Here is a 72,089-nt window from a genome sequence, read left to right as displayed (position 1 = left end):
GGATCGTTGCACACATGTTACGAACTGCTACTTCGAAGCTGGCCATGGTGTCCAGTTTTTCGTCGCTTGGGGCTCGCATTCGGCGCACTTTGGCGATCAGCGACTGGATGATCAGTTCCGGCCTCCCGAGCTGAGACTTCAATGTGTGCATTGCGTCGGCAAGCCCGGCGGGAAGAAGGATGAGGTGCTGCACCGCTTCGCGCGCCTTCCCTTTAAGGGCCTTCTTTAGGCACAGCAGGTTTTCTTCGTCACTATATCCACATGTTAATGTTGAGTGTACATAGCTGGCGAAGAAAATTCGCCACTCTTCGACAGCCCCGGAGAAGGTTGGTAAATCTCTGCTGATGACTTGCCTAGCAGACAGCTGGCTTTGTTTTAAATTACAGACACCAAAACTGGGACGGAAACCGCTCGATTGTACCGCGCTCTCTCTTCTTTCGCCGTCCAAACGACCTTGGCGCATGAATATCTCGTCGCACGCTTTCTCGAAGGATGCTTGGAGTGCATGTTTTTCTTCAAGAAACCTTACTTCTCGGGCGTATGTGGCGTGGTTGAAGCCGGGCAGTGAACTATTCCGGGCGTCGTTGCCGCCATCGTTGTCTTTAGCGGCCCCGTCACTGCACCCACTCTCCTGTGCTGTTCAGATCGGCTAATGCTGACGAACCGGTGTGAGCGGGAAGGGTAGCGTCCACTCGATCCACATGCGCACTATGGGGAACTTGTATGGAACAAGCGGACATTACTAGATTTAACGAGAATCGGTGAACATTTCGCGGTGTTTTGATATTGTAGGCACGTGTCTTAATCAAAGCCATCATTGTAACCATTCTACAAGCTTTTAGCTTGTGTAAATAATTAATTATTCGATTTTTATCATATTTCAGCGCCCGAAGGTATGCAATGTACAGTACACATAGTTTTGAAACAAAGCAATCTGTGATTTTTTAAATGTATAATCAACTGCAATTTTCAAAACTATTTATAAAAACAAATTACAAATGTATTTTACAAAACATAAAAATCACATTTATTAAATGAGTTCAATTTCCTTGGTCATTTAAGCTTATTTTATTATGATCTACTTGATTTACTACATGATCAATTAACATATCTTCATTTTCTTTGTGCACTATGGTAAAAAAGTCTGTGACGATGGCTGGAAAGCAAAGCTTTTTCGTATTATGTTGTCTATAGCCTAAAGAAATCGAACTTAGAATTGGATCACTACTGTGTGTAGCCCGCATAAACGTATCTTCTAAATTATTCTCCCTAGACGATTTTCTTGCATGTGCTGCCCTATCTGACCAGAAACATTTATGACGCGCTTCTAATGCTTCTTCTCCTAAACACCCAAGTGGAATAAGGGTCTGCAATATAATATCCCGGGCGTGTGCCAACACTTTATGTACTGTGGCCGGTATTTTAAACCAACTATACAGTGACAAAAATTTACGATAAGTATCTTTGCAATACGAGTCAAATTTGTCAGTATTTATAACGTTCTGGCTGCTTATGGTTATCAATATATTCCTAAACCTTTCTATCACATCTTCATCGACATTAAGAACAGTACTAGCAAGTGGAGGGTCGAAAAATATTCGACGAAAATCATTCCCTGATGTGCTTGTTGCTGAAGATCCTGCTCGAGGTTGGTCAACTCTCTCACTGAATGCATCGTAGAGGTTTTGTCGAATTATTTTTTTCTGCGCTTCATATTCTGCGGTGTATGAGTAACCCTCCATTTCTGAAATGGAACTCTTTAGGAAATATTTAATAAACACTGAAGAAACCGCAACCAGCAATTTAGTGGGGATATGCCATGCAATAATTCGGAAGGTTGTGGGGTAAATCCTGTTTCAAGCAAAGTTAGATCACTCATCTGAACAGGAGTTGCACCACAAATAGGACAACACATGCCTGGTTGTTCCGTGATCACTGATAAATAAAAACGATTAAACACAGCTTGACAGCTATGATAACCGACTGATACGCGTGTTTACATAGTAGAATAAAGAACTTGACTGTTTAGATCATTTTATTTTCAAATCGTTTTCATTGTTTTTTCATAGAGACCAGGAAAGATTAGCAGAGTGTTTTTTTCGAAATTTCGGTTGGGGTTGATCCGGGTCCATGCCGGCGGTGAAACTTTGCTAAATACTTTAAAGTGAGTTAAACTATGTTTCTAAACACTAATTAGACCAGAACACATCGAAACATTTTTTTGCTGCATTACCAAAGTTGAAAAAGCGTATTTTTTCCATAATTCCACACAGTTTTATTTGGCAAAAGTGAGTAAGACATGGTAAATGTGCATATTAAATATTTTTTTATGAAAGCTTAATATATTACCTTTCCAACGATGTATAAAACATCATGGTCATAGTTTAAATACTTGTAAAACGACTGCCATCAAGCAAGCAATAAAAGTTCGGTAGCGCGAACCATTTTTTATCACTTTTTTGACTTTGACAGATTATTTTTCGAAATCTAGTCCTAGACCTACTCCTAGAAGTCCTAAAAGGCTAATAATTTGGATTGGTCTTAGTTAATTTGTCTACTGCAAGGAAATGTAACTGAATTTATTATACTCTCCATCGCCTAATGTCCGCCTTTTCCCCATAGTGCATGCTCTTCATTTTGCTGCTGCCCTGGCGATCGTAAAACTGGAGCCATTCCGCTCGTCCTTGCTGAATGGAAGCATCTACGGAAGGAATGCTCTTCTCATTCAATAGTTGCACTTCCCGTGCGTCTGTTACTTTGTGCGCATTTGAAGCGCTCACGGGGGATTTGTATGGCGGAGGTTTAGGAGCAGCAGGCATAGGGCTGTGCGGTGCCCAATTGTTACCGTCGCTGGTTCGGCACGCCGTCCCAACGCAATCTTCCGCCTTTTCTATTTCGGCTCGTGTCGTCCTTCCAAGGTCACTGGCTTCGCTGGTGTCATTGCGAAGGCCCTTCATTGCGAGGGCGAGCTCCTTTTCTTCGAGCTCGAACTGTTTCATCTCCATCTGATAGGGTAACTGTACCAATAGTGGTGCACTTAGCACTGTAAATAAAAATTACGTGTAATTTATGAGTGTTAAGAACACAATATTCTACATATTTGAATCAATTATGATCGAAACATGACTTTTCTTCTGAAAAACATCTATTTTTCATTTCATTTCATTTAATTTATTTTACACAATGTTTGCCACGCGGGCTATACAAAGTTTCTTAAAGTTCCTTCTTAAGGTTATGAGAAGGGACATATAGAGGGATATGAGAGAGGAGATCAGGAGCGTCAGTGTAGTGTATTATTATTATTTATTTCATTAACTTGTCCGCCATAAAGGCCCCACTAGCCATTTCGTATACATTTACTTAATTCTAACACACAAAATTCTTAATCTAATTGACGAATCTCAGTCCTTCTCTCGTAATGTCAGTGTTCGTATGAAAATCTTTTGCACAGTATACCTTGTTAAAACTTTTTGTCATTGCCAAATTGGTTCGTTGCTCCCATATGTTGTGTTATGCCGGGTAGTAGATAATAAATAATGGTGTCGTGTGGCGGTCCGAATTTTCTCTAAAATGCACGGTGCATCTATTTCTCCTTTCAGTAATTTTAGTATAAATAATGCCTTAGCGTTTTCTCTTCTTTTTTCTTATGTCTCCATTCCTAACAGTAAGCAGCGCGTGTTGTATCTAATTGAATCCTGGTTTGGCCATTTTAATTTGTTGACGGCATAGCGAGTCAGTCTTTTTTGTACACTTTCGAGTCTGTTGGTCCATTGTTGCGATTGAGGGCACCAAATAATAGATCCAAATTCTATTATTATTATTGTTATTATTATTACTAAATTATTGATCGGACTAGACTGCGATAAAGCGACTTTATGCAGTGAGGGTCGTCAAATTCGCTCGTCAATTTTTTTACCAGTCCTAACGCTTTGTTGGCTTTAGACAAACATTTTTCATAGTGGCTTTTAAAACTCATTTTTTCGTCAAGAATTATACCTAGATCGTTAATCGTTGTAGCTTTTGTGAGTAACGTGCCATTGATAGCGTACATAAAATTGATTGGGTTTCTATTACGATAAAACGAGATACTGCAACATTTTTCCGCACAGACTGACAACTTATTACGATCATACCATTCAACAAATATGTTTACAATGTCTTGTAGTCTATCACAGTCACACCACAGTCACAGGATATTGGCAAATACAGTTTTACGTCATCGGCATACATTAGGTGACTAGTGTCCGGTAATACGAAGGAGACGTCATTAATATATATTAAAAATAAGAGTGGCCCTAAGTTACTTCCTTGCGGAACTCCTGACGAGTTTGTAAATTGACTAGAGTACCATTTTCCGTATTTCACAAAGTACACGCGACTAGTAAGGAACGACCGAAACCAGGTCAGGATTGGTTCTGATATGCCTAGCCTATCTAATTTTGCTAGCAGTATATCGATTGATATTCTGTCGAAGGCGGCTTTCAGGTCGGTGTAAATACAATCCATTTGCCCTCCTTTGTCCAAGCAACTCAGACAATCCGAAACATATTCTATCAAATTTGTGGAGGTTGAGCGCTTGGGCATGAACCCGTGTTGCTTGAACGATACGTAATTTTTTGTTCTGCCGATGATTGCGTTGTACACTACTATTTCTATTGATTTGGCACAAACTGTTAGGGAGGTAACTCCCCTGTAGTTAGTAGCCTCTTTGCTGCTGCATTTTTTGTATATTGGCATCATGTTGGACGTTTTCCATAAGGACGGCACAGATTTTTGCTCAAACGATAGACGAAAAAGACGCACTAGGTGAGTTAAAAGACTATTGCCGCAGTGTTTTAAAACCATTGATGGAATGCCATCCGGGCCAGGGTTATAGGATGGTTTTAATTTATTTATGGCGGTCTTAACTGTGATTGCATCGACCACGATTGAATTTAAATTAATCATGTCATAGGGAATATTTTGCAGCGCATTTTCAATCGAGTGAGCGTCAACGTGGTCAAAAATGTCGCTAAATCTAGACGCGAATAGCTCAGCGATATCAAGTGTAGGAGAAGTTGGGCGATGAAAATAGCCTGAGCGTTCCGGTGGCGAGTCTGAATCGTGGATAGCCCCAACAATTGACACCGCGACTCGTAAGGCGGGAGGGAGGAGGCATTGTAGCCGAGAAGACGCCTCACCGCCAGGCGCGTGAAGCGTCTCCAAACCCCCTCCAACCTTCCCAAGGCGGTGACACCTGTTGGGGTCCATACCACGGAAGCATACTCGAGGATCGGTCTGACCCAGCAACTGTACAGCGCTGTTAGGTTGCGCGGGTCCCGTACCTCCTTGTCAATCTGCACACTGAAGGACAAGGCGGCGTCAAGCCACACCCTCGTCTTCGACAACCTATACCCGCGACAAAGCAACGCTACTAATACAGTAGTCGTAGTGGGTCATCCCAGCGGAGCGACTGAAGGATATGACACAACACTTGGATGTGCAGAGAGTCAATCCATTCGCGGAGCACCAGTCGGAGAAGCCTTGGAGGGATTCTAGAAGAAGTAAGAAGTCGGAAGGAGAGGATATGGGGCGGAATAATTTGACATCGTCAGCATACAGTAAGTGCCCGTTAGGGGGCAGTACACTGAGACAGTCATTAAGGAATAGAGAGAACAGGAGAGGGCTGAGGATGCTACCCTGCGGCACAAACGATACACCGAAGTACGGATCAGAGAGAACCCCCCTCACCCGCACAGAGTAAGATCGTCCGCTAAGGAACGATCTGATCCAGGAGTAAACAGGCCCCCTCAACCCCATCCGCTCGAGTTTAGCCAGCAGTAAGTCATGCGGTAGGCTGCCAAATGCGGCCTTCAGATCGGTGTAAATGACGTCAACCTAACGCCCAGAGTCCAGATTGGGGTAAACCACGGACGGTAAGGTCATCAACTTGGTAACAGTCGAGCGGTGAGGCATGAAACCGTGTTGATTAGGAGAAATATACGGGCGCACGTAGGGGAGGATGGAAGAGTGTAGGATGGATTCGAGGACTTTGGAAGAGCCTTCGTGGAGGCTGCGCGAAAAAAGACGCGCCAGGATAGGAGCTAGGGAAGCCCCGCAACCGCGTAAAACAGACGCAGGAATACCGTCAGGGCCAGGAAAGAAGGAAGGCTTTAACCTAGCTAGTGCACCACAAACATCACCCTCGCTGATCTCCACCAGGTCGCAAGTGAGGACGTCAAGGGGGGTATGAGCAAGGCCCGCGGTGCCAGGGGCAGCCGACTGAGCCGGGTCTACAAAAACGCTCGAGAAGTGCTTTGCGAAAAGTTTGCAGACGCCATGAGGAGTGGAAGCGGTCTCTCCATTGAGAGACATGGAATGGGGAATGCGGGAAGAACCGCGCCGGGCGTTCATCAATCGCCAAAAAGATCTTGGATTAGTAGACAGTCGAGACTGAATACGTAGAACGTGCGCCTGGTATCGAGCCCGATTGTAGCCTCTGTAGGCAGAGGCTGCGAGCTTATAGATATCCCAAGCGGCGCTCCGGCTCTGAGAAGTTCATTTTCTCTTCTCAACTCCATCCCTACTACCAATTTTGAATGAACTCAGGCCTATCCCCGTGGATCGGAGCGAGACGCAGCGACTGACTTATGCTCCGTCGCATTCGCGCTGCAGGGCCGACAATTTTCGACCCGCCCGCGAGCGTAACTTATATGAAGAGTGAGCAAAACTTGTATGAAGCCTGAGCACGCGTGGATACAAACAAGTGCGAAGCCCTCAAAGAGCGCAATTCGCTCCATACAATTACACGCTCTCCACCGTACGGCAGTGCAGAGAGTGTACGCGAAGACCCCGCGAGAGCCTTAAATGGCCTGCTCTTGGTTGAGGCCTACGCTAGCGATCGCTAACGATGCATGCAAACGCATGTAGCTAGATATATATTGTACATTTAGCGCGCCATTCTCAAGCAAGAGCGCCGGTCTAGTGGATAGCGTACACAGACCGGAGTTGGAGAGGTTGGGTTCGAATCCCGCTGTGTGCTCGAGGCATGAGAGTGTTGTAGAAGGCAGAAGAGAGAAGGGGGCCCATCAGGGCTCTCCTCTTTTTGTTTTTGCCGGCTTTGCTCCGAATGAATTATCCCGGTTTAACTGGACGATCGTTGAGAGAACCGTTGACAAAACCGGGACCCATTTTGTATGGAGAAATGTTCATTTTGTGTTGGATGGGATATGAAAAAAACGGCCGGTCGACTCGCCGCGTGAGAAGTTCACTAAAATGTGTACAGAGGGGGTAAAGGAAGACAGACGGTCCTCTCACATGCGGGTGCGGGGTAAGAATGATGAACGCACCGTCAAATGAATGTACCGCCGCGGCACGTTGAAACACGTCCCAATCGCAAAAATCGGATACTGTTCGGACCTCTCACTCTAAATCTGCACTTTCTCTCTTGCTTCCACTCGCACAAGGGTATGCAACCACTGGGGTGTGGGCTGGTGTGTGTCTGGGGGTTTGATAGTATGGGTGAATCAGTCACGTTGTTTTGTTTATGTTCCGTTATAGCTACCCAGTCACTTGAACACGCGGGTTTTGGATACTAAATTGGATATTACACATAGAAAAATTGGATATCCAATTGAGCCCCTAAACAATCGCCAAATTCAAGATTTTTGGGTGTCGCGGTCGAAGCGCGCCGCGTTATACACACACATGAGCACTTGCCATCACCCGATTTTTGCGGTGTTGCGGTGTGTTTAGGGTGATGCCGGATTGATGACGTCACAAACGCGTTGCATAAAAAAAAAATCTATGTCGTATTTGTTTTGCCCGTGTTCTCCCTCTCTTCGATTATTTCTCCTGCTTTGTACTTTAGCTCCGTGCTCCGTGCTGACTCAGAGAGTCTAGACAGCTGTCTGCTTCTCGTTTGCTCTTACACGCGCGGGTATTTTGTGCCTGTGGGCCTGTGGCGGTGGCGTGAAAGGAAGCGTCATATCATATTATTCTAATTGAAGAGCTAACTTTTTACGGTGCAATTGGTTACTGAAAGAAGGCGAGTAAGAATTGATTATCGTTATTTGATGGTTTATATTTACCCATGGAACGAAGTGTTTTCCAGTTGTGCTATCGGCTGCTCTTCTGCATGACCAGTTGGTGATTCAATATAAATAACGAAATGTTTGAATGTAAGCATAATTCAGTTTACACCTTAAAGTGCTACGCAATCTACTATCTAATAATTTTTCGAATCTAGTGCCATTACATCGATTCGTGTTTTCTTTTCCGCTTTGTGTAAAAAGTTCTCCGCATTTAAATTGACAATAATTTTACTAGAGCCAAAGTTTAAAAATTGTCGCTATGCAGAACGAAAGAACGGTCGTTCTCAAATCCACCAACCAATTCGGATTTGTCACAGGTCATTGACTTGTATCAGCTGATACAAATGCATCCTGATGCATCCTCAATAACTTGTCTAGATACCAGATAGTAGAGTGAGAACGACTGCTCCTTACTCTCTCATCCTTATCAGGAGTTTCCTTCTAGCGGCAATTTGTTCGACTGGTCAACTGTCATCGAACCGTTCGTGATCGATCAAGCAGCATCCAAGATCGATTAAATTACATTATTTTCATTATTATTTGTTTATCCAAACCTTGCTCTTCATTTCCATCATCATCACCATCAAACTATCCTGAAGCAATGGATCCAAAAGCGATGGAGTTATTTGTGTTTCTTTTTTATATTTGTTTGTTTTACAGCTGTGTAAATTAATTAGCAGAATGTTATTGTTCAGCAGAATTACAATTCTTTTGCTTTAGCTACCTACACCTTGTGCTCTAAACAAAATCCAATTAGAATGGACAACAATACAACAATGCAAACTCTAATAAATCTTGTCTATGTCTGAAAAATTTGAAAGGAAGTTCACTAAACAAGAAAATCAGAATAGAGAACTTCGACTTCAAAATCAGAGGCTCGAAGCCAAACTGGATTTAGTTCTGCGCAACACTGCGACTACGAATGTCACTTTGGTGGCAGTAAGTCAGCCTAGAGAAGGCCTCATCCGTAAGGAGACGGATTTTGAATTTTCTCCTGTATCTAGCACAGAAGAACTTTTGAAGCTTGAAGATGACCTAAAAAACGTTCAATACGTTGGCTTAACAGCGGGCAGAACCTTCCAATCGTATGCACGATTCTATTGATATTATTTTTGCTAAGCCATTTTTTGCCAGTTTTAATTGGTCGGGTATCAGTAGGACACCTGGGCAAGCAACGACAGGTTTGATAAATTTTAAAGAGGTGGTGAGTATTTTTAAGGAAATATGCAGTAACGAGCATTAAAATAGTAGCTGACAAACATGTTGGTAACTTTTTGATGAAGAAACTGCAACATGCTGCAGCCAGAGTGCATATAAAAGATAACAAGAGGACATCATGTCATACTAATCGAATTAGATTCTAAATAATCCGTTAATTTCGGATCTACGGAATGAATGGATCTCTCTGCTTGATGCTCTTGTGGTTCAGATGGCATATCGGTGCTATCCGAAGGATTAACGGCATGTAATTGTTGTGACACTGGAAAATAAAGCTTTAACACTAATTCAATATAACTAAATCATTATTTTCACTCATTCAATCCACTTGATCCTGCTTCTTCATCGACTGGTAAATCCATCTTCAGGTATTTTGCGACCCTACGACTGACATTGCCAGTTTTTTTCATTCTATCAAGATCAGACATTTTGACACAATTCAAGGTATAATTTTTCACTTTATAAACACTGGAAAACTTTGTTCACTTGTAATCAACGCAACTATGATTTAATTCTACCGCAAGTGATAACTAAAATCGTATTAACAAGTGCAATGTGACGTCACTTCATAGTTTTGGCGCGAAGCCAAATGATGAGCAAAAGAGAAAATAAGCGAGAAAGAGACAGAAAGCGATTTAAAACGACAGACGCAGGGCAACGACCGCGGGGCATGAAGAATGGAGGGAACGAACCATGCAAGTTCGTGGGACCCAAAGGGGGGATGCGTGATGCGGGGAGTAAATTCATGCATGGCTCACGCATACACTCGCAGCTCGATGCCGCGGCAGAAAGTGCTTGCATACCCTTGTGCGAGTGGAAGCAAGAGAGAAAGTGCAGATTTAGAGTGAGAGGTCCGAACAGTATCCGATTTTTGCGATTGGGTAGGCCGGGCGAGCTCATTCATGGTAGTAGATGTATGAATGAAAGTTTTTCTTCTTGCACATACACACATTTGTTTGTTTTTGCTCTATTTCATCGTACCGTTCATAATCAACGCGAACGCCGCCGAATACAGTACAAAAACGGTTTTTTAAGCAGAAAGTGAAACAATGTCGAATTTTGCTAAGAAAATGCGAACATCTAAGCGACTGTATCGCAATATTGCTGCCAACGATAAGGCTTTTAATGCAGCTGAAGAAAAGCGTCTTCGTGTACATCAGGAAATTCAGTCCTACGATGACGAAAGTGCTGGAACATCGTTAACAGTAATGGAGCATATCTCAATTGAGGTATTGATGGACGAAGGGGACACTTTTCCTAAAGATGATGGGATAGACGACGTGTACGAACCAGTAGAAAATATCTCTGTACCCGGCGTAGAGGAGCCGCTTCCTTTCGCAAGGCGATTGAAAAAGTGGGCTCTGAATAATACCCAGACGCACAAGTCCACCAATGAGCTCCTTGAACTTCTACGGGACACAACAACGTTTCAGTTGCCCAAGGATGCACGGACGATATTGGGTACCCCAAAAAATATGGAAGACAAATAAAACCCATACCAGGAGGACATATGTGGTATCAGGGCATCGAAAAGTCGCTGCCACTCTATTTTAGGTGAGGACATTTGCTGAAGTAATATTGATTTCAAAGAGCGAAACAATTAAGTTTTCTTTAAATACTCTTTTCTTTTAGAGATGTGAAGCCCAACGTTAACAAAATTTCGGCTATGTTGTCGGTTGACGGTCTTCCCGTACATGGAAGTTCCCTAACTACATTCTGGCCAATATTAATGAAGATAGAAGGAATACCTCACATGCCCATAAAAGTAGTGGCAATTTTTTGTGGACCGTCTAAGCCACAGGATCTTGAACAATACTTGAGGCCATGTATAACGGAACTAAACCATCTGTCTACCAATGGGTTGATGCTGCACGAGACGAACTATCCGTTCCACCTGAGGTGCATAGTGGCTGACGCCCCAGCTCGTGCTTTTCTAAAAGGTAGTTAGCTCAATTTGTTGTATATAACATTTTAGTTTTATAAAACATATCACAATCTTTAGTTTTAGGCGTGAAATACTTCAACGCGAAGGATGGGTGTTTAAAGTGTTCTACGGTGGGAACATATCTAGCTAGTGGACGAAAAGTTATTTTTGAAGGTGTTCGTGCCCCAAAACGTACAGATGCTTCATTCCGCGCAGAGACTTGTAGTTCTCACCATAGAGAGCGAACACCTCTGCTTGATGTCGTCGGCTTGGACATTGTTGATGACATCATTGTGGGCGATCGTCTCCATCTTATAGACTTGGGAGTGACACGAAAGTTGCTGAAAGGTTGGACAGCTGGAACCTTTGGAAAGGACCTTAGGTGGGATGACGATCAGCTCAAAGAGGTATCATCATTTTTAGAAGCGATGCAGCTGTCTTTTGAAATTGTACGTAAGGCACGTACTCTTGCTTGCCTTCATTGTTGGAAAGGGTCAGAGTACAAATCATTCTTACACTATGGAGGAATAGTTATTTTGAAAACACATTTAAACAAGCGCAGCTATGAGCATTTCCTTAAGTACTTCTGTGCAATAACTTTATTTTCCTCCAATGCCTTTAAAAACCAATGGAAAGATGCACGTATACTCATAGAAGAGTTTATTATAGAATACCCTACAATCTATGGACGAGAACATCTTACCAGCAATGTCCATAATCTACAACACATTTATGAGGAAGTGTGTAAGTTTGGTCCTCTGCCAGAAATCTCGACCTATCCTTTTGAAGATTCGCTGCACAAGATGAAGGATATGTTACGCAGTGGTTGGGAATGCTTGGAGCAGGCAGCATGTAGGATAACGGAATTAAATGACTTTGATGTTCATAGTTTGCGCTCTCCTCCGATATACCCACTCCTCAATTTGGAGCATAAATCAGCTATCGTGCATATGACACCAGGGTTTATGATGAAGGAAGGAGGAAATAACGAATGGTTTTTAACAAAAACTTTTGAAATTTGTAAATTTTTAACAGCATCTAATTCGGGCAATTCAATTGTCATAGATGAATTAAGATTTTCGCGCCATGGATCGTACTTTGGCTATCCCAAAAACTCTGCAGATTTGCTTGTTTTTGAGGCCAACATAGTAGATTTATCATCAAACATTGTAAAAATTTATGTTTCCTCTGTTAAGTGTAAACTAATCGCCATCAAAAGTGGCGAAAGTGAAATGCTTACTTTTTTTCCGTTACTGCACACAATTTGAAATAAAATAAAACAAATAACGTATTTTCTGTTTTAATCTGGTTATTTCATTTATGTACAAATAATTAATAATACAAATAATTCGTGGATACAAAAATTAAAACTACTTATTAACACGCTTACAGCATGATGTTTCCCGCCGGCCCTGTAAATTTAGACGCGATCGTGCGTGCTTCAATTTATTTTTAAAAAATATTGCAACTCCTTCATCTGTAACCGTTCTGTGCGTCGTACTACCTACCAGCTTAAATAAATTTAGAGTGTGAACAAAATCACACATTGCAATGTTATTGCCATTTCTACCCGTCCCTCTCCAGCTACACTGTGCAAAAAAGCCGGGATCAAATATTTTGTCCCGTGCTTGATGCATCCTGTTCTGGCTATCGGTCCTAGATGTTATTCCATTCAACCAGTCCAACGCCGTTTGCTTATAATGACTATCAGACTGCAATTTGTGTTCAAACTCGATAAACTGCTCTATATTCATAATCTTGGCGAAAACAAAATCTGTTTTGGTGCACTGTTGGGAACACACACAGTTTCTCCTATCTCGTCAATTTTTGATTCTTAAAAGGCTAATCTTTTCCTAGTCTTCTCTGCTTCATCAACTACAAGCTTTGCTAAGTCTTGTCGTTCCGAGGATCCGCTCGCTCCTGGGTTGCTATTTTCACCATTTCTAAATGGCACCGGCAAGTCTGGCAGCAAGATCGTAGTTGTTGTAGGACCATTAATGCAGCTCACGGTAATTTCTCCAACTGTGACTGTACGATCAGGAGCCCACATAAGATTATTCATTTTTAATGATGATAGTACGAAAAACAGACAACCAGTTAATATGAAGTCTTAAACTGCACTGGCAACGTCCAGTAGTGTGACGAAAACTAATTCTTGTCGTGACACGCTTAGTCTTTGTCAGCCCGAATACGTTTTGTGCAAATCAACAACGTAAAGAAAAAATAGAATGATATTCAAAACAAACGCAAAATTCTCTTTTTCTCATTCTTCGCAACACGCAACAGCTGCGACTTGATATCAGTGCAAGAGTCCGCACGTGCGTTTGCATTTTCAAGTTGCGTGCGTTATTACCGAACAAGGGACACACATACAGTCAGTCATACCTAGGCTGATACCGAACAATGCGTGGCATTGTAAATGTGTCCCACTCGGTGGTACAGCGCTTTTCGGTACAAAAATAAAACTTAAATATAACCTTTTGAATTGCATCGGAGATGATGTCCCAAGGGTACAGTGAAAATCCAGCGCACCATAGTATTCGGATTGGCAGACAAATAAGGTAAGTGATAAACTTTAATGACAAAGATAACTATATACATTCTTCTCCCTCAGGAATATATCAACTGCCAAAACCCTTAGAACGGTAGAGCACGAAGTACCACGCCAACACAACACATCAAGAGGGGGAGGAAACAGACCGCCGACCGACCTGAGGAAGGAGAGAGAAAGACATGTGTACCTTAACACGCACACACCCTACTTTTTGTCAATTACAGAATTTCACGCACACCAATTCATTGGTCCGATGAATTTTTGAAGATTCATTTAATGTCCAGTGAGTGAACTATGGTCAACTCAGCGCGAATACATGTCGTCAAGACGACGTCTAGGGGACCGATTGTGTTCATGATGAACGCTATAGTGAGAAAATTCACGGAGCGTCCCCCGGAATGCCTCCAGAAAGGAGAGCGAAACCGACCATACATACGAATTGCGCGTTTCATGTCTGCCATCAACACACGGAGACGCCTGTCTGACCAAACGGGGTTAGGTGGAGGGTGAGCAGGAGGACACCATGAGGGGAACAACATAATATATTAGTGAACTTAAGACTAGCCGCGTTACATGAATCCTCCATATCTAGCACCGACCAGTCGTATTCGGCAATTAATCTAGCTAGCTTCACATGCAGGCCTGCCAAGACAAGACCAAGGCAACACTTGACAAGCTACTTGGAAGTGCCAAAAAAACTTGTCTTGGTCTTGCCCGTGTGTGAAGACCCTCGGTAATACTCAGCAATCATTCGATTTGAAATTGATGAGAAGCTTGGTGGTTCCGATACAGTCGGTTTGTTTCATTTTCATTTATTCATAGTCGAACGACTTTAGTGCCCAATATGTGCCAGGACACTAAATAACACAAAATAACACTACAAACAGCATTACACAACACAAAGCACTGCACTATTTTCGTAGACACATCCGTTTCTGATGCACACGCATGTAAACCGGTTTGCTTTCGTGAACAAGTTGTCAAGTGTTGGCGACAACATTTTTTTCTCAACGAGCAACTTTTGGTTGCGCTAGCCATCACTAGTAGTCGCTAGTGTAGATTCGCTAGAGAGTAGCGCATTGGCGGTAAGTCCTTGGCGCCAATATTTGCGTAGTCTGTAGGCACTTCAACACCCTCCGGGGGCTGAACCCTCGAAACCATAATCGTCAGGGTGAGCTCGAGTGGAGGATGGTAACGATCAGCAGGCGATTTGAGGCATCATTGCTCGCGTCAGTATTTGTGAAAGCGCGAGACATGAGTTGTGTGGGCGCATCAGTGAGAACGCGACCCAAAGTGAGAGAGCTTACGTCCTTACGCATAACCGCAACCGAGAGCGCCAGTTTGTTTATGGCGTCCTCAACCATTTCGAGGCGGCTGAATCCGGGACACTTTTCCTGGGCCAACCGATCCTTCAATGATGGCAAACAAGACTGGCAAAGCCAAATTAATCCATCGTTTTTCGCTAACTCCTTTAACACAGCGTTCGAAAGCCCCGTACATTTACGGTGAAAGCTCCCCTCACAGCGCCCGGCACACACCATTGGGCTGTCATCAATCTCCAAAGCGCACCAACGGCAAGACATCCTAGACGGTACGCACAATACAGCTGCCAAAAACACAGGGCAGCAAAAACGCGTTCGGGCGAAAAACGGCACGTCGACTCGCGGAGTGTAACGTTAATATCGCGAAATCGCACCGAGAATAGTGAAGGACCGAGCCGGGAAAGAAGTGGCTTAAGCGAACCGCGCAGTTAGGCGCGTCCAACCGTCTTGACAGTGAGCTGTTGACACCGTAAACCATACAAAATACACGAAAAAAAGCGTATTTTTCTTCCTAGTCGGTTGCTCCTATTATGGTGGTATGGTTCCTATAGTTGTGGTATCGTGTTCCTATAGTGGTGGTAGTACGAAAAACAGAACGGTAAAATACTCCTTGACCAACGCATTGTCATTGAAAAGACTGTATTGTTTTACCGAAATATGTCCAATTTTAATTTATAAAAAATGCTTTGAATATTACAGTTAAAACTAGAGTACATGCTTTATAGGATATCCTTCGCCTGCTTTCTCTTTTCTTTCTTCTGCTTCTTCTGCTGAGCCTTCTCCTGTTTTCGCCATCTAAGTCTTGCTTTTTCGATTCTCTCCAGTTCCGCTTTGTTTATTTTGTAGAAACTCGTTCCTTTCGATTTTGTTGGAGAGAAATGCGAGTAGTCTTCTTCGCAAAATTTTGTAGGAGGAACTCGACAACGCCATAATTAGTTTTATGAGGGTGTCGAGGGAGGAGTTTACGGACGTGTTCTCTTCTATCCCTCATTTATATTTTACTAGCTCGAAGCCCCGGCGAAGCTCGGGGAGGAAAAATGTGACTAAAGTTTTTATTCTTGGTTCATTTTCTATGCTACATTCAGATTGCCTACAGTTGCATTAGTTGCTGTGATATCACGCGGAAATTTTCTTCCATCAATAGTCTAGGGGGCAAAGTGCATGGGTGTTGTTCCGGAGGATCGGAGTTCGAATCTAGGCTAGGAAAAATTTTTTTGTTGACGGTTGTAAAAATTTTTTTTCATGATTGTTTTTAGATAATTAATGTACTTTTTCAAATGTGATCATATTTTATTGCATAGATTTCAATTTATTAAACCCTTTAATTATTAAATTACCCATTATTAAATTAACAGACACTGGTGGATCGACACTAGCGGACCGACACTGGCGGACCGACACTGATCGACTACACGACTCATAGATTTGTCAGTCCCAAGGGACCGACGTGGCGTGAACGAAAATTTCACCCAACGGAAACGGTCAGTCCACAGGGACTGACATGGCGGTCAACGTGTTACCAACCGCATTAAACGAACATGTTTGACCATCTAACTTATCAGTTTTACAATGTTACTCAACTGTCGGTTCATGGACATAAAACATACTGTGTTTACTGAGCCACCGGTACAAATGAGTTTGAAGAGCCACCAGTACAATTGAGTTTGATGAGCCACCGCACAATTGAGTTTGCTGAGCCACCGCACAACTGAGTTTGCTGAGCCACCAGTAGGTGAGCAAACTCAGTCGGTGAGCAAGCTCAGTTGGTGAGCAAGCTCAGTAGCCAGCTGAGCAGCTGAGCTAGGTGGCTCGCTCTGCTCATCTAATTGAGCGAGCAGGCTCTGCTCTGCTCAATGAAAAGAGCTACTTGACACAACACTACTCTTGATAAACCCGTGTTCGAGTCCCGTTTCCACTTAGAGTCAGATTGTAAAAAGCATGCTTCACGTGCACTGTAAACATGTAGGGTTTATTGCCTCATCTCATCACGGGACTTTGAAACTGAGATTTATAAAAATAAAGATTACACGATATTTGATTCCGAATTTTATCCCGGCAATAGCACCGTATTTCTTCACGGAATTCCATTACAAATTCTTCATGACTATCAAACTCGTCCACTTCGTCATCTGAAAGGATGGACGGTAAAATATTCCCCGTCTCCGGAAGCTCTGTGGCGCTAAAACAACATTAAGCAAAATAAAGTTATACACTGTTTACCTATATTGATATCTCACAACGTTTAATGTTTACTTGTAGGCCGCACACTTGTGCTACCTGCTGGTTGATCAGCACGGTCTTCACTTTCCATTTGTGCACTATTACATTCTGGCATCTTTGCACGATCTTTGTACAAAGAGCCGGTTTGTTTGATGCGTTGCGAAAACTGCGGTTTTTTTCCTAAGAGCATTTTTAAACTGTTGTGAATCAAAAGCAGATTCGTTGATTGATTATTGCCGATAGTTTTCCAACGTTTAACTATATTCACACGTCTTATTTCACTCGCGTTAAACTCTGCTTCTCTTTTGATGCATCCTAACACCGGATGAACAAAACAAGGCTCCACGAGCTGACAGCTATAGAAATCGAAGGATGGAAAATATGGCGCCCCCTTGAATTTAAAAATAATTCACCAGGTGCGTACTGTTGATGCATAATAGAATGGTTATAAATTAAATTTTTCGCTAAATTATCGTAATAAATTTAATTATGTAATACAAATGCTATATTTTCTCCACCAAAGCATGATATTTTCTCATTTGTGATTGCAAATGTTCAATCGTTTTTTCAATCCTGACGAAATTGGCATAGTTCATTATGAAGACCGCCAGATGACGCTATAGCGTAGATGTAGCTACAGCTGACCATCCGTTCTGGAAGTAGAAACGTGTGATAAGAACCAGGGAAAGAAAGCGTGGGTGTGGGTGGGTGTAGCTTTTTTTTTATCAATCTGCTTTGGGTGCTGCGGTGCTGACTTCTCGCTTACAAGCAAGCTATCCGGAACCGACGATCGCAGCCGATCTGCGACGGAAGAATTCCCATACAAATTCTCTCAGACCTGCGGGCTGGGACATACCACAAGCGAAGCCGGTTGCACCGCCTTCTTTTTTACCGATTCGAACCTAGCGGTGGGTAAAGTGCGACGATGCCGCTATCGTAGCCGAATCTGAACATTCATTCTTTCAGAATATTTTCAGAATTCACGCTCCATAGTGAAATGTTTGGAAACCTTGAACATTGAAGGAAACATTAGGGCCTATTACGAGACTCGAACGTTAGAGAATTTCCGACTCGAACGGCACATTTGCATTATGCCTCATGTTCGAGTTTCCGTTCGGCTCCCGTTCGAGAACTTTTTTGACGATCAAAGTAATCTGTCGAACAATTTGGGAAAAAATGCATTACGGTCAAAGACAATTAACAGGCAGGTCGGGTCAAAGCTGTTTTTTGCTCCGCCATTGTTGTGACAGTTGGTTAAAAAAGTGTTTTCAAAAAATTCCAGCTTACTTGTGGGAGATCTCCGCCAAAATCTTCGCGAAATAGGTATTTCGTAATTCTAGATCACAGTATCCATGGTTTTGCGGATAGAAACTGCTCTTCTGCGTGAAATCATGGGAAATGGATCCTTTTGCTCGCCGTGATTGCTGAAATGAAGTGTGTTGGTCTGCCTTATACGGAGCCTTCCTCCAGAACATATTTCGAACGCCTCAGCTGTTCTGTTGATGAAACATTCCAAATTTGCAGTTTTACCCCACTTTCTTCGCTGTTCGTGAGAAGTAAACAAAATTTTAACCAACTGTCAAAATTTTCCCCAATTCCCCAACTACCGCAGAATCAACAAACAAAAAATCTTTAAATGATGAAACTGTACGGATACAAGGCAGTATTTGTTACACTATTCAAAAACATCTAATTTTCCACCTGCTAGCTTTACATTATTATTTATTGCTAGTGAACATTATTTTAAATACCATTGGCTGCAATAAGGCAAACACAAATAACAGAAATATCAATGTGCAAAAATTGTATAACATCGAGGAGCTGAAAATATTCAACCATAAGCTAGGCGACAGTATTTACATGGCAGATGTAATATGCCGCCTATTGCATTTATTAGGTTCTACGAATGATGTAGATGCAAGGTTGAGTATTTTATTAGATTTATTGTTTGATAGAGACTTTTTGTCTCTATGTAGTTGGACAGGCAGGGGCTTTCCCGACCCAAAAATTCCGTTTGAGGAAGAGGTTAACACTTACGTGTTAACTTTATTTAAATTTGTTGGAGGAAACAGTTTTATTGAATTATCCGATGAATACATAAACAAATTCTTTCTCAATAAATTTTACCACAGCACAGCTCGCAGTATGGCAGAAGGCTTGCGTACGACAGAAAAACGGGAACGGACGGAATAGCTTTTTTCGTTAGGAGTATTTATATCGTTTTATTATTAGATTTAGAATTATATTATGTTAGAAAGGTAGCATTAGAATTTTTATGAACTAACTTAAAGTATGCAGCAGCGGTGTGAAATAAAATGTTGGGCTCTGGTCCACTGTAACAGCAGCGAGTTAACATTTTACATCTCCTAATGGAACTGTTGCAGTGCTAGTAGATAAGCTTCCTATATCAGCCTTAAAATTATAAAGAATCTCGCCAGAATCGCAAGGGTACGAAAATGAAGATTGTTTTTCTAACATAGCATTACCAACAATATATACAGTGTTAGAAAGCTCAGTTGTACAACTAAACTTAATGATGGTATGATCTTTGGTTAAAAACCAACAATATTTACTACATTGGTTTAATTTACAGCTTGATGTGATGTGCAATATCTCGTTGTTGTTTGTTTTTTCAACACAGGGATAATCTTTATCTTTACTGTTACTTGCAACATCTATTTCTCTCAGCTCAACTAACCTACAAACTACTTGCTCTAAATGCCGACTCCCTCCTCTGACTAATCTTTTCATTAACTGCAATTTATTCTCAAAAGGGTACGTAGAGAATGTTGAAAGCGGGCCAAATCGTTCTACTTCTGAAGCAATGTGTACAAGATTGTGCACATTGCTCGTTAAGTGTGATCGATCATAAATATGACTGAACTGTTCAACAAAAATATTCAGTAGTATTTCCAATGTGCTTTGTATGCGTTTGAAGATAATATCGTCACTGCAGTGTAATAAAGTTTAAAATGTTGGAAAGCCTCGTGACTTATTCTTTTTTCTAATACAGCTATGCTTACATAATGTAGAAAAGAGCTCAAGTCGGTACCTTTCCAAAAGGGCAAATATTTTAAGGATCTTAACCTACGGGTTATTTCCGAGGGTAATTGGGTGGTCCTTACTAAATGGGAAATTTCTTCCTGGGTATAAGACAGCCATTTAGGAAATGGTTGTAATGTTCCCAAAGAATACCCTTTCAGCAATTTTCGTGTAATTCCTAAATCTAAAGCGTGCAGCGGGTCTCCTACAGGTATGTCTAATACTAAATCTATATTATTTACATCTGATAACGGCGATTCCCGTTTCTGGTGCGTATTAACGTATAAACCACTTCGGAATTCAGCATCGGTGCGGTCTTCCCCAACTCCCTCGAAAACTACCCTACTACCAATTTTGACTGAACTCAGGCCTATCCCCGTGGATCGGAGCGAGACGCAGCGACTGACTTATGCTCCGTCGCATTCGCGCTACAGCGCCGAAATTTTTCGACCCGCTCTTGAGTGAAACTTTGAATGAAAAATGAAATAAAGCGACGGATGGAAAGCATAATCCGTTACAGTTTGAACGGAAAGCACCGGCGCTGCTACCAACGCACGATGGAGCGAAGCCGGGATAAAAATCAAAAATTTATTTTTGGATTTCAGAAAAATGAAATATGTTTTCTTAAACTACAAGATGAAACTAAGAAATGACCCAAAAACTAGAGCCTCTGTTCTTCCAGGTTCTGAGAAACAGACCGTCAAAGTCAAGATTTGTGAAAATTTTGCGTGAAAAATTGAAAAAAATCCATCAACTTTCATCAACATCAAGGGCTGTAACTCCTATAATAATGGCCGGAATCGAATTTCAAGCACAGTTTTGGAAAGGTATATTATCCTGCTTTAAAATTGTTGACAGTTTAAGTAAATTGAAATTGAATGTCGCAAAATATTAAGAACTGTTTCGCAAAACTCTTGGAAATTTTTTCAATTTTCTGTTTTTAACCTTACGCCATCGCTAAGGATCGTAAAAGATTGTAATATGTTGCATACCCACTTATAGTCTAGAATGTTTTGTAACAATAAATGATGGTTTTTTTTGCATATACGCGCGAACTTTACCTGTTTTTTTGAATTTCGTATGTGAGGTTTATAGTTTACCACCTACTAGGCGTCTCCATCATGCCATATGCAGCATCATGTGTGGTAAGAAATATTTGAAATTCTCATTCAATGAAAAATGTGAAGCAGGGTAATGGTTGAATATCACGTAAAAGGGAAAAGACAAGCCAAATCATTGGCAAAGAACGAAATTTGGTTTGGTTTGCTTTGAATGTAGCTGGTCCCTTTTACTTGTTCTACAGCTCATAAACCCATCACACTAACACTTTGCTCTGTTTGTACCATTACCTGTGAAAGCCGTGAATTTTGGGTAGATACCTGTCACTCTTTTTCTACCCTTATTGTAAAATAGAAGTGGCACAAATATTTGATAATATTTGATAATATTTGCTTTTGAAAACAATATATCCTTACCATACGGTAACAGCTAAGGTAGATCTTAAAATTTTTACCTTCGAACGGCATACCATAGCGGTATGAATTTGAAAAGTTACATATATAATCGTTTATAAAAACATCATTCAAGCTTTACCTTGAACAGCATAAACAGGAATTGTAAGTGAGCTCCTTGGAGAACAAACAACGTTTTTATAGTTTTCGAGTCAATAATCTATTTGAGATTGATTTGATAATCTCAAGATGGTTTCCTTTATAATCAACGATGCTTCTTGCAAGGAAAACATTGGGTATGCGTTAATGTTCATTGAAAGTAAAGTTAGCATCAAACCATAAGCATCAATCACACTTAGTGTAGAATAATTGAAATACAAAAAGCAGAAATCTTGCGGCACTTTTCATCTTCTTTGTGTGATTCACTCAGCGTCGTATTATTGTGCTCGTGGGGCATTGACGGATCTAGTGGACACAACATTTAAAATCAACCATTTCATAGTTCCGGAGAAAATGCTGCATCAGACAGGGAATTACTAGCATCGACATTAATGCTTATCCGTCTTTCGTTCATTAGCGATATCATCTGAATAAACTTGATGCCCCAAAGTGTTAGGTTTTGCAGGCTAATTGTGATCGGGTTTGCGAAAGAGTAAAAAGATAAAGTTATACAAACAGTAGACGAAATCAAAAGCCATTTAACCAGGTTAGTTATTAATACAATTCAGCTATATGAAACAAGTTATGCGGCGGTAAACTATTCATTTTATATGAGTTTCATTGATGGAAAAATTTGGCATATTTAACCGACACTCTGTTTATGCAAACATGGTGCAAAACCAACAGAAATGAACAGTGTAGGGAACTTATAAAATGGATTTCTTCCAAATCCTGAGAATTTATCTTATAGAATAACTCCACTGCACTGTTGGATGAGATTTTTCGAATGCTTGCTCCAGATTTCGTACATAATTGAATTTAATAAAATGGAAGGTAACTAAAAATTGTAAAAACATGTACAATGATCGAAAAAAAATGTATTGGAAAAGATGTACAAGGAATTTGGTGTTAAAGTAGATGAACCAAGGTGAATGGGTGGAAATAGTATGACGGGAAATGTTTGTCGTCGGGCTTTTTCAAACATTGAAAAATTGAGCGACATTTTGCAAATAGAAACAGAACTTATAAAAAGGGTTCAAAATATTTTAATAGCCATCAACTGTTCACAGCCTTTAAATCCAAAAACTACTAGTCTATATTGCAAAGATGCATACATGTTTTACATACATCATTACAATTGGTACAAAATGCCTTCTACTGTCCATAAAGTTCTTGCGCATGTAGATGAAATCATTGTAAATGCTCCAGCTCCATTGGGATCCTTAGGAGAGGAAGCAGCAGAAGGTAGAAATAAAATATACAGAAGGGATAGAAGAGAACACGTCCGTAAAATGTAACGAGAATTCAATATTAAAGTCATTTTTATGAGAGCATTGCAATCATCAGAGTAGTTCATAAGTTATGTCCACGTTAGATGCTTTAAATATCAATTATTTTCCAAATAACAATATTTTGAATGAAAGTTTTTTGTAAATTTAGTTTGTTTTATATCAAACTAAACAAAATCTTTAAGTCAATGTAAAAAAAAAGATTGCAAAAATAATGCACCCATAGAAAAGTCCAAAAATATGAGGTTTTTGCAGCGCCACCTGGCGGGATTGTCCAGAAACATAATAATTTCGTGTAATATAATAGTATTACACGATATTAGAATGAAAAAACTGCAAAACATTTGATTCCGAATTTTATCCCGGCAATTTGCTCTTTTCGCTCCATAGTGCAACGGTAGAACATATTCCAATGTAAACAACATTGACGCTTTCAAATCTGTTTTCGATGCACAATAAAGAGAAGAAATAAAACAAAAATAGCTCCTTAATGGTTATTCCTAGCCAAGTGCATCATTTAAACAAAAGATAGTTCCACTAAATACCTATGCAATAATATTTACACCATCTCAATCGCCTCAGAAATGATTGTGTTTAAGATGATCAAAGATGTATGATTTCAAAAGTATTCGAAGCATTCTCGTGCGGTCTCTTCAAGGCAACACTTGATAGAATAAAGAATCCTTCGACAGAATTTCTATATGTGGGAATGTTTTCATTTGCATTATTACAAAATCGTATAATTGTTACATACCTATAATGACAACGAGAAAATAGACAAATATTATTCAATTTATTGATGACATTTATCTGTTAGCTCGGGACGATCTGTTTGCGCATGCACATGCACATGCATATCAGCAATTACAGCGCTAGAAAAAGAAATTACAAGTTTGCTAGTTGCTGGCTCAAGTAATGTTCTAAGAAGGGTGAATGCGATATTTTTTTCTCCCGCAGTTGCTACCATTGCTACCGCTGCACGTTTTACACCTGTGAATAAACGAATGCATATCAAACTAACATATGATCGGCTATTCACAAAGTGTGTCCATTATATTCAAAACATCAAAAATATATCCCAGCGATACATTGATCATTTGAATCAATGATCTCGAACGCCAACTATTGCGAGGTGTTTGATGCTAAGGATTCATGTTCGCCATTTGATATTTGAAATATAGAATTCTTTTTCGAGTTTTATCTTCGGGCTTGAAAGAGGTCCAACAGTGGGGCGTATTATTTTTTAAATAATCGACATAGACTGTCCTTATACCGATTAAATCTTGATTAATGACGAACGTTTGCATTTCGGGAATATTGCAATAACGATGGCAATTAAAAATTGAGACAAATTTAAACGACTTTTCATGAACAAACGGAACACGTTAGCAACTTTCTGTTAAAAGCAAATTAAAGGGTAGCATTTCGTTTAAATTTAGAACAAGTTTGACAACAACTATCTACGTTTGATTGTGTGTTAAACATCCAGCTTAATAGCGGACCACGTGACCAACGATTATTTAAAACCAGATGGCGACAAGTGGTAAAAAAGCCTAGTACTTTATATTACTGTTGAAGCTTGTTACAGTATATTTAAAGTGTTTTGTGGTCGCTTAACTCCTATAGAACGGCATATCGTGGCTGAAAATCAGCGAGAAGGATTTGCCCAAAGTCGCTGTTCTTCCTGTCAAGACTTCCGGCGTATGGAGAAGTGTATAGTGTGCAGTGTCTTCCGGAATAAATCCACTTTATCAGAAAACACGATAAAGAGTATGATGCAGTGGTTTGGACATACATAGCCACAGTAAATCATGCGTAAAGAGGATCGGAGGAGTTGAACAGGTCAAATATAATTGAAATATCCCACACTGCTCACCTTGCTCATGCCTATCAACTACAACCAATCGAAAAAAACATTTACAATAACTGAAAACATTCCCACATGATTGGTTTGGTTGGCTATGGCAAAAGTTTCGGCCAAGGCAAACGGCCGTCGGAAGTTATTTTGAAAATACTAAAAATATGATCTTACAATAAAATTTACTTTATTCAATATACTTGGTTGACATTTGTCTTATCGTCAACGAAAATTTGTCTATCTTTTAATGCAAACGTTAAGGCCGTGTTTCTCAGTTCAAAGGTTAATTACGAAGTAATGGTAATCTTTGTCCGGTAGTGGTTAATTTTCTATCCACCTGAGCAGTTGCTACACGAGTTTATGTATTTATATTAGGGTTACCAGCATTAAAAAAACGAATGCATTTTGACTAAGGAGTGCCATCAACCTGCTCTCTTTTAAACTGTCAATACATGAATTCACCTGATGCTGAGAAACGATTATGTTTCCGGCGGAAGAAGATGTTGGAGCGCATTTTGCACACAAAAGTAGCTTTTGATAAGAGCTAGATTTTTATCCGTTACTTCCGAATGCTGTCTCCAATTGGTTTATAGATATGTGTGTAGATCTTTACTAGTTTCCAAAAGACGTAATCTCATGAAACAATCAAATGCTAAGCAATGAAAAATGCGATGCGACATCGAAATCTGAAAAAAAAATCATTGCAACTTGCAGTTGGATGTAGTGGATGTGGGTAAGCTGTGCAATTATTTTTAACCAGATTTTGGCATGGCCTATCTTTGTAAAAGTAATTTCTTATCTGTAACATATTGCAAGCTAGGTATGAAGCAAAGTTCATCGTAGAGGAAAAAGTACATCTTTGATCATTCGTATTGTTCTTTGCTTAGCATCCACTTTCGTTTTGCATGTTCTTAACGTAAAACGCACATGTTACACAAAAGCATGCAACTAGCGCCAGTTTGTATTGAAATTTAAATCAAACATTTTGCGGTCATATTTTAGTACCTTTTATTACATGTTAAACATGTGAGGAACAACTGTAATGAAATCACAAAGAAATTCCATGCGCATATGTATATTTAATGCTGCACGAAAATATAACAAAGATAATTATACGTTGCGACCGGTTGTCGCCACACCAGTGTTGCAAAACAAGAATCAGCTGATTCTTGTTAGCGGGTCTATTTACAAGGTCAATGCGCGTGCGTTATACACATCCCGCTAGGCAGCTCGAAATATCGTTCTCAAAACGTCCTCCGCGCGAACAAACGTCCTCCATTTTTGTATGGGGATGAAACAAAAGGAGGACGTTTTTCGAGCAATCGTCCTCCTTGTCCTCCTCACCTTACAAAACTGCTCGATGTTTGTGTCATGGAGGACGTTTTTGAGGACGATTTGCTCGAAATTGCCTAGCGGGATGTGTGTACCAAGCGACGCGTGCGTGTACTGCCACGCATACGCCAAAGCGATTAAAGAAAACCCTAGTTAAACCCGAGGGTATACAAGAATCTCGGTGGACTACTGGAACAATTCGAGATTAACACCCCACACGCTTCGGACTGGCAGAATCAAATGGTAAGTAAAAACTTTAATAACAAAGACAAATATATACATATTTCACCCTCAGGCAACATATCAACTCCCAAAGCCGAAGCAACGGCGGAACACCTGCTACCAAGCGAGCAGAACACATCAGGAGGTTACAAGAGGACCGCAGAGGGGAGCGAGGCAGCAGAACGAGAAAGGCAGAACAGAACAGAAGACAAAGGAACAAACGGAACAAGAGTTGTGAAATGTTTTTTGAATTTTTCACATTTTTTTTTTGGAAAGGTTCAAAACAAAGTTCAAATTTGTTGAATTATTTCATTAACGGTGGTACACTGAAAATCGAGCAGTTTTTTGCCTTTTTCTTTCGGACCCCCCGATTTCAGCTTAATGGGGGGTCGGATTACACAACGTTGAGTCAGAGGTGGCACGCACACCAAGGGCGCCAGGCAAAAAGAGAGCAAAACCATAGTTGCTCTCGTATTCCGCTCTCTACTATGCCCAGTCCCACTCTTTCTCCCACCTCGTCTTTGATTCTCACCAATGCGTCTTTTTCTACTATTTTGTCGTCATGTTGTCTCGATAGGATAAGTCAGTGCAATAATCACTCTGGGCTATTTGTCAGTTGTCGATGCCCGTGGTTTAACATCCAATATTAACCTAGGAGGAATGGATCGTTTCCATGACAAACATCGTTTTCCATGACGTTCAATTCTCTCTCCCATCACGGCACACGACTTTGCTCCGCTCATTTGTGAACACGGATGGTTTCACTCACAGCTGTTCGTAGTCAATGATATGAATGGTGCATGTGTTCGATGCATGCATGGGAATTGTTTTAATTGGGGAATGAAATTGCGTGAGGCTAATGGAATGAAATTGCATGCATGAAACTAAGTAATTTCTTTATTTGTCGTTTTACTTCTTCTTCTACTCTGTTTTTCGTACGTTTTACTATAGAATTGAATAAATGAAAGATCAATATTAAAATAACGATTGAAAATTAATGAATCGCAATGGTTTGAAATATGATAGCAATGCGTCATCACATTAACGTATCAACCGCAATCCTGCCGTTAATCGCACGTGTCAGCATGAGCATGAGCAATCTATGCACGTGTCAGCATGAGTAAAGGTCCATCAGATTTCGGTTCATGGAAGTGAGCCAGAGCCTTTGCGTTAATTTTCGCCATTCACATTATTGAAACAAACAGAACCGTACAGCGATTGCTACCAATTTCGAACGTTTGTAAATTTGGAGACCTCTACATTACTCAGCAATCAGCTGTGCTAATAACATAGAAAAAAAATCATAACACATACAAACAAACACAGGTCCAATAAGAGTGAAAGAGATAGCACATTTGAGGCATATTCCTTTTGCACACAGCAGATAGCATTGAAAGAGAATCCTAAACACGCATACAATGCATATGCCCCCTATATGTTTTTATTCTGCGCTAATCGCAAATGCATGACCCAATGAAAAAGAGAATATTTGCATAAACGGCGTGGAACTCTATTTAAGGAAGTATTGTGCAAAACAATATTTCTACAATACAATTACTGTGGATACTGATCGCGATGGTGACTGGTATGTTCCCACATTCCAACAACTGATAAACGATGTAGTAAAACTAACTGTAAATAATTTTGAAACCATTTTACCCATTCCACTTTCTCGTGATATTTCACCTAAACGAGAATTCATTGAAAGCCTTATTCGAACAGACCATTTGTCAAATATGGAAAAAAACACCAATTTTTTACAATTACAACTTTAATCAAACATAAGATCAATACAATAGATGAATCGCCCGTTTACACCAAAACTTACCGCTACCCGCACGCTTACAAATTTGATGTAGAATTGCAAATTAAAGAGATGCTTGAAAGTGGCATAATTAAACCTTCAAATAGTCCATACTCCTCACCAATTTGGGTAGTTCCCAAGAAACAAAACCCAGATGGTAAAAAACAAGTTCGCGTTGTCATTGATTATCGGAAACTCAACGACAAAACAATAAGTGATAAATTTCCTATGCCCGAGATAGAAGATATCTTGGATAATTTAGGCAAATCCGAATACTTCACAACCTTGGATCTTGAATCTGGTTTCCACCAAATTGAAATGCATCCTGATCACCAAGAGAAAACTGCATTTTCCACAAGTTACGGACATTTTGAGTTTACTAGAATGCCCTTCGGGTTAAAGAATGCACCTGCTACGTTCCAGCGTGCAATGAATAATATTTTATCGGACTTTATAGGATCGCTCTGTTTCGTATATTTAGATGATATTATTATCGTTGGAAGCAGTCTTGAAACCCACCTGGGAAATGTTAGCAAAGTATTAGAACGTCTTTCGAAATTTAATCTTAAAGTACAAATAGATAAATGTGAATTTCTAAAGAAACAAACAGAATATCTTGGACATATAATTTCTCCTGATGGTGTGAGACCAAACCCTGATAAGGTCAAGAAAATTCTAGAATGGCCTTTACCAACCAACGAGAAACAGATACGACAATTCCTTGGTCTATCTGGATATTATCGCCGTTTCATAAAAGATTATTCAAAAATCACGAAACCTCTTACAAATTATTATAACAATCCGGAGTACAATCGAGCATTTAACAAACTAAAAGAAACAATAGCATCCGATCAAATACTCGCTTATGCTGATTTTAAGCTTCCATTTATTTTGACTACCGACGCATCCGATTTTGCTATAGGAGCTGTTCTTTCCCAGATTCAAAACAAAATCGAGCGACCTATTGCATTCGCAAGTAGAACTTTGAACAAGGCCGAAGTGAACTATTCGACCATTGAAAAAGAAGCACTAGCCATCATATGGGCTATTCGAAAATATAAACCGTACTTACTAGGCAATGAATTTATATTGTATACGGATCACAAACCACTAACCTTTATAAAAAGCTCATTGAAAAATTAGACTTAGAAAACTACCAGTATAAAGTAGAGTATAAGCAAGGTAAAGCTAATGTCGTAGCAGACGCGCTTAGCAGGAAAGCTGAAGGCGTCGAAGTAAACGTCCAAGAGTCTGACGAAACTGTCCACTCTGCAGGCACGTCAGATGATTACTTTATAACGTCTAGTGAACGACCTGTAAACTATTATCATAACCAACTAATCTATCAAATTTCGGAACAAACCGATGATGTCTCAGAGACACCTTTTCCAACTTACAATAGAATAATTATAAAAAGACAACAGCAATATTAGCTCCAGAAAATTTACTGAATCTAATTCAAATTGCTTTTAAGAATCATTTTAACAGCTCGGGTTATTTTGTAATAACACACTTCCAAGTCGAAGACGTGGCATCTGTCGAGGAACAAAACAGATTGCTCACGAAGGAACACGAAAGAGCTCACAGAGGAATTAACGAAGTCGAAAACCTGCAAGAGAGCGTATTTTTTTCCGAAGATGCGCTGCCAGATAAAAGCTGTGGTGAATACATGCACTGTGTGTAATTCACACAAATACGAACGGAGGCCGTATAACATCAAAATATCACCGAGACCGGCTACTGGGAAACCCATGTAGCGTCTACACATGGATATCTTCAGCATTGATTCACGAAGTTTTCTGTCAATGGTCGATTCGTTATCTAAATTTACACAAATGATCCCAATAGAATCCAAGAATTTAGTAGATGTTAAAACAGAACTAGTAAAGACATTTACGTCGGTACAGTTAAAAACATTTTTAAGCAACTTAAGAACTTCGCTAAAATACGCGTCATCAGCAGAAAGTAATGGACAGGTCGAAAAAACTCACTCCACTATAATAGAAATTCTAAGTACGAACAAATACAAATTCTAAAATTCAAACACTTCAGAACAGTTCACTCATCAACGGGCTACAGTCCGAACGAAATAATTTTCAACCAGTTAAACGTTAAAGATCCCAAAAAAATACATGAGCAGGCTGAGAAAATATTGTCATCAGTTAGAACCAGCCTAGAGCTCTCTCGACAAAATCAAACAAACAATAACGATAGGAAAGAACAACCAAATAAACGAAGCTCAGGATTTAATTCCAAATGTTCGAAAAAAATTAAACCCAAGAGCGATTAAAACAGCAGCGGTTAATGTTAAACCTAGAACATTTGAGAATTTACGGCAAACAAAAAGGCATAAGAGTAAGATTCAGAGAATTAAAAGTACAATTTAGGCTTCACCATTAACTATTCGGCCGGGGACGTCCGTTTTTCCCTCAGTAAACTAATTGTCGTTACTGGCAACACGGCCACGCACGGCGAAGCAAGCAGGGACATCGAGAGACTACGATCGCCCCGTTTTGCTTTCGGACCTCCGAGCGAGCAAGTTCAGTTTTGCGATTGTTAACAAAGTTAGATTTAGTTTAGGTTTAATGAACTTTGAATACATCTATAACGTTTTTTAAAACATAATTATATATTATAAAGGAGGGTTTTCTTTTTTTCATTCTAAGTTGTTACTCTTACACATACGTACAGGGTCGGTTTGTTGTAAATTACATGCAATGTGATGCCATATATGGCGTAGTATGCGTGGTGCAAAGAGTCCACGCATTATCGAACTCGAAGACATTTTCAAACACGATCAATCTTCTGCCGCTAATAAATTGTTGCTCAATAGTTTTCCTTTATTTGCCGGTTAGTTGGTTTGCATCACTCGAACGAGTAAGGACGAAGTTCACTTGTGTGTTTTATTTAGCTGGAAAACTGATTTCTGATGCATCCATTATTCATCATTGAGTAAATATAAAAAGAAAATCGACTAATCAAAGACTATCGAGGAAGTTCAAAACCTTAGCGAAAACGATAGAGAACTCTACGAAAAAAGAATCCTTTCTTTATTGGAAAGTACTGATGATGAAGAGTAAAGTATGACCATAACTAAATTGAACCAAAGAAAGCGCGCTACTGTGGCGCCTCTAGTGGCGTCAGCCGGAAACTAATATTTTTAGTAGTATTAGTAAACAATAACAATGAAGTTGTGAAAGTTTCAGACCTGTACTATTTTTTTTCGCTAAATGCCGTATAATGGAAATTGATCGACCAAAAATAGCTCCGCACAAATAAATGGAAAACCAAGGCAATTGAGCAAATTGAATAAGCCGGGAACCCATTAAAAAAAAACAATAAAAATGACAAGTATTTTTCTTTTGTACAATTATGCATAACGATTGTTATAAAAATAGGTTTTTAGTATTCTAGTGTTCACTGTTCTTATAAATTCACGTATTTTGTGTTTTGGTTCCTGCATTAGCGCTCGTATCGTGGAAAGGGACACCGTTTTCGCAACGTCCGTTCACTTCTTCTTGCCAAGAACATCTCTAACTGTTTCAACACTTCGTCTAAAATGAAGTTTTGTGATTGCCCAGAGTTTTTCGATGGGGTGAAACTCTGGGAAATTTGGTTTTGGTACCAAGTGGATCTTATTGGTCCAGTACCACTCCAAGACCACCTTGTAATAATGGCAGGTCGAAAAATCAGCAAAATACTTCATGTGAATTTATAGGAACAGGGAACATGTAAATAGTAAAAACCTATTTTTAAAACTAACCTTGTGTATAACTGTGCAAAAGAAAAATACTTTTAATTTTTCTTTGCTTTTATTATGGATTCCAGGCCTTGTCAATCTGTCCACCGGCGCTCCAGTGATTTGTGCGGAGCTATTTTCGGTCGATCAATTTCCATTATTCGGCATTTCGCGAAAAAAAATAGTACAGGTCTGAAACTTTCACAACTTCATTGTTATTGTTTATTAATACTACTAAAAATATTAGTTTCAGGCTGACGCCACTAGAGGCGCCACAGTAGCGCGCTTTCTTTGGTTCAATTTAGTTATGGTCATACTTTATGATGAAAGTTTTGGTTCTCAAATAGCTGAGGAAGAGCAGCATACTGTTTTCGTCTAGGACAACAAAGAAAATTCAGATGGCGAAGAGTTACAAATACCTGAGTATAATCCAATCGAAACTGACAGTGAAAATGATTTTGAGATGAACAGTGAATATAATGAAGCCACAAATGGATACATTGCAAAAGATCACACTATTTGGTCAAGTGAGCCATCAATACATTTATTATATTTTTAGTATTTACACACTTTCAAACTTTTAATTTCACCTGAAATCTGCGATTTAATTGTTAGAGAGTCAAACAGGAAATACAGGCAATCTGTTGAGCAAATGAATTCCCAAAACCCATCATTAACAACAGTTCGAGTAATGAAACCGATTAGTGTAGCTGAATTTGATGCATATTTAGGAATTTTATTACTGGCTACATTTTCAAAATGCTTATTAAAAACCTCCAAGCCAGGTACATATGTTGCAGGATCTAATGACGAACAGCTATTACCCTATCGCGGTGATACTGGGTTTACCCAATATATGCCGTCCAAGCCTACCAAATATGGAATTAAAATGTGGTGGGTGTGCGATGCCATTTCGTCTTTTCCTCTCGATGGAGAAATTTATACGGGCTTGGGTACATCTGGGCAGCGAGAACATAATCAAGGTGAACGTGTTCATCATCATCATCATTATTTGGATTGAAAATGTTCATATAATCCATATTCCATTCGTGCTCATATATTCCAAATATATAGGTGTGTTGTTCTTTTGTCCACAATACACTGTGATAAAGAAGTTCAAGGCCCAAAACAAAAACCAACAATTATACTACTGTGTCCAAAAAGTAAGGTGACTTTGGTACGCAAACTGTGCGCGTCAAAGGTATTGGCGGATTGTTATTTTTTAATTGTTGAAATATGTGTTTTTGACTTCTTCAGCAAATTTCATGTAAAAATATTCATCAGGATATGAGATATGATTTTTTTTGTGGCCTACTACACGTATGACCCTCGTTGACCCGACCCTGGGCACATTTGGGGAGCAAAGAATTTGCTTAAAATTTTGTATGCGTAACTAATTTTTAGCTGCGGATTCGTTGAAATAGCTTTTGGCGATGCAGTAATGTCGAAAAAAAATGTTTACGAGGGGTTTAGTGAATTCCAAAATGGCCGCCATGGCCACAATGGCCAAAATGGCGTCATGGGACACATCATCCTCAACGATTCGTCATTCGACAAAGCTCACGTTCAAAATTTTAAGGAATCAATGTTAAATAATCGTCGATTGATGATTAGAGACTTCACCGATGATATTGAAATATCGAAAGTATCAGTAAATACCATTTTAGAGGAGGTTTTGGGCCTGGAACTCGACCTGTACCAAAATCGTTGAATTTTTTTGAAAAAAGGTGTTGCGTTGAAGTGGGTGAAACAGCGCTATCCGACCAAATTTACAAGACGAAGTGCATTATTACTGTAGACGAGACTTGAAACTATGCTTCAGACTGTAAAACAATCAATCAATCGAATAAATACCGTGCCAGGAATAAGCCAGAACTGAAAAACTAGCCCAACGAGGGTCATACGTGTAGTAGCGCACAAAATAAATCGTATCTCCTATCCGGATGCATATTTTTACATGAAACTTGCTGTAAAAATCAAAAACACATATAGCAAGAATAAAAAAATAACAATCCACCAATACCTTTGACGCGCTCAGTTTGAGCACCAAAGTCACTTTACTTTTTGGACACAGTAGTATATGACGAATTATATATAACGAATATACCACAAGGAGAAAGACTAAAAGGTGGCCTCTAGCATTTTTTTCAATATCGTAGATAAAGCAGCATTCACGGCATTTATAATATATTCGGAAAATAATCCACGTGTCAAAAAAAAAAACAAAAAATTTCAGAAGACCATTTCTTTTACTGCTCAGCGAACAATTATCCATTCCGGAAATTCAATAACGTGCGGAAAACGTTCAGCTAATGAAACATTTCGGACCACGTACTGCAATAGAATATATGCTAGGCCAACCTTCTTTGTGAAAACAAAACACTCCCATACAAAACCAGGACAGTCGAGATGCAACAGGCAGAATTAAGCACAAAGGTGCATGTCACTTGTGCAACCAGTGCAACCAGAGCATTCCTACAACAAAACTGTATGTTATAACTGTGTTTAGTATAAGATAGATTCTAAACGTAGACGTAAGACATAGTTGCTTAAGATTATAAATTTGTGCGGCAAATAAAAGAACTATTTGAATTTTTAAGATCACCCAAAATTTTGAAAATGAGTTCAGTTAATGTTACTATCCCTTAACCCTTTCACGACCAAGGGAAATATTTTTCCCATCTACATATCTCGTTACTATTTGTCCAACTGTTATCGAAACGATATTTTTGAAACGAAACATCAACGAAAACATTATGTCAAAGGTGGCAAATGTTTATTTGAACGAACAAAAACAAAAAAAACTGTCAAAATTAATTGCGCCAACACCAAACCATTCGTGGGTGCATGTTTTGGAATTTGAAAAGATTTTTGGACTAGAGAAAGTGAAATTACTGTGTTTTGTCTCGTTTTTTAATGATTTGGTAAGTATAAATTTATGTACTAATGGAGAAAAAACTGCAAAAGGGAAATATTTTTCCCTATGGTCCATACGTGGTGTATTCATTGCAGTGTTATGATACGTAGTGCTTAGTGATTAGTTTTTTACAGAAATGGCTAAAAAAGGGAGCAGAGAATTTCACATTAAAGATGATGAAATATTGCAATTCTTCTTCTTCTTCTTCTTGGCGTAACGACCTCTTGGTCATGCCTGCCCGTTAAGGGCTTACGAGACTTATTTCCCTGTTGTACGTGGATAGTCAGTCCTCTCGTACAGGGGAGGGAGGGGTTGGGATTCGAAATATTGCAATTATTAATGGCAGATAACAGTGATGACGAAGATGACTTGAAGTCAGACGAAGAAGATCAGCATTTCATTGTTCAAGGTATAGAAAATGGATTCGATGTTGTTGAAATTGAAAATTCTGTTCAAGAACATACAAATCAAACCTCATCACCGACTTGTTCAGATGCTTCAGAGACTATTCCTATCTTCAAATGGAGAAATAACTCTCACGCTCCTCACACATTCAATGAAAGTGACTATGATTTTGGCCGTATAAATGCGTTATCTGACCGGAATGGCATGTTGTTGCCAATTGACATTTTTATGGACGTTACACAAACGGATCGGTTAGTGTCCAATATCATAGTACCAGAAAGTATCAAATTCGCGCTTCAAAATGAAAGACCTTTTACAGTCAGCTTGTATGAAATGAAAGCATTGTTGGGCATGAATTTTGTAATGAGCTTTCACATTTTACCAACTCTTAGAAATTACTGATACGCTGATGAAGGCATGGGTGTGCCTTTCATTGCTAATGTTATGCCAAGAAGTAGATTTGAGGAGATTCTGAAAATTTTACATTTCTCAAAACAAAATTAGATCTGTTATGCAACTTGAGTTTTCAAGCAGCAATGAATAGCTCAATAAGGCAATCCATCGATGATCAAATTCAAAGGGCACAACGTTATGAAGCAATACATAAAAAATAAACCTATAAAATGAGGTTTCAAGATATGGTGTAGATGTGAGAGTTCAACTGGATATTTATACCAGTTTGATTTATATACAGGAAAAAGAACAAAGACAGAAAATAATTTAGGTGAATCAGTAGTACTCTGCCTGATGGAACAACTAAAGGGTCTTGGCTGTGAAGTATACTTTGACAAATTTTTTAACTCGCCTGCTTTGCAGGCAGAGTTCACTTATGATGCAGAACACCAAAGCCTGCGGCACGGTTCGAACGAATAGAAAAAATTTGCCAAAGTCTTTACCAGCAGATAAAAGTATGAAAAGAGGAGACATCCATGCCTTAAGTACAAACGGTATAATATTCGTAAAGTGGATGGATACCAAGCATATATTGAGTAATTTCATATCTCCGGAGCCAACTAGCACAGTAGAGAGGAGGCAGACAGGAACTGCTCAAAAAATAAATGTTACATGTCCAGAAGTAGTGATACGCTACAATGGGCGGCGTGGACCTTATGGACCAACGAAAAGTATGCTAAACGTAATTTGCCAGCGCATAACATGCATGTAGGGATTGAGCCGAGATAAGAGAGACATTAAATAATTGATCGAAACAAACAAATGAATGAGTGAAATTGCTAGATGGGAATGATCCAAGCTAGATGGCAATGATAATTTGGAACTATAGCCTACTAGAGCGGAGATAGATCTGCGTTTGGAACAAAGGAAGAAAAAGTATATATATTGAAACGAGAACAAACGAAGAGCAGTCTTGTGATGGAAGTTGAATTGAGCAGATGAAATTTAGAAAGAAAAGAAGCACGAATAATATTGTCGAATTTGGAGTTTAGAATAAAAAATATAGAAATGTTTCGTGGAGATCACGACAATGGCGCAAGTCGGTAAGATAAAATAGTGAAATATACATAAAAATGATGACAAACGTTCATAATTTGTGTTTGGCCTAAAGATGGCACTGGAATGGCCTTAAAAGAATATAGAGCAGGTTAATAAAAATGGTAATTGCCGTTCGTAGTTTAGGAACCAATGAATTCAAGATTTTATTTGGTTAGGAAATCATGGCTACTTTACCAAAAGCTTACCCATTTTTCGTGATTCGCTGTAATTTACTTTTATAACGAAATATGATTATTTTTTAAGTTATTTTTCTCATGTGTGGAATCCTCGATGAAGTTCCCTGAGAGGAACGGCACAGATACAATGAGGTGGAAGACCTCCTTTGCTAAATGCTTCTCCTAGTGGAATCCTCGATGAAGGTGAGTTAATTGAGTGGAATTCTCGATGAAGTTCCCTGAGAGGAACGGCACAGATGGAATGAGGTGGAAGACCTCCTTTACTAAGTACTTATCTGAGTTGAATTCTCGATGAAACTCCATGAAAAGAACGGCACAGATACAATGAGGTGGAAGACCTCCTTTACTAAGTGTTTCTCCGACCTGAAGAATGGATCGATTACTTAGTTGTTTTTTTTGAGTATATATAAAAGAAAAGAGGAAAGAATAGGAATGTTAAATATAGATTCTGAGCTGTTACATAAATGATATTTTGGAAGGAACACATTAGTTTTTAAAAGTTCTTCTAGTAAAAGACGTACGTTACTGGGATCTTCTACAAGTTTATGATACATAAATGTATGTATGTTATGTAAATAAAAATCATTCGTTACTAAGATCATCTCCGAGTAGAAGACTTTTCATCTCCAAGTTGAAGAATTTTTTTTTTTTAAAGAATCGGTACAGATTAGATGAGATTCCCTGAGAGGAAGAATAGTATGTAACTTTAAATAAAAGATTCCCCGAGGGGATGAGATACGTACGGGTAGCAGGTACATTTGTAATATATGTTCTAAGATGAAGAATCAATATGCAGAGAGATTCCCAACAAGATATATATTCAGAAGTTCTTATCTGAGTGAATTCATTAATGTTTGAGGTAATTTCCAGGAAGGAAAAGTTCTTATTTCACATGTATTGATGAATGGAAGAAAACCTTGGGAATACAGTTGTTATACATCATGACTAATTTTTCGTTATCTATTTATACATTTTTATCGTAGCAGAAGCAAGAATTTGTCCGGATTATCCACTTTAAAGAAAGCCCTTAAGGCTGAGAAGAGGCGTAGTGCGGTTCTGTAAGCTAAGCTAAAAGGATTACGTCAAAGGAGCATTAACGTTTCCACATGGACTGAAGAAACAGTAGAGGATCATTTGATTAAGGATACCCCACGCGGTTCATCCACTATTCTTCAGTCACAGTGACACCCTTGGCATTAACTGTAGCACGATGTCTATGTCATTCGCTACGTTGGAAATTGTTGAATGTATGCCCAAGGAAGGACAGGACGAGTTAGATAAAAGTACCCAAGCGCCACAAGCTTCGGGTCGAGATAGGGAATTCAATGATAGCGAGATGGTGATAGCCTTGTCTCTTTTACACCAACGCAGAAATTCTCCCGTCCCGCCACCGCCAGAAATCTCTCCTTACCGCGCCCATCAATTCGCTCGGGTTTGTTCCAGCGCGAGCGATCGCTACATGAAGAGCAAAAACCGAAACGCGTTGGCCATACGAATTCGCTCCGCGAGAGGTTTAAATGCCTCCGCTCTGGTCGAGCACGCACTCCGGCGAGTAAGAGCAGCTTGGAATACTCATACATGTAACTGTTTGGCTCTATCGATGGTAGAGCGCTAGCTTTTTTGCACTGGTTTGTTTTGTTCTCCATCCGTTCAAACAGCTGCAATGAATCGCGCACCGCGGCTTGCTTGTACTGTTGTTGTTTTATAAACAGTACTAGTTTTATAAACAGTACGGATCATATCATAAAAACAAAAATGTTTAGCATTAAAGTGCGGGGATTTTAACTAAATTGCTCCTTAACGGATAGTCTTATCAAAAAGCAGTCTCCAAACAAAATGTAAACCTATTAAATACCTATGTAAAACAATTCTAATATCGTCCATCGCCTAATAATTGGCGAAATTATGAACGGTATAAGATCCATGTTTTCAAATGCATTTGCAGCTTTGCCGTACGTTCTCACAAACAAAAGATAGACAAAGTTGTTACAGAACATGAAAGGCAGAATACGGCAGAGTAGTAGGTACTCAAACGGAACTCCCCTGAACACGAGACGACCTCTACCCACAAAACTATTTAAGCATATATGAACAATGTATGTAAACATTACCCATGTCGACAGTACCCAAAAAATACATATTTACCCGCTACCTTAAGTTAAAACTCATCTCATGCTCAGGTAATGTGTCATTACGAAAGGAATATTCAACGAGAGTTGTATTATACCCTGCGATTTATCAGATAGTCAAAAGTCAGCGACGGCAAAAATGGCAGATGACAAAAATCGATTTGTTCAACAACGTGCTACCGGTACCCGTGCAAAACGTGTAAGGCAGATAGAAAGTGAACTTGCGCAAGAGGAAACTTCTTTCGTTCCTTGTGATAGTGATGAAGAAGTGGTGCATGTTTCTCCCTACGAGTACGACGACGAGCCTCAAGAGCCGAGATATGAGCCCTACGATGAGTTCGCGATGTTCGACGCGATGGAAGCAGAGGAGTGCTTTCGTACGTGGTCTGTGCTGAACGATGTCGATCAGGATACATTACGGATGTTCCTCGCTATCGTGAGAAAAAAAGTGACTGAGTTTGTGTTGCCAATGGATCCAAGAACCCTGCAAAAAACCAACAGAAAAGCTACAGGAATCAGCGAGGTATCAGGTGGCAAATTGTGGTACAACGGACTTCCGAAATGTTTGGTGACCTGCTTCAAAGACGAGGACATGACTTCAGTGTGGGAGTTGAAACTAAATTTTGGATACGACGGCATTGCAGTACTGCAGTGCAAGCAGTACTGCTGTATTTTGGCCTTTGATGGCTAGCGTACATGGAATGCCTCATATCAAACCGATGTACGTTTCTGTGTTCCATGGATATAAAAAACCACAAAGTGTAGAAGAGGTCCTACGTCCTTTCGTCGAAGAGGCAAATGTGGTTATCAACGAAGGAATAAATTTTAACGGCCACATTGTTCGAGTAGTAATCCACCTCATCGTGGCAGACACCGAAGCCAGGACAGCGCTAAAATGTGTATATGGTCACAACTCGCTGAATGGATGCCAGAAATGTGTTTGCGTAGGAGAGCACAGCCATACGTCCGGTACCACTGCTTATCCGGTAGAGAAAGCGTCTGCTAGGACTCATGAGGTTTTCGCCGAACATGGCTATCCCGAGCATCAGAAGACGTCTCTACGATCCCCGCTCCTAGATTTGAATCGGTTCGATATTATCAAAGATATGGTCGTAGCTGACCGACTGCATCTTATCGATCACGGAGTCACTAGACGATTACTGAAAGGACGCTTAGTTGGAAAATGGGGATTCCCCAGCTGGCCCTCGGAGATCAGCAAAACGATTTCAACTAAGCTGTTGGAGATCACATTGCCGTTGGAAATCAATCGTAAGATGCGGTCGTTGAAAGACATCAACAATTGGAAGGCAACGGAGTTTCGGAGTTTTCTGCACTACGTGGGGCCGGTCGTTCTGGAAGACAACCTAAAGGAAGAAGATTACAAACACTTTATGTTGTATTCGTGCGCTATCACCATTTTATCAACAGTGGAGTACAGACAACATTGGCCAAAAGCGGATGATATGCTACAATGTTTCGTTCGGCAATATGGTGAAAAATTTGGCAGGGGTTTCATTTTCAGCAACGTTCACAATCTACTGCATATTTTTGAGGATGTAAACAGATTCGGGCCTCTGGATAAAATTTCCACTTATCCGTTTGAGAATGCAGCACAGCCGTTGAAACGACGTTTGCGACATGGAAACAAATGCTTGGAACAAATATCGAACTGTCAGTCGGAGTGCGATCGAATTCGAAAACCACATCATCAGTTGCGTAGAACTGGACCGTTTCTCATTCCACGAGGCGATAGAGTTGGATTGAGAATGAACGACTTTGAGCTTTGGGATAACAGTATCAACGGATGGTTTTTGACCAAAGATCTTCGAGTTGTGCGCTATAGCAGTGCAAGGAGAGCTGGTGGAGCTATAATAATTACAGGAAAAGAAGTAATAGATGCGAATGTTTACTTCTCCTTTCCTTGTAACTCAACCTTCCTTAATGTTTACCTGGGAAGAATGTCCAGTCTTGCCGCTGAAGATTCTGAATTCAACACAGATACGATAAAGTGTAAATTAGTGGCACTTGATTCATACAAACGACCCGGATTTACGGTGTTCACTCCATTGATTCATACGTTAGTGCCATCTGAATTGTAAACTGCAAAACTGTGTTTGTATAATAATCGTGAATAAATGTTTTTTTTATTGAGGGAGTCCGCGACAGCCGGGCGGTAGCGCCGCGCCGGTTAGAAAATCGGCCCATTAGCGCCGGGGCTCACTACCTCGACGGCGTGGGTTCGAATCCCAACCCGAGACCGGACCCTCCCCTGTACGAGAGGACTGACTATCCACGTACAACAGGGAAACAAGTCAGGGAAAGCATGACCAAGAGGTCGTTACGCCAAGAAGAAGAAATGTTTTTTTTTTATGATTTATAAATCAATCATATAAACATCTAAATGAATGTAAATAAAACCATTCTTTTTATTACTATTCAATGGCCCTGAAAAGGGCCGTTTTTGAGTGTGTACAAACTGCCTGAATCCCACCTGAAAAAAAAATCATTTGAAGTGTTGCTGTACTAGACACTCCAAAACGGCTGTTTTTCTTTTTATTTTACCTTTGCTACCGCCGCTCAAATTACAATATGCCAACCGTCCTGGATGGCGGTTTACACGCCTTGAAGCTTGCATAAGCCGGCTCCGCAACACCTTTTCCACAAAGTCGCGGGATGCAGGATTTTCGTTTCCCGCTACCCGCGAAATCAGCAGAAAAATGTTGGTGAGTGTACAGAAAGGTATTTTGGGAGCTGGATGCCCAACTCCTGTCCAGCTGCATGCTGCGAAAAAGATGCGACTGAACAGGGAGTCTATGGTTCTAGCAATACGAGTTTTCGCATCTAGACGTAAGACTCCCTGCTTCAGGTGCGCAACCATTTCCGCAGCATATGGAGCGTCCGTGCCAAGGCGTTCCTCAAATTTTTCTAGCTGCTCCTGCGTCTCCAGCGTTGAAAAATTTGAGGGCCTTGTGGCTGCGCGATGGACCGTCAGCAACTCCACGGACTGCTCCAAAGCCAGCCTTGCGAAGGACGCGGACCTCTTCTCGTAGTTCAGTGTGGCTGCAACATGGACGGAGGGGATTACTACAAGCAGGAGGATGAGGACTAGGAGCGGTGTGAGGAGTAGAGGAGATTGGGATAGAGGATTTGGAAAGGTTTCTTTCAGGAGGGGGGCCAAAATTGAAAGGATCCGTAACAGCTTCGAGCCTCGCTAAGCTGTTACTTCCTTGCGGAGCCGGCGTTGGCTGCAACGGAGATGATCGCAGTGGCGATGCCGGCGTGGACGGCATGAAAAAAATCAAAGCCGGTGGAGCGGTGTGCTGCAACGGCGCAGCGGGGGTCACGGAAGTGTGACGAGGTGCTCGCAGTGGCGATGCCGGCGTGGACGGGTAAAAAAAATGTAAAGGCGGTGTTGCGGTGTGCTGCACCGACGTAGCGGGAATCGCGGAAATGCGATGTGCTGATCGCGGTGGCGGTGCGTTAAAACTGTTGGAAACCACTAACGGAATTAGTGGGGATGATGCTTGGTTTTTTTGATCCATTGGTGCCTAAATCAAAACCAGATTTTAAGCCCGGTATTTCTGACACGAACCGTGGTCCCAACGATAAATACAGCGACTTGGATACGTTATCACTGGTGTTCAATACCAAACTGACGGCACCACGCGCGACACCACGCACCGCAGGCCACAACACCAGCAGTATATCACATGCATTCAAAAATTACGCAGAAAAACATAAATGGTCAACACCAGCAGCCCACCTTCCCGCGCCCACTATCGCAAGGGCAATTGCCTTGCGCCGCTTGCAAGCGCACCTACACTCGAGTACGTACACGTGTGTACCACCGACGGGTGACGCACCTACATACCAGACAGCAAACGGGTGGGTAGCGCGTGAGTGAGTAGAGGGGTCGAGTAGAGACAGTGGCCCAAAGAGACAGAACAGGCATAAAGCGAGTGTGTAAAGAGTTGGTAAATACACACACAGCTTTTTTTATGCTCGTAGTACCAAACGCTCTCTAGGCAGCAAAACACCCGCTCTAGAGCAGGAACGCTATCGAAACCCCATTGTACGATGCTCGCGAGCTCGCTAGCCTGGGGGCCGAGCGGCATGCCGAAGTTGCAACTTCGTGGATCCCTGCATATTCTTCGGCTTTCACTGCATAATCCCGGCATATGCATACAAGTATGCGGGTTAATACGTAGGTTGCCTTTTAAGTTTCGGGATTTGAAAAAACTGGTGATGCAATCTACCAACTAACAATTTTATCGTAAAGTTTGACGTTTTTGAGGTTATACATACTCAGAACGTTTTGACATACGAGCGCTATTTGTGTTGTTAAAAAAATGTTTAAAGTGTCAATGTCCGCCAAATTGTGAAATTGGGTCGTGGACATTTTCGTGCGATTATTTTTTGTAGTTTTCGTCGTGAATTGACACAGCAGTAGTGCATGAATGAACTTAATTCAACTTTTGGTGATGAAGCTCCATCAATTATCAGTATTTATCGATGGTTTGGAAAATTAAATCGTGGTCGGAGTTCATTCCAAGATGAATTTCATGAAGGTCGTCCAAAATCAGTTGTCGTTCCGAAAACAATTGATGCTGTGCGTGAACGGATATTGCAAGATCGTCATGTGACTTTTTGTGAGATAGAGACAACCTTAGGTATTACTGGGACCAGCATATACTTAATATTGCATGAACATTTAATTGTCAAAAAAATTTGCTGGTATTGGATTCCACAAAATTTGTCAATCTTTCAAAAAAATACTCGTGTCGGTTGGTCGGAAAAAATGCTTGAAAAATACGATTGCGGTGCTTCAAAACTCGTCTTTAATATCATGACAGGTGATGAGTTGTGGATTTACGCGAATGAGCCCTTAACTAAACTGCAATCGACTGTATTGGTGTTTCAAGATGAGCCGCATCCAACCAAAGTTGTTCGCGCACGAAGCACTTCCAAGCAAATGGTCGCATGTTTTTTCGGAAAAACTGGATATTTCGCAACCAAACCTCTAGAACAACGCAGAACAGTCTATTCTGAGTGGTACACAACCATTTGTTTGCCAGTTGTCTTCCAAGAAATCAGGAAATTCAACCGCTGTCGACGGATCACCCGTCACCACGACAATGCGAGCTCTCACACATCGGCTCAAACAACTGCATTTTTGAGTACTCAAAACATCGATTTGATGAGTCATCCGCCATATAGTCCTGGATCTAGCACCAAATGACTTCTTTTAATTCCCGTACGTAAAAAATAAACTGAGAGGTCAACGTTTTTCAACACCTGAAGAAGCGAAGATCTCTCAAAAAAGCCTCGTGTCGAATGACATTTTTAACATTTTTTTAACAACACAAATAGCGTTCGTATGTCAAAACGTTCTGAGAACGGATAACCTTAAAAACGTCAAACTTTACGATAAAATTGTTGGTTGGTAGATTGCATCACCAGTTTTTTCAAATCCCGAAACTTAAAAGGCAACCCTCGTATGCAGCGGCAGCCCCGAAGAGCTGCGTTCCAGGGGTATTTTTGAAGGATGGAAGGAACAATTTCGGGCTGCAATGGAATTTGCCGGCATCTCAAACGAACAGATGAAATTGGATGCCTTCAAGATGAAGGCTGGTCAATTACTTCTCGAGATGTTGGAAAACGCTCCAACCAATACATCTTCGGACCCCATTTTAATTAACATCTAAGTACGATTAGCGTGCAGGAAACTATTGAGAAAGAACGGGTCTATTACCCAGCTTTTAGATATGATACGTGCATGTGAAATCGATACCATTAGTGAGGATATGTTCCTTAAAAATCATACACAGAGGGGAGTTGTAGCCGAGGTGGCTGCAATTACGAAAAAATCAAGAACCAATTTTCACAAGGAAATCGCTGGCCGTGAAACATTCGGAGATCGTTACAGTCAATCAAATTATGGTAAAAGATTTGGAGATGTACAGCGTGGTAGAGGAATGAATAGAAGACAATCCATCCGGTATATGCCATACCAATATCCTGGGACTTCCATCGACAAAAGATGCCGTAATTGTCATGTCATCGGTCACATTGAACGCGCGTGCAAAGAATCTTTTCGGAAGCGCAACGACACAGATGGGAATAACCCGTCTCAAAAAATGGAGTCACGAAAAATCGCGGCGGTTACTGACAATTCCGGTCAAGGAGAGGAGGAACTGACTGAACAGTCTGTAAGTGGTTTTCATTCGTAAAAAGGATTCATCAGGTTCTCTTATTTTTTTGTTGTTTCTTATAAGTCAGTCGGTAAGAAATTCACAATAGCCGATATGTCAGACTCTTGTTTCTTGCCTAAGAAGTTAAATTAAACAAAAAACACAATTGTAAAATTGTTTTGTGATTTCAGTGGAGATAACAGGCAATATTTACACAGATATACACAGTTCACATGAAAATGTCGTGGGATACGTTATATGCCTGATGATAAAACAATATGTTAGAGAGCAAATAGTTATATTATCTTTCGTTTTAGATTTTACCTACGATGGTGTACACGGAGGAGAGCCAACGAATTACAAATTCTCTACACACTCCGGTGGAGTTAGTTAAGGAAAATATCCTCGTAAACATGGAACTTTTGCAGTTGGAAAAATTGCAGGTTTTTCCGTAAGCTTAAAAAAAAATAGATTCCGGAGCAGATGTCAATACAGTAGACGGAAATACATTTGAATGCTTGAAGAACAATGATATTTTCAACTTGAAAAAAAGTACGGACCGACAGCTGAAAGCGTACGGTGTAAAGGAACAGATCCAAGTGCAAGCCTCCTTCGTGGCCGAACTATTCATTTCCGAAGATCGACCACGATTGCTGGAGAAATTTTAGGGAGAGCTTTTTGCCATCGCTGTCGAGCAGGAGTTTCCTAAATTTGTCATAGCTCCAGTAATGTTGCACTACGACAAGAGCTTACCACCGTCTCGAAGCATATTCACCAGTATCCCTCCAGCATTTAAGCTCGAAACGGAGAAACGTTTAGAGGATCTACTTTCTACGGGAATCATAGAGCGAGTTACTAAAGACATGGAGAAATTGTTTTGTTCTTCGTTGTTGGTTGTTCCTAAAGGGAAAAATGACATTCGTCTCGTCGTTGACCTAAGAGGTCCTAACAAGAACATAATCAGAACTCCATTCAGGATGCCAACCTTCGAAGTAATATTATCTAAATTAAACGGCGCTTCGTGGTTTTCGACGATAGATTTAACAAGCACGTTTTTTCACGTTGAACTTCACGAGGATTGCAGACATCTAACGAATTTTTTCGCCGGAACGGGAACTTACCGGTTTAAAAGATTACCCTTCGGACTTTGCAACTCACCGGATATTTTTCAAGAACTGTTGCAAACAGTAGTCCTGGAAGAATGCCCAGGTGTATTTTTATTTTTTTATTTTATTTTATTTTGTTAGTACATGTCCGCCATTGTTCGCTTAACATGTCCGGGTGAGATATTACATAAGTGCACATTTAACAGTTTTAGGACGAACGCATAACATATCTATAACTGAGCTGGTTTTTAATGGTTCTTAGCGGTAGGTCGAAGTCTATGAAACTATAGTCAGTATTAAATTGTCTCATCATACATAAAATTGGGCTGTTATGAAGACCGGTTATGAACATAGTCTGAGCATCGTTGCGGCGTTTCTCGAGAGTTTCTAATCCTAATAACAAACAACGAGTATGATAGTCTGGTTTGCTGGTCCATCTTAACCGGCATAACGCAACTCTGCTAAATTTACGCTGGATCGCTTCGAGCCGAGTCTTCCAGGTCTCGGCATATGGAGACCACACAACGCTATTATACTCTAGGATTGACCTGACTAGGGAACAGAAGATTGCTTTCAGACACATAGGATCGTCAAACTCTTTGGTGATTTTAAATACTAGCCCTAAAGTTCTATTGGCGCGTTTGATGATATCCTCATAGTAAGAGTTAAAAGTAAGACGAGCATCTAGTAAAACACCTAAGTCGCGAACCTCGTCAACCCTTTTAATTAGCGTCCCATTTATAGTATAGTCAGTTATGATCGGGTTATGGCATCTAGCGAAAGAAATAACGCAGCATTTTTCGGCGCATATGACTAGCGCGTTAAGGTGGCACCATTTTGAGAAGGAGATAAGATCTGATTGCAGGGCTGAACACTCGCCATAGTCGCGAACCGGCGAAAACATCTTTATATCATCCGCAAACTTCAGGAAACGGCCCTTCGGTAGGGCATAGGCCACATCGTTCACAAAGAGAAGCACATGAACGGATTTGACAAGGCGTTTCCAAACTTAATTTGGTATTCCCGGCCTATCAGGTACGAACGAAACCATTCAACGATATCGCGATGTATACCCAGTTTGCCGAGCTTTGCTAGTAGGATATCGTGAGATACACTATCGAAAGCGGCCTTCATGTCTGTGTATACGCAATCCATTTGTCCGCCGTGGTCCATGCAGTCCATACACTCCGAAACAAATTCTACCAAATTTGTGGAGGTTGAACGGCGAGGCACGAAACCATACTGCTCCACGTTGATGTAGCTGGATGAGGCCCTTAATAGCTGGTTCTGGATCGTCAGCTCGAGAACTTTGGCACCTGCGCACAGGGAAGTAATTCCTCTATAGCTGGTAGCTTGCATTTTGTCGCCTTTCTTGTGGTGTGCTATCATCCACGAGGTTTTCCAGCAAGTAGGGAAGGTGCACTGCCCTATGGAAAGATTGAAAATCCGATGAAGCAGCGGAACTAGAGAGTCAATGCATCCTTTTATCAGGCATGAAGGTATGCCATCCGGGCCAGGAGAGAAACTTGTCTTCAATTTCCCTATGGCTTTAGTGATAGTGTCCGCGTCGATGAGCAAGCGTTCCAGCGACATAACATTCAGAGGAGTCAGGGCGGTGGCCTCCCCTATCACGACTTCATCACTGATTCTCGGGCAGAAGATATCACTAAAGCGTGATGCGAACGTATTACAAATGTCGGTGTCAGAGTGCGCCGTCGTACTCTTGTATGAGATGGACCTGGGTTTCGGGTTGCTTTTTCGACGGTTGCTTACGAAAGACCAAAATGATTAAATTATTAGAAGATGTGGTGAGTTCCCACGCAGTTTGTACCGGTTACTTGCGTTTTTCCTCTGCGAGTTCAGCCTACAGAGGGCTTTGTTGTGCTGCTTGAAGCGATGTCTGCAAAATGGTACTTCGCTATCGATAATCCGTAGAATTTGCTGGTTGAAGTGCGCTACAGCTTCATCAACCGTGATATCGTCCGAAAAAAGGAAGTCCCAGTTTGTGTGACGAATCGTGTCGTTGATCCTAGCATAGTTAGCTTTTTAAAAATTTCGAATAGTCGTAGAGGCAGTAGTTGGCTGGATCTTAGTCGACGAGGGCTCAATTCTCAGGTGTTTAAAAGTCACTAACAGCGGTGGATGATGCGGATCGGAGTGAACCAGAAATTCATCAGCCCTCGCTGCAGTGACATTTACGGAAGAACTAGAATGTTCGGTGGTAAACACCAGATCGAGATATCTACCTGAGTAGTTGGTGGTTCTATTTTTCTGCGCCAGCATGAAGAGGTTGATAATATCGAATAACGAACTAAAGAGGGCTGCTGGCTGATCAGGAACGTCATTGGTCCAATCCGTGTGCCGCTGGTTAAAATCGCCAAGAAGAATCAGGTGGTCGCTGGGTTTAATGACGTGTAGAATTTGTTCGATAGATGACGATAAATCATTCATTACTACTGAGCTATGACGAAAGTACGGAGGGATATAAACCACTCCAATAATTATAGCTGCATCGTGTAGCTGTACCTTCACCCAGATAAGCTCGAGAGAGTTAATACTGGTTTTACACTCTCTCGAAATTAGCGCAGATGAGACGGCGATTAGCACCCCTCCCCCTCTAGAGCGCGTGCTATTGGCAATATTTCTATCCGTTCTGTATACATTATATCGTTGGTCAAACAACAGGGCAGAAGGGATATCATCGCCCAGCCAGGATTCAGTGAACGCAATAATGTCGTAGGTATTTTCGGTCAGTGCAAGACGCAATTCGGAGGTTTTAGAACGAATACCGCGTACGTTTTGATAATACAATATCGTTTCAGAGAGCGGTGCGCAGTCCGTCATGTTAGTCGCGAGTGTTACGGAGCTAACGGTTCCACGTGTGTCTGCAGTGCAGTGGACGGAGCCTCGTGTTCGGGCATCGGTGGACGCCAAAAAAACTGTTGGTTGTCACGGATCCTCTTACGAACCACGAATTTGCGGAAGTGAAATCCATTTGGCCATGTGTCGGGATTTAGAGAGTATTGAATTACTTGGATGATATTTTAATTTTTGGTGGTTCGAAAGAAGAGCACGATCATCATTTGAAGTTAGCACTTCAACGATTGAAGTGTTAGAGTAGGCAACCCCTGCATCGTGGTGGGAAGTGTCACTTTGACACTCGAATGTCAGAAGTCCTTTTCTCGTGTATCCTTTTTTAGTATTCAATAAAGTTGTGCGCTTGCTACGGAAAGGTCCACGTGTTTCCAAGTTGTATATTCCGATTTACATCCGATTACCTTTTTATGAAGGACCATAACGTCCGACTAAACCAGAAAAAATGCGTATTCGGAGCTAGAACCGTCAAGTTTTTAGGTTTTAACTTGTCTGGTGACGGTTGGAGGATCGAAGAGGACAAAAAAAGAGCCATCAAGAACTTCCGAAGACCTGAGAATTTATCGGAAGTTAAGAGCTTTTTAGGACTGATGACTTTCGTAGAACGCTTCATACCTAAACGGGCTGATAAAACGGAAAAACTCAGATTGCTCACCAGTTCTAATAACTTCTACTGCACAGACGAGGAGGAGCGAGAATTTCAATTTTTGAAAAACGAAGCACTAAACTATATAACCAAACTCGGCTATTTTGATCTAAAAGACGAAACTGAATTATACGTTGATGCATCTCCTACAGGGCTTGGAGCCGTCTTAATACAGTTCAACGAAGAAGGTAGCCCGAGGATAATAGCATGCGCATCAAAGACACTTACACCCTCTGAACAGAGATATCCTCAAACGCAGAAGGAGGCGCTGGTAATTGTTTGGAGCGTAGAACGATTTACTTACTACTTATTGAACAAATATTTCGTTATTCGAACCGACTCCGAAGCGAACGAATTTATATTTACTGGAACACATCGTATGGGCAGACGAGCGGTGACACGTGCAGAAGCATGGGCCCTTAGGTTACTTCCTTATCATTTCAATGTTAAAAGAGTTCCAGGTCACCTAAATGTTGCGGATGCTTTGTCAAGATTGATTAGCAAATCACAAGAAGATGACGAGTTTGACGAAGACAACGAAAACACCTGTTATATTCTTTAAACGCCGGCAACGGCAACTAGTTGCTGTAAGAGCAGGAATCCAGTCCGGAAAGTGGCCTAAAAGCCTGCGTCGTTTTGAGTCGGAAGCAAAGAACCTAAGAAGTTTGGATCCCATCGTATTCAAGGATGACTTAATAGTTTTACCATCAAAGCTGCGCCCTACAGCATTGGAAGCGGCACATCGTGGGCACGTCGGTTGTGGAGCTACAAAATGAATCCTTCGAGAATGTTTTTGGTGGCCAAACATGTCAAAAGAGGCTGCAAATTTTGTGAGTAATTGCGAGACGTGCATCGTTATTTCGAAAAGAAATCCACCAATCCCGCTTTCCAGTAGACATATGCCAAACGGGCCGTGGGAAATTCTGCAAGTAGATTTGTTGTCCTTGCAAGGATACGGATCAGGAGAATTCCTATTAACTGTCGATATTTATTCTCGTTACTTGCATATTTCGGAGATGAGGAAAACGGATACCCAAAGTACCAACGCCGCCCTTTGCAAGGTTTTTTCGATTTGGGGCCTGCCCCTTATAATACAGAGTGACAATGGTCCACCATTCCAGAGCTCGTTTAATTTCGTCAATTGTGCAAAACGACGAATAGAAAATAGGACACATCATAAATGTGTTGTGAAACACAAATGGACGTTGCACATTGTTAACGTAATTGTTTTGAGGATTACCATAAACAATATTTAATTTAACTGTTTTTGAGAATTTGTATCATCTTAATTGTATTGTAAAGCTAATAAAAGAAATTTCGATATTATAAACCATACTTGACGTTTATTTACTTTTATGGTCCATAGGGAAATATATTTCCCAGGACTTACTTACTTATCTGGCGCTACAACCGCTGAGCGGTCTTGGCCTGACGAAGATCCATCCGAAACCACTTACGGTCGCTCGCCACGTTGGTCCAATTCCGTATCCCGGCTTTATTGGCGGCTTTGTCTACGCCATCCTTCCACCTCAATTTAGGCCTACCACGCCTCCTCTGTCCTTGTGGACAGCCTAAAAGGACTTTACGGGCTGGGTCGTCCGGTGCCATTCACATGACATGACCAGCCCACCGGATCCTGGCGAGTCTAATTCGCTGTACGACGGTGAGGTCTCCGTACAGCTCGTAGAGCTCGTCGTTATAACGGCTCCTCCATTGTCCCTCCTCACATACGGGGCCAACAGACAGAGTCCATGTCTCGGAGGCGTATGTGAGCACTGGTACTATGTATGTCCGATATAGTCCCAGCATCGACTGTCTTGACAGGTATCGTGAGTGGAAGAGATTTCTCAGACTGTAATATGACCTGTAATAAAATCCAAAAAGGCAAACCCTCATTTGTAATATATGGCATAAACTAGGTTGAAGATGTAAAGGGTGAAATTTTTTGGAACCGTGAGTAAACTTAGTAGTACGCTGGGGAGTAGTCAAGTCTTAAGTACAGAAAAACGGAGTCTCCCGTACAAAATGTATGGACTACCCGGGTAGTCCGGTTGAACGTCTACGTAGGTAAATTTGGTTGAACCGGGTGACGGTTAAATTGTTAGACTAGTCTACAACGCACAACAATCGGAAAGAACAGGAGCTGTCATCCTTGAGAGCTCATAATATGAATTACTGGCAATAGAGTTGAACAGGTTATGTGCCCAGCGCCTTTACGAAAGTAATAATTCGTGGATATCTCAAAATTGGATTTGGCCAAGATCAGCATGATGCGGCACAACGGTTAAAACTACCGTGCGTGGGCGTTTAAGGTGCAGATGTTGCTGATGAGGGAAGGTACGTGGTGTTTTGTGGAGCCTAGTGCCCCTAACCCGGTGATTCTGGCTTGGATGGGGGGTGGGATGCAAAAGCACATGCCACAATTGCGCTGTTGGTGGAAGATAGCCAACATCATCTCATCATCACTAAGGCTACAGCGAAAGAAACATGGAATGCGCTAAAAGCTCATCATTACAAGACAACCCTTATCGGTAAAGCTTCGCTACTCAAAGAAATTTGTAGCACAAACTACCGGGAAGGTGAAAGCATGGAGCAGTTTCTGTACGCCATGAAAGAGCTGTATTCTCGGCTAAAAGATGCCGGTGAGAGGCTGTCGGACACGGAGATGACGATCGCGTTAGTTCGAGCAAAGTTGATCGATGAAAGCGAAAAGCTATACGGCAACAATGCTCAGGAAGAGCGTGTCCTAAAAAGCGAGACCAGACTCATGGTACGTTTCTTTTGCCATCAGCCCGGACATAAGAAGCAACATTGTAAGGAATTCTTGGCTCGCAAGAATGGAGGAGGAATGCCGAAAAATCAGCGGAAACCAGAGGGAAATCATCGAGTGAAGTTTGCCTACTTTACGGCGCGAACAAAGGATGCACCAGTAGTCCAGTTCTTTACATAAGATAATTATGTTAGCAGAAGATCTAGCGTTAAGATAACTTGTAAGATTACATCAATAAATGTATTTTAATGACCACATTGCGTTACGGTTGTTTTGCGTAATGTCGATACATAAGGCACACTTACAGTGACCGGCAGGAAAAAGTGCCCACTTCGAATTTTGTTGATTTTCGCTCAATAATTTTTTCTCAATCCAACTAAATATACTGCAAGTATTTTTCGTATATTGATTAACATATTTCATATAAGAACCACGCTACACGAGCCGCAAACTCAAAAACTTTGCGGCGCAAAGAGGTTCTTGTTTTTGATTTTTCAGTTAACTCAAAAATCTTCCTTCAAAGCAAATAAGATCTTATTTTAATGCACACAAAAAGTTAAAGATGGATAATCTGTTGATGAATGAAGTGTGGCTAACTATACTATCGCGGGTCATCGAGTTGAGTACCCAAAACTTGCAACAACGCAACAGGCGTATTGTGCGTAGGCAAGCAGATGGCAACCGTTTGCTGGACAATACTGTAGCAGAGCAAGCAAAAGAAACTATAATTAACTTTCTTCGCATGAAGAAGGAAGATTTTGATGTTCTCAAGTTACATAAAAAGTGGTAGTATAAAATACTTTAATCTTTATCATTAAACTTTTTGAAACTTTTGGATAAATTCAGTTGGTGGGCCGGGCTTTGCCGACCCCTGATCTAAAGTGAATTTAAAATTGATATTCTAGCTATAAAATGACAAAATACTACTGTAGCTGCAAATTAACACGTAAATTTATCACCATATGTTCGATTATTTTGTTTTTGAGATTTGTTATGTTTACATTTATTTCTTCTTCATCTTCTTCTTCTGGCGCATTTGAGTTTGCGGTTAGCTGCCAAAAACTTCGCGGGTGCAGTTTTCAGCTCACGGAGCTGAAAAGTTTCTGACGCAAACTTTTCGGCTGTTCCCCTCTTTGCGCCGCAAAGTTTTTGAGTTTGCGGGTCGTGTAGCGGGGCTCATACGGTCTTAGGCAAAGTGGAAGGGTACGATTTTCCCCTTCGTGTCGTCCTTCTTGTCTCGTCCTTAGTTTTTGCAGGCTGTTTGCTTTGAGCGAGGCGCGGATATCGCGGCGCGTAAAAAAAAATTCTCCATGTGTAACCTTTAGTCATTCTGTCACTCGCTTTGACTTGTGTGCACGTTATTACAAATTATTACGTTAAAACATAAATTTACTCAATACGAATATTCTGCCACTAATTCTCGCCACGGAAAACAATCCAGTGGATTTGATGGCATATCGTAGAAAACTACGAGCAGAACTAGATCCAATGACACTTTCGGACAGAGCGCAAGTGAAAACAAACAAGAGATGTTTTCTCATGATAGACATGTTTCTAAGGAGTTTAGTGTTCAATTTTAGATTCATTCGTAATTTAAGAGTTACGAAAAATACATTTACGAAAATCCTTGGTTTGATTGCTGTGCAGATCACCCCACATCACAACAGAGGTTTGACTGCGAAGCAAAAACTAGCGGCCACGCTAAAGTTTTTGGCCCAAGGATCGTACCAGCAAGGTGTTGGTACTGATTTATAGCTTAAATGTGTTGATGGTAACTTAAAACCATTCCTCATTTTTTTGAATACGTAATGATATATAACTGATTTTCCAGATATGCGACCATCGAAAACTAATAAGATTCGTAGATGCCAGATTTAAAGGATCAAACCACGATTCTTTCATCTTCACCATAAGTCCTGCTTATGCATATTTTGAGCAAAAGTGGCGGAGTGGGGACAGAATGTTTAAATTGCTAGGTTTATTTTGATTTACTTTCGTAACATATTTCAACTGCCATTAATAAGTGATATTATCCTCTTGAAAGGTGACTCTGCGTATCCTGCCAAGCCATGGCTCATTAAGTCCCACAGGAATGCTGCCGCGAATACACCTGAGGCAATATTCAATCAAAGGCATGGCAAAGCTCGTGCAGTTATAGAAAACGCATTCGGTGTTCTCAAAGGGAAATTTAGATGCCTTCTTGGCGAACGCCTTCTTAGATATGCACCCCCAAAATGTGTGCGTATTATAAACGTTTGTTGTGCCTTGCACAATCTGTGTATAATGTGCAATGGAGCAGAAGAAGAGCAGTATGAGGAATAAAAGCTCTTCAATTGATTGATACTGATAAATTGTTCAGATTTTGTTTTGATTAAATTAGAGATGTTTTCAATGTAGTTCATTTATTGTTTTACTTCTATTGTTCAATTGATTAAGTAACTTATTCTAAATTTGAAGCAAAATTACAACTAACAGTAGAAATAACAATAAACTTAGAAAAAAGTAATGACGAACTTAAAACTAAACTTAACTTAAGATTTAGAAAATAACTAACTAGCTAACTATGGTTTTTTAGATTTAGAAAATAACTAACTAGCTAACTATGGTTTTTTAAGTACTTCTAGTAATTCTTTCTGAAAATTTAATGTGCCATGTACAAACGTTCTGGCCAATTCATTTAAACTTTCTAAGTTTTTGATTATTTTGTTCCAAAACAGCTTTTGTAAAATCAGGCTGTGGTCTCCTGTTTATCTGCTGTTCTGGAAACTCATCGGCAATAGGTTATAGTGGGAGGCTACTGTCGGATTCTATATCTATTGAAATTGGACCGTCAACATTTGTATCGGTAGAGGTCACTGTTTGCTTTTGCGGTGGTTGGTTTAAATTAGTGGTTTCAATTCGACGTTTTGATGGCCCTGGCTGCTGTTCCGTTTGGTCTATGTTGGGGACTCCTAGACAAATGGATTCGGGTACCGCGGTGACACTTTTCTCCAAATTTGCCACAGCCAACACGCGTTCGTCACCTTCATCGATTGCGTGGAATTTTGCTACCCCTCCTCCAGTCATGTTTTGCTGTTTTTTGTTTTCGGTCAGCTTCCGTTTGGTGTTATATTTTTTCTGAATCCAGGTCTTTTGTGGTGGATATACGGTATCCATAGTTTGTGGTCACCTTGTATCAACGCATACTGCGTGAAACCACTCGCGGTCGCGGACTTAGGCCGCTCTGTCAGCTATCGAACAAGACAAACACGACAAACACGACAAAAAAAAACGATCAAACCCATGCAATCATATGGATGTGCTCTGTCAACCTGCATCGAACATGTCAGACAAACAAGACACTGAACAAAACAGTTTGATTTTGTCGTGCAGGGCCAAGGTGTATAAATTAGAAGGTGAAGTCGTCCAGTGTAAAAAGACATTTAATGACTTGACATAACACTTCTGGGATATTCATATGGGTTTTGAGGGGGGGTATCGGAAAAGGATTGGGCTTTTGACATAACTCTTCTCAAATATGGCACCCCTTCCAAAGCGACATAAAGTCACCTTCTATATTTATACACCTTGGGGCAGGGCTATATCCCACGGTGAAACTGTATATACCTTGTTTATTCTGCTACCTTGCTGCTGGACGAGTGACAGTTCTTCACGACAATTCGCAGAGCACCCTTCGAACAATGTCGTGTTTGTCGTATTTTTTGGACTGTTCACAGAGCGCTGCCTTATCGAAGCGGAGGGTTTGTCATCGTATACAATTTGAACTTAGATGAAAACTCAGAAGTTTTTAACTTACTGGATGCGCGACGGGCATTACGACCACGTCCGATCAGTGTCCACCGAATAGTCCTCTGGTCTATTCGGTATCGATTTATTTATACGGTTTCTTAGGGCTAGTTTACAGGTGGTTGAATATTTTACATTTGAACTTATTCTCCTCTGCACACTGGTCAAAACAGCTCCAAATTTCACTTTTTTTATCGTCTGACATTTTTGAATTCTATGGTATGAAACACTTTAAAGAAATTCTTATTCTATTATCCTAATCTTGCATTATGCAAGCAAATTTTGCATTTAAAGTCGAAGTCAACATACAACATGAAGCGACATTTCGCAGTACCTTACAGTTTCACTAGATCGTCCTAAATACCATGTAGATATTGAGGCAACAATTAGGGCAGAGAGCCTCCAAAGCTCCACAGCAAAAGTTGTTGGAGCTGATGGAACAAAATCCAGAAATTGCAACTGCTACATCAAAAACTAAAGCTACCAATTTTTGGGACGATGAGGCTTTGCAGTTAACCGCCATGGGACCACCATTCAAGACGGGCAAGGACTGGCTACATGTGAGTATATTTAGTTCTCATTTTGGAAAATGCGGTTCAATTTACTTATACCATATTTATTATTCTTTCATAGTGTAGCATACGCTATGCACAATCTTAACTAGACATACTTTTACTGATCAATGCCAATCTATTCATACTTGATTCAACCGAAATTATAAAGATGCAGCATAAGCAAATTCTGATCAACGCTTCGAAACACCGCAACTCGTAAACAAGTTGCGACTCGATTGTGCGCGAACATTGCACCCTAGTAATATGACCCATGGCAAGCCGGCGTCGGGCATTCGAGCCAAGTTCAGGTACATCCAAAGGAAAACTGTTCAAAAATCACTGGAACAGAATGTACAAATTTCTAAACCCTTAAGTGCTAATTACAAGAAAAATTTAGCTAGTAAATTATTGAGAGTTTTTTGTAACCATGCATTACCCTTTCATTTAGTTGATGCAGATGATATTAAGGATTTGTTTCATTCGTTATGCCCTAGCCTATTCCCACCCGTAAAACACTAAGCAACACACTTTTAGACATAAGTTACGAGCAGTTATTAGAAATAGTAAAGTCTAAGGTAAACGTTAGCGAACATATTTGCTTAACCACTGATGGTTGGACAAATTTTAAAAATGAAAGTTATTTTGCGGTGATAGCACATTTGATGAATGATTTCAATCAATGAATTCATAGACATGTTGCGAACGCAACCTGCTTCTTTCCTGTTGGGGTTTAAGAAATAAAAACGGTGATTTTCGTTAACGGCCTTGTGGCACGTTTTAAAAACTTCACTCTATTTATTCTGGGTACAGGAAAAAGGACTTCAAATGATCGTACTTTCGCTTTTATAGTGGCCGAACGCACGTTGGCCCCCACCCCCGGCTTAGCCCGAAGTTGAATGCAGGCCCGAAGATAACGAAATATTTCCTGTCTGTGGGACAGAGCGTTACGAGCGTTACGCGTTCGTAACAGACAGATTCACACGTCGGAAAATATAGCAGCATGGCTAGAAAATGTAATGGAAAGATTTAATATTTCGGACAAAGTAAGCTGGATTGTCACTGATAATGCAGCAAACATGAAGAAAGCAGTGCACATTTAAAAAAAAGATCATATGCCTTGTTTTGCCCAAACCTTGAATGTGCAAAGTGCAATAGCTACATCGATTTTAGATTGGAGATATGCAAACCTATTTAAATCCCATACAGCAAAAGTTAATCTTGGACGTTCCTGTTGGAGATTTGAGTGAGAATTGAACTACACAATTATAAACTGAAACCGCATTGTTACGAACGCGTAACGCTCGTAACGCTCCGTCCCACAGACAGGAAATATTTCGTTATCTTCGGGCCTGCATTCAACTTCGGGCTAAGCCGGGGGTGGGGGCCAACGTGCGTTCGGCCACTATAAAAGCGAAAGCACGATCATTTGAAGTCCTTTTTCCTGTACCCAGAATAAATAGAGTGAAGTTTTTAAAACGTGCCACAAGGCCGTTAACGAAAATCACCGTTTTTATTTCTTAAACCCCAACAAGAAAGAAGCAGGTTGCGTTCGCAACAGCATGGTTTTGACAAGCTTGCATATGACACTGAAATAAATCTCTCTCTTTAAATAGGAACGCCATACCAAAAGCACGTATAATTTTACTGCCCAAAACTTCTTCCACAAGTATCACCTTAATAGTTCCAACCCGTTCGAACTCAACATACTATATAATAGACCGATTTAGTGCAAATAAGGCACCAATTATATCTTCATTAGATTAGAAAATAATTCAGGAAGCATCATCCGTATTATATTTTTTTGATATAGTAACTAAAGCAATTAGTGCTGAAAAAAGCGTGACACTTTCAAAAATTCGCGCAATCCATCTATTAATAAAGAAAAAAGTTAATAGCTATGCTAGTGACAAAACACAGCATAAAAATGTGATTGAACTAGAAGAAAAGGTACAACTTGGGCTTTTAGACAAGTTTAAGTATATAGAGTCCGATATAATTCGACAAGCCACGCTAGTTGATCCAAGATTCAAACAGAAAAGCGTAGACGACAAAGCAGACATTGAAGAGTTTTCTAAAACGGTTCTAAAAGAAATGAATCAAATTAGTAAAAATATGTCTGATAATGTTGAACCTGATATCGAATCAATAACGTTAGATGACCAGCCCGAGAGCATATTAGATGAATATGATTCAGGGCCAAATCAACCCCACACGATTGACCCCAAATTTCCCAGTAAATCGCAAGGGGGAGTTCAGGTCCTTTCATTGCATCCTTCTACTTGATCACGCTGGAGACGACACGAGCCAATGGAGGGCGGAAGTAAAGTTGAGCGTTGCAGCAAATTTCCCGATAACTCGTAAAGAGGAGTTCAGTCCATAGCATTGCATCTTTCTACCTCAGTACACTGGGATCGGTGTATCGAACATTCGTCTGGATCCTTTGTCTAAGAGAAAAAGGTGTTGGCTGAAATGGCTACCCGCATCGTTTCGTTTCCGCGCATCGTCTCGACGCATAAGTGGCGTCGTCTTGGATTGTCGAGAAGGTATCGACGCGGCCGGCCATTTTTTTCGCTTTTTCCAAAATTGTTGTCAGTTTTCTCGACTCTGTTCCATTCAAAAGGTAAACAATACTTTGGAAATAAGTAACATTTCCCTAACAACATTTGCAACTGGTTGCCGCAAAGAAGCAACCTGGAGCCGCTTCTCTTTGTGCTGTACATCAATGACGTCACGCTGTACTACCCCCTAGCAGCCACCTCCACTATGCTGACGACGCGAAGCTGTACCCCATGGAACGAAGCGCTATGGGGCCTACGCTGTATATTTAACGCATACTCGTGTGCATATTCTGGTAATATACAGCAAAAGCCGAAGCATATTCGGGGCCCTCCCTCTTTTTCTCTTCTCTTCTTTCTACACATTCTCATGTTGCGAGCTGTTACGCGGACTTGAACCACGTTGTTTCCACTCCGGTCTCTGCGCATCTACCGCAAGACCGTCGCTCTTTGTTGAGAACAGTGCGCTAAAGGCCCAATATATATCTACTGCGTAGTCGTTTGTATGGACTGTATCTCGGGGCCAACACTACAGCGCGACGTCGCCTGACAGGAGCTGAACTCCATATAAAAAAAACTTTGCGCGATCTCGCGCGAGTCGCGCTAGATTTTTTTTGCATCCTCGATGGAGGTATGGTCCTTAAAGTGCGATTCGCGTTCGTGTCCAGGCTGTGTAGTTGGAAGCGTCTTTGGGAGTTCTTCGATTGTCCAGAATCGTTCCAGACACTCCTTTAGGTCATCAACGCACGTAACTAGGCAGCTCTGGTCGTACAAGTTTGCTGAGGTTGTGTAACGTAGTATCCCTCCAATAAGCCCTCCGATTTTGGAATTTTGGAGGGTCAGCTCTTTGGTAGGCAACGGAGCCTTGCCTCAAAGCATTGAAGCATATTTTGGCGCCCAGGATAGCGACAATTGCTCCAGGATGATGGAACTCCGTATCTGCGACTTAACACGTCTGATAAGTCCAACTCGGCTGGTCCAATTATGCGGGCAGGTTGGTCCGTGACCGGGTATCACGAAGAAACCGATGTCCTGGGTACAGTTTCCGTCGGTGGGCATGATGTTTGTTCATACTGCTTGACATGTCGGGATCTTGATGCCTGCCGTAGTGGCATGGAGCAGGAACGACTCTGCGCGGATATCAGGCAGCAAGCAGCAGGCTCTGAAGGCGCGGCAGCGCGAGAAGGCACGGAGCAGGAACGAGAATACGCGGCGCGAGCACCAGGCAACAAGAGGAAGGCACTGGGCGGCGCGGCAGCACGAAGAGGCACGGAGCGCGAGAGAAACTGCACCTAGCAGGAGTCACTGGGCACGGCGCGGGCACCAGGCGGCAGGCAGCAGGCACTGGTTGGCGCAGTAGCACGAGGAGGCACGGAGCGGGAACGTCGAGGCATGGAGCTGGTATCACTCGGGACGGCGCGGGCACCAGGCGGCAGGCAGCAGGCACTGGTTGGCGCGGTAGCTCGATGAGGCACGGAGCGGGCACGAAATTGCACGTTGCAGGAGCGTAAATAGTCACTCGGCACGGCGCGGACTCCAGGCGGCAGGCAGCAGGCACTGGGCAGCGCGGTAGCACGAGGAGGCACGGAGCGGGAACGTCGAGGCACGGAGCTGGTATCACTCGACACGGCGCGGGCATCAGGCGGCAAGCAGCAGGCACTGGGTGGCGCGGTAGCATGAGAAGGCACGGAGCGGGAACATCGAGGCACGAAGCTGGAGTCACGAAGCGGGAACTGCTTTGCACGTAGCACGTGGAGCAGATTGGCGAGTTGCGAGCATCAGGCTGCAAGAAGCAGGCGTGGCAGCACGAGGAGGCACGGAGCGGACACGTGGTGGCTTCAAGCTTGCACGGACCCGGTGCGGTAGCATTAGGAAGGCTTACAGGAACTCCGATAGTTGCGCGGGCAGCCTTAGAAGTAGCGCCTGGTGTGACGAATGCAGCCAGCACAGTCCGTGCTGTACGCTGAAGGGGATTGCAGCACCGCTCTTCCTCCGCTCCGCCGTTCTCTTTCCGATCAACGTGGACTGTAAATGCCACGTGTCTTTGGGTCGCTTCTGCGACCGCATCCTGGGCATATTTTGCTAGGGTCATCGTTCACTCGAGTTTTTTACCCGATCGCGACAGGATTTTGCCTGACGAACGGCACTTTTCACGATAACGTAGGGGTCACCAAATGTTTTCGCACGAAGCTGCGAACTTCGGATTTTGCAAAGAAATTCACTCGTTAGAATTCACTAGGTTAAAAACGGGATCTTTATTGGTTTCTAGCACTTAGGAGCAATTTTAAACACTACTGACGAATTAACAGGGTATGGAGCATTGGGTTTCAGTTAGAAACTGGGTTAGCGCGAAAGGTCGGCTTTGATCCACGCGGAGTCAAACCGAAAGAGCCTTTCACGCAGCAACCGGATATGCACGGAAGCTTATCCGGGTTTTCACGCCGAATGCGACCCGTGTGGTCGCAGTGTCCATCGAAGGGACATGACGGAAAAACGAGCCATTGATCCGCTGATCGATGGCTTTATTGCACGAACCGGATACGCACGGAAGTTATCCAGGTTTCACGAAGAATGCGACCCGTTCGGTCGCAATATCCCACGAAGGGATGAAACGTGCAAGATAAGAGCCGTAAAGAGTTAACAGAACCTGACGCACAGGACTGATAACACCGAAGCGAAGACAAGAGAAAGAGAAGAAGAGGCCCGTCGATCCGTTGATCGACGGTTTTATAATACGAACGCTCCCCTCCACTTCCCTACGCGTGGGAGAGTTGCCCGTAGCGAAAGCTCTCCCACGCACTCTCCTGTGACGTACCAGCACGCGGTCATAAGCTGACATTCCAGCACGCGGTTTGGCACCTCATACGATCTTCCGGGTCGTGGAGGGGATTTGCATATTTGATGGTCGCACGGAGGACATCATAAATATGCGCTTATCGTATGATCGCGCGGAGGACATAATTGTTTCCGCGTGAAACAATTATTTCCCACAACCAGTACTCTCTCTCGAGAGAGAGAATTGAAAGATGAGTTGAATTGTACAGGAGAAATACAGATGAACAGCGTACTTTTGGCCGATCGGCGCGAGTAAAAAACTGCCAAAGCTGGCTTTGCCGCGCAGTCAAATTTTCTAACTTGTGCAGTCGGTGAACTTACAGTTCGGTCGCACGTTTAGAACAGTAAAAATTGTGATTTTGCGTAGTATTATCAGAAAGAAGGACATATGGCCATCTCCAGGTTGGCTTACGAAGGCCCAGGACGTTGGATTCAAGAACCGTCCGGTAGTAAATCCTCGCGAAAGTGGTAGAGGAAAAACACCCTTGGTGTCTTACACCAGAGTGCTAGCAACAACACGGTTATTATTGGTTGCCTTTTCCAATATGTTTTCCATATCCGATGTGACAAACGGATAAGAATTCTAAGCAAAACGTATCCTTTTGTTTTCTTCGTCTTTGGTGTACCCAAAACAACGAAAGAAACGAGCGCGTAAAGGGCGAGCCGGTAGAAAGAGCGTAAGCAAGCGAAAGAGTATTTCCAGGGAGCACGTTGTAAAAGCTCACTCTAGCCCGAAAAAGTAGTACTTTCGAAAGTTGGCACGGAAAGAGCATTTTCTCTCCCGTTTTTTTGCAAGCCGGGTCCCTATCCCCATGCCTCGCCTTGTCATACTTTCCATTTTTGACTCTCTTTTTCCCACTATGTCTGCCACTATCTTTACTGTATGTCTCTCTCTTTCTCTCTCACTTTCTTGTTCTACCTCTCTCTATTTCTTTCTCTCACTCTTCAAAAAGCAAAACCGATCCTTCTGTGCGTGACAGGCCCATTTTTCTGATTTTGAATTAGTAGTGACATCGAATCAGACTGCGATCGAATGAAGGTAACTTTGTTGTTTTGGTAACGCGCTTGTTTGTTGGGCCATGGTCGACCCTCGGAAGGAAAATTTTTATAAGAGATTATACTGTCAAACGCTTCACGGGGGCCAAATATGGTCTATTATGGATTGCTTTGAACTTAAAACAGGGCAGTAGTTGATCGTTTAGCACACAAAAGAACTGATAAACATGCAAACATCAATAGTTTTGTTGGTCACTGTTAAATTTCTATCCCTCGGTCGCAAATCCGCCTGATAGGCCAATAAAAAAGCTTTCAGAGGGATATTGTTTCAAGATAAAATTTACTAAACCATTTATGGTGCGTTTCTAATGAGTGAGATCGAGTGAGAATAATCCTGTATTCTTTACCTTCATTTCGATCGCGTAATTATTGTAGTTTCCAGGTAGTTTTGAGCTATCGAGCAAAAGTATTCTTCATACTGTATATGTTTATACCCATCATATTTACTGTAGCAGTACTGAATTCTCGACACGGCTAGCCATGAGCAGAACGAAACAATGATCGTGGTACCAACCGAGCAAAGATTTCCAAAATTTTCAATTTATTATACTTAAATTATTGAACCCCCAATAGACTCTACAAGCGCCCGTGTAACCGGGCCGTTTTACCTAGTGTTAATAAAAATGACAAATTACAAATTTCCTTTGTTTCGTTCAACAGAAATAACACCGGAGGAAGAAGTCGCACAATGATTGCCTTGTTTGTTTATTATCAGAACGTTCGTGGACTTAATGTTATTGCTCTCAGCGAAACTTGGCTCAGTGACGTCATTCCGTCTGCACAGGTATTTGGCCCTGGTTACACTGTCCATCGACTGGACCGTAATGAACTGAACAGCAGAAAGAAGAAGGGAGGCGGAGTGGTGATTGCGGTCGATTCTCAGCTGGAATCATGGAAACTAATACACCATCGATCGAGTTTTAATGGGTCTGTGTGCAGAGTTGCTTTTTGATTGGGGTTGCTTATTTACCTCCAGATTGCTGTAATGACATCCAGCTGATAAAAAAAATTTGCGAATCACTTCAGTCAGTTAGAGGAGCATATCCAAAAGATAATATACGTTGACAGTTGTCAGTTGTTTTGGTTGGACGCTTTCTTATCTGCTCGCGTGAAATTGTATTTTTACCATACCAATTTTTCTTCTCGAAACGCTACGAACCGTTCAAACGTTATACAAGCCGTTGTGTTCCCTCGTGGCACTATAAACCTCAGCTAGTTTTCGCGGTACACGGTGTAAAAGCAACTTTAACTTGCAATGTCGTCCTGCTCGTGCTGCAATAAAGCGATCCAGGCTGCCCCAATCCTCTGCGCTGGGTACTGTGGCCTAGCGTTCCATAGTGAATGCACTGGAGTGCCATCAAAGTGCCTTGAAGAACTTTCTAGCGAAAGTGGTTTGTTGTGGATGTGCTGTGATTGCATTGAATTCCGCAACAATGGTAAAATTGGGCTCGTCGCTGAACTGCAGATGCTGCTCCAGAAGATGATGGACGGCGTCTCGGAGTCTTTAATGGCAGCTTTGTCTAAGCTGAGAGACGAGGTGCTCTCTCTCAAAACACCTCGATCTCCCCGTGCTTACGCGGATGTGACCAACGCCTCTCCGACACCGAATCTCACCACTCACTCGACTCATCGACTCATCGATCACCACTTACCTACACAACCAGCAACACACCTTATCTCATCAATTCAACACGCACGCGATTTGTCGGGGACACTTCCACCACTATGCAAAGGAGCCGATATTATCTGGGGAAACGTCGATCCACAATTAATCGCACCAAACCGCACTTGGCTGTTTATGTCGCGATTTGCGCCCACCGTCACTGAGGATAATGTCGCTGATATGATTGCCTCACGCCTGACGTTGAGGAAGGAAGAGATTTTCGTGCGCAAGCTGGTTAAGCGTGACGTGGATTTAAGCTCGCTGCACTTCATCTCCTTCAAGGTCGCTGTGCCTGCTGAAAAGCGTGCGGCCGCACTATCACCAACATCCTGGCCGTCCAACCTCGTTTTTCGAGAGTTCTTATCTACACCCCGCCCCGCATCGACTACTACCGAATGCCCTATGGCTTCGGCACCGCCCGTTTCTACCATCATTTCACCTACGCACCCGATTCCTGTGGACGCTTCTCCGGTTTTCGATGCTGCTGTTAGGCCTGCCGTGTCCACCGCCGTTCCCGCGGCGGCCTCCGTTGCTGCTGCGACCGCCCCGGACGTTGCAGTTGTTCCTGCCGGGGCCTCCACCATTCCAGCAGCAGCTCCCAGGGCATCGACTATGTCGGCTGTGGCCTCAACCAGCGGCACTCCTCGACTTAATCATCGGACTCCCCCGGAAAGCCTGGCAGCACCAAAGAAGAGGACCCGTGGAGATCACGCCCGACATCAATCGTCGAGTTCCCTTCCTGCTCCCGTCGATTCCGAATAGCATCAATCCTCATCTTTCTGCTACCTGGATATTTATTATCAGAATGTTCGTGGCCTACGAACAAAGTCCGATATTATGTTTCTCGCTTCATGTGAATCCGATGCCGATATCATTGTCCTCGCCGAAACCTGGCTGGATGCTAGCTTACCGTCCTCACTCTTTTTTACTTCAAACTTTAATGTTTATCGTTGCGACCGTTCCTGCCTTAATAGCACCCGTTCCCGTGGGGGTGGTGTTCTGATTGCATGCAACTCCCGTTTGTCTTCCTATCAAATTCCATCGAATTTTTCGGAAATTGCCCTACCAGCAATAGCTTCGGGTGGAGATAGGGAATTCAATGGGCAAGAGCGAGATGGTGATATTCTTGTCTCTTTTACACCAACGCAGAAATTCCCCCGTCCCGCCACTGCCAGAAATCTCTCCTTACCACGCCCATCTGTTGCCGCGGCAGCCGATCCGAACTGAAAAATCGAGGTTTGTGCATCAAAGTGCGCATGCGCAATGCAATACGGTACGAAGTTTAAATGCCCTGCGCGATCGGGTCTTCGAAGACCCAGCGCGAGCGATCGAAAACCCAGCGCGAGCAATCGTAGACCAGTCGAATACCCAGCGCGGTCGAATACGGACGTACGGGTACCCGTACGGGTATACCCAGCGCGGTCGAATACGTACGTACGGGTACCCGTACGAGTATACCCAGCGCGAGCGGTCATTCATGCATACGTACGCAGCGCAAGCGATCGCTAAATGAAGAGCAAAAACCGAAACGCGGTGGCCATATGAATTCGCTCCGCGAGAGGTTTAAATGGCTAGAGCGGGTTGAGCGCGAACGATGCATTCCCATACAGTCCATACAAACGACTACGCAGTAGATATATATTGGGCCTTTAGCACACCGTTCTCAACAAAGAGCGACGGTCTTGCGGTAGGTGCGCAGAGGCCGGAGTGGAAACAACGCGGTTCAATTCCGCGTAACAGCTCGAGACATGAGAATGTGTAGAAGGAAGAGAAGAGAAAAAGAGCGAGGGCCCCGAAAGGGGCCACCATTTTTCGTTTTTGCCGCGGCAACTTCGGTTTTGCTTCGGAAATTTCCAACCAAATCTTTCTGAATATTCGTGTCCCGATTTGGCCACAATTTGGCTGGCTTTACTTCGTGCAGTGTTTCGGGGGTGAGAGCTTGTGGATTTGTATAAATTTGGAGCATACTCGCGTGTATGTTGGGGCTTTCTATGTCCCTCCCTCGCATAATTCGGATCCGGCTACCACTCTTGCGATTCGTGATGAAATTTGCATGGTCTCTGATCGGCTCAAACCAAGTGACTTTCTGTTTGTTATTGGTGATTTCAACCAACCCCTGGTTACTTGGACCAGGGCAACCTCTTCTCCTCCGGGATGTGTTTCTTCTTTCTTGCACTACCTTCCTTCGTCGCTGGCTCCATCAAGTTCCGGTTTTTTGGATGGATTGGCCTTCAATGGATTATTCCAATTAAATGGCATTCCCAATGCCATGGGCCGGGTGCTTGATCTAGTCCTTGGTAACCCGGTAGCGGCCGCCGCGTGCTCTCCGGTGTCTCCTGGCATTAACCCTTTAGTGCCCATTGACTGTCATCATCCTCCATTGAGCTTTGAGATCAAGATTTCTTCAACTGTACCTCGTACACTTCCTGGCACTGTTCCTCATCATCTTAATTTTAGCCGAGTAGATTATAATAAGCTTAGGGTTATCCTCTCTCATCATGATTGGTCCTTCCTCTATGAATGTGATAATGTTAATGATGCTGTTGAATTCTTTTCTGCTTCTGTGTCCTCTGCCTTATCATCCTGCTGTCCTCCTTATCGTCTCCCTCCTAACCCTCCTTGGTCGGATAGAAGGTTGAAGGTCCTTAAAAAGGACAAAGCTAGTTGCCGTCGTGCTTACTGGCGTTGCGACTCTCATTTCAACAAGTGCCGCTATAAGCTGGCTTCGTCCGCTTTCCGAATCTATAAACGCGCGCGTTATCGTATCTATAATGCCAGATTGCAGTTGCGTTTTCACACAAACCCTCGGTCCTTCTGGCGCTATGTAAACTCCCGCCGTGGTGGTCAATCCATCCCTGCCCAATTGTCACTTGGGTCCCGCAGCGCTAACTCGCCCCAAGGCATAGCGGCTTTATTCGCTGAACATTTTGCGGCCATGATCTTGGACCCAATATCCGATCCTCTCGTTCTTGCTCGGGGACTGTCCTTTACCCCGTCGAATGTTATCCATGTTCCTCCTATTGTTGTGAATAGTGAAATTGTTGAGGGAGCTCTTGCCAAACTAAATCCGTCGAACTCTCCAGGACCCGATGGCATTCCGGCCTCGGTCCTTATCAAGTGTCGATCGATTCTTGCTCCACTGCTCGCTTCAATTTTTGGACTCAGCCTCTCTACCAGTACTTTCCCTGCTTTGTGGAAAACCAGCTGGCTGTCTCCTGTGTTCAAGAAGGGCGATCGCAGTGTGATATCTAATTACCGTGGCGTCTCCTTACTCTGTGCTTGTGCGAAAGTATTCGAATCTGTTGTCCACCCTTGTGTGTTGTTTCATACTCGTTCGTGGATCAGTATTCATCAGCATGGTTTCATGCCTGGACGATCCACAACGACGAACCTTGTGCTTTTCGTCTCTTTCCTGTCCAAGTATTTAGATCGCCGTTGTCAGGTTGATGCTATTTACACGGATTTTCGTTCAGCGTTTGACCATGTTTGTCATTCATTGTTATTAGCCAAGCTTGACAAACTGGGTTTATCTTCTTCCCTACTTGCCTGGTTTTGTTCTTATCTGTCTGATCGGTCCTGCAGAGTTAAACTTGGTGTCTCCCGCTCTAGTGTCATTGCCTGTACTTCTGGGGTTCCCCAGGGTAGCGTTTTGAGTCCTCTCCTTTTCCTTCAGTTTATCAATGATGTTTGTCCTATACTTCCCCATGATGGTCACCTTCTATATGCAGATGACCTAAAAATTTTTCTTCCTGTTGCCAATCTCTCTGACTGTATGGTTCTTCAAGATTTTTTGAACGAATTTTCCTTGTGGTGTTCCGCTAACTTCTTATCCCTGTGTCCCGAGAAATGTTCTGCCATTTCTTTCTCCCGTTCCCAATCTCCTTTGTGTGCGACTTATTCTGTGTATGGTTGCCGCCTTCAACGTGTTCAGTCCATTCGTGACCTTGGTGTCATTCTTGACACCAGGGTTACGTTCAACCTGCACTATGAAGCTGTCCTTAGTAAATGTTTCAAAACTTTAGGTCTGATCAGACATTTGTCACATGGCTTCTATGATCCTCTTTGTTTAAAAGCCCTGTATTGTGCCCTCGTTCGTCCCATTGTCGAATATGCTTGTGTTGTTTGGAATCCCGCGGGTGTTGGTTGGTGTGCCAGGTTCGAGAGGATCCAAAGAACTTTTACCCGTTTTGCTGTTGCTCGTTTGTACGGGGGTTCTGTCCAGCAGATGCCTTCGTACACGTCCCGGTGTCAGCTACTGGGTCTTCCCTCCCTGGCACAGAGGCGTGTCTCCGCGCAGGCCTCCTTCATTGCCGGAGTTATCCTGGGCGAGATTGATGCCCCAGCGCTGCTTGCCTGCGTCAACTTCTACGTGCCTTCTCGGTCCCTTCGTCCGCGTGCTCCTCTTTTTGTTGAATCCCGTCGTACTGGTGTCGGTAACAATGAACCTGTGCTTGTGTCTATGCGTCACTTCAATCTTCTTTCTGATCACTTTGATTTCAATTCTTCCCTCTCAAATTTCCGCTCTTCTATATCCTCTACTCCTGCTTTGCTTTGATTTTAAAAAGCATTCACCTTCCCGGATGTCGCAAAATATGAATCGGACAGAGATAAACGATAGAAGATCAGTAATGAAAGATTGTGGTAGCAATACCCACATTTTTCGCTCCCAGATTATGACTGTGCGTTGGCGATCCCGTTCTGGCCCACTTGAACTAATAGCGTGCTGGTCTCCTTTAGCAGCTCTGCCGGGAGAGCGCTGTGTGACATTCAGAGATCGCATGTTGTGTTCTCTCGCAGCAGTGCTGAAGAACGAGAGTACTTCTTCAGTACTCATAGCAAACGTTAAAACAGAATGCAGTCCTACTCTTACTCCTTGATAATTGGTACTCGGACATCGCGATCCTGTTCACAGCAAAGCAAAACGAGTTGCGTCAGATCCTGCAGTAACAGGCAGTGTATTTCTACTCCTTCCTTAAGTTTGATAATGAATTATAACACTCCGACTCAACTAACTTAATGACAATTTTCATATAAAAGAATCATTCCTGTTTTCTCTGTTCATGTAATACGTAAAAGTATAAAATAAATTAAAAGAAAAAATAAATTTTCAAAACAAAAGTTTTTCCCTAAACGTACTAAAAAATAAAAAAATAATATATGTTAAATGACATCTGTCAGAGTCGTGTTGACAGGTGCAGAGTAGTTTTGTGTGGGCTCCAGAAAATTGTGTAATTATCGCATGAAAAGAAAGGATATTGTCCGATCTGATCATCGATAATTGTGTCCAAAGTAATTAAGTGTCTGTGAAAGAGTTTAATGTTTTGTGAATGTCGACGGCCGCGCCGGATAAAGGGTTTTAGTGAAACCGTGTTTTGGCGGGCAGTCGACGGCGTCACCGGTCTTTTGTGTTACAAAGGTAAGTACGGTGTCGGTGTCTGTTTTGTGTGTATGTGCGCGGGCGTCCCTTGGGTTTGAGGCTTTGGCCCGGAAATTTTGATACGGTCATGGAACAGCAAAACTGTGCGAAATGTTCCAAGACCGTAGCTGAGAATGAGGACCCTGTTTTTTGTAGGGGAGTGTGTGACGGTATGTTCCATCGTCGCTGCACCTCCTTGAAAAAAAGTGAATTTAGATTGTTGAGAGACAATCAAAATTTGTGTTTTCGATGTGACGCTTGCGTTGCAAAAAAACCGCCGGGAAAGAATGTGGACGAGACCTCGGGTGGTGGTGTTTGTACCATCGAGCGTTTGAACGAAATGCTAAAATCGTTCGAGCAAAAAATTGAGCAGAGATTAGCAAAGGATTTGCAATCCTTTAGAGAAGAGATAGAGCGAGACAACAGGTTACACGCATCATCGCACGGTAACAGTGTTGACAAGCGTCGGCCCAGTGAGCCAGATTTGCAGGTGACAATTGTTGACAATCCGAGCGTGGTCGTGCAACCAAAGTTTGTTAAGAATGAGGTCTCAGTCTCGACTTTGTTAGAAAAACCTTTAGTAAATGAAACCACTAATTTAGTGACTTGGTCTAATTTGGTCAAAAAAACATTGACAAATGGTAGTAACAGCTCTGTTTCGACCATAGTAAAAAAATTTGACGCAGGTAATTTTGCTAAAGCATTACCAGCACCAGCACCCGCTAGTAGTCAGTCGGACCAACATCAGCAGAGAAGATTAGTGATCATTCCGAAAGCTAATCAATCTTGCGCTGTGACAAGGACCGACATACGAACTAAGCTTGATCCGAGGCGCCATCAGCTTTCGGACTTTCGCAACGGTGGAGAGGGCCAAATTTCGGTACAAGTTCCTCTTGGTGAGAACTTGAATGCCGTGAAAGATAGATTAGGCTTAGCTCTTGGTGAGGCATACACGATTTCACTGCCTCTCGCAAGGATGAAATTAGTTGGTATGACCGAAGACTATTCTGAAACGGAATTGGTTGACTACCTCAAAACTCAAAATGAGGGAATTCCGTGGTCTCATGTCAAGGTAATAAAGAAATACGAAAACAATTTGCTTAAATTTGAAAAGTTTAATGCTATTATGGACATTGATGAGGACTCAGCTCGGTGTCTTGAGGGACGGAACCTGGTTAAGGTTGGATTCGATTCGTGCCGTATACATCGAGCGGTCAGGATTTTGCGTTGCTTCAAGTGTGCAAAGTTTGGACATATAACCAATGACTGTAAAAATGAGTTGGCCTGTTCAA

The sequence above is a fragment of the Anopheles ziemanni genome, chromosome 2 (genome assembly GCF_943734765.1).
Source record: "Anopheles ziemanni chromosome 2, idAnoZiCoDA_A2_x.2, whole genome shotgun sequence".
Taxonomy (NCBI): domain Eukaryota; kingdom Metazoa; phylum Arthropoda; class Insecta; order Diptera; family Culicidae; genus Anopheles; species Anopheles ziemanni.
The sequence above is the reverse complement of the archived record's forward strand: the minus strand, read 5'-3'. Positions refer to the sequence as shown.